The sequence below is a fragment of the Harmonia axyridis genome, chromosome 6 (genome assembly GCF_914767665.1).
Source record: "Harmonia axyridis chromosome 6, icHarAxyr1.1, whole genome shotgun sequence".
NCBI lineage: Eukaryota > Metazoa > Arthropoda > Insecta > Coleoptera > Coccinellidae > Harmonia > Harmonia axyridis.
Window position 1 is genome coordinate 23,541,662 of NC_059506.1, and position 72,089 is coordinate 23,613,750.

Here is a 72,089-nt window from a genome sequence, read left to right on the forward strand (position 1 = left end):
ACCGTTCACGTTTCAACTTGAATTCAAATTTCACAAGAAAGTCTGAAAAACTTACTAGCCTTCACTCCTAATTTGCACATCTCAGGTCACGCAACTTTGAATTCAAGAAAGTAATCATTTCCTTCATAATTCAAATCACTTGAGCTCAAGAAATAATCGTAAGTTTCTGGTTTCAAACGAATCTTCATCTTCTATATAAAAGGTAGAATGATTACCATAATGAGATGAAAAAATATGAACAAAGTTCTTGTTCTTGACAAGGAATAGATGGCTTTGAATCATCAAAGTGGATACTTACGCTACAGGAACATATTTGATATGCAGCAGTGTATTCAGTCAGTATTGATTTATGGGGATTCAAAAGATGTAAGCAAGTGCCTTCAGGCTCTTCCTCGATATAAGGGTAGTTTGTCAGTCAATTTTTATGAAAAAGAAAGTAGTAAAAGTAAAAGATCAGATTTCAATTCATATCATTCTGTATTTCGAATATTTGCAGAGAAGTCCACAAGCTATCAGAGTCCATGAGAATATTATTTAAATATGAACTTGATAATGCTCTATTTTGTTATATGTAGATAAATAAAGGTGGTAGACAGGGTAAGTTCTAATTTTTTTTCATTTTTCCAAAACTAAGATTTTGAAAAAGTGATTTACGGTTCTGTCCATCTCAAATCTGGAAAGGTGCCTCCTCAATCATCATAAATTTTGAAGCCTATCCTGTGAATGCTTAAAGAATTCTTTTGTGGTTATATAGGGTTTTATAATAGGAATGATACAACTTGAAATGGTTTAAATGTCAACTCTGTGTACCTTGGTATTATTTTTTGACATCTCAGACCAGACATGTTCGATGCAATTCATGTCTGGAGAGCGAGCTGGCCAGTCCATCCTATCAATAGCATGAGTTTCTAGCGCTTCATTAACCAGACGACTACAGTGTGGACGGGCATATTCGTCAATTAAAATGAAATTCTCGCCCACGGCAGCCGCAAACGGAACAATTATGGGTTCAATAATCATATCGTGATATCTCTGGCTGGTCATGGTGGTGTTCTGCAGAACAACCAACTCTGTGCGTTGGTTCAAACAAATGCCTCCCTATACACATATAGAACCTCCGCCAAGAGCTGTTGTGGGTACCATAAACTGTTCTGCATACCTTCGACCTCTTTCCCTCCAAGCAAGAATACGGAGTTGAGCAAACGAAATCTAGACTCATCCGTAAATAAACATCGGCTCCTATCTTCAAGTGTCCAATTGCGGTGCTCCTCAGCCCATTGCCGTCGATGAACCCGGTGTTCCCTATTCAAACGGGGATGTTGTACCATCCTACGTGCTCTCAAACCACGAATATGTAGTCGTCGTCTTACAGTCTGGTTCGAAATTAGAACTCCTGTTGCAACTCTCAGTGATCTATTGAGCCGCGACGCCGCGGCTATAAGCTACTGAGTCGTTTTGGATGAACCTATTCCAAGCCCGACTCACGACACTTTGCGAAACATTCAACCGCCGGGACACTTCTCGCTGGGACAAACCTTCCTGTATCCACCGTATGATTTGGTCCAGTTGCACAGGAGCCAAACGTCTTCTCGGCATGACTGATAAGCTGATATTATTCTCATTTCTTCAATTATTGTCACCTTATGTGTTTGAACGAGAGAAAAAAACAGATTTAATAACAAATACCACATTGCTTTTCACTCCACCTGTAACAGCCTACAGATACTAAATCGATTTTGTGAACAAGAGCCGATGAAGTGAGGAAGACTTTGATATAATCAACTCAAAACATCTTACTTTTTCCTTAGAGAACATATAATGTACAGATATTCACGAGATAACTTGAAAAAAATACAAATGAAGAGAAGTTCATAAGTGATCCCTAGCAATTGTTGATCAGTGTATATCAAAGTCACTTGAACTAGTCTATAAAAACGCTTGGCCAGAGATTATTGCAAAACAGTCATAAACCATAGACGCACACTTTTCAAACCCTTGAGTTGAAATAGTTATTTATGTATCAAGGGAGTTATGAGGGTTTTAACCACAGAGGGCAACAGATTTCAATCCCGAGGGACGTAAGTCCCGAGGGATTGTTGCGTTGCCCGAGGTGGTTAAAATCCAATAACTCACAAGATAGATAATTAATTTTATTTCATACTGCATGAAATATAAAAACCAAATTGTTTTGGTTTTCAGAACAAAACGAATTATCTTTATTAAGAATTAAGTAGGCATGGTTGCCATGGAAATGTCACTGACAACATTGTAGATATTTGTCATATCATGTTTCTCATCATATTCAAATTTGTGAAAATGAATGCAAACTCAGAGAGAATTGAGATTTCAAGAGATTTGTTGGAAAAGGCTGAAAAAGCTCGTTCCGTACTACTACCGATAAAGTCGGAACTTAAGTACAAAAAGGAATATGAAAAATTTCTGCAGTGGATGGAAGTTAACCATATGGATAGTAAAAACACGAGTGAAACTGTAATGTTGCTCAGTTCAACCGGTTGGAAAAAATACATTCGGGAAAATTCCAAGCAAAATTGCTAGTTTTTTGGAATTGCCGAATCCAGAAACATTCACAGGACATTGTCTGCGAAGGACTTCTGCGACTGCCTGGGTCAATGCAGGAGCAAATATGACAACATTGAAGAGACATGGTGGATGGCGAAGTTCAACGGTGACAGAAGGGTATTTGGCCGACAGCATGGAATTGAAAAACAAAACTGCAAGAATGTTAGCTGGCATGTCAGATGAAAGAAGGGAAACAACTTCATGTTTGAATACAGCCATTAACAGTGACAACCGTTTAATAGAAAATCCTTGCAATTCGGGTAACAACTTTAGTGGTAAATTCGACAACTGTCGGTTTGTTTTTGTGAACACTTTAGAGGGAGTTAAAGATCTATAACTGCCCTGTTTAACTCCCAAGGGAGTTATGACAATGTTTATAGTTACGGTAACTAAGCATTTATTCCTTTGTAATGTATCAGTATGAAATAAATAATATTTTTGCGTATGTTTGGGACTCATATGTCGATTCTTTCAGAAAATTTACGACGTGAATAGCTTTCATATCAAAAATGATACAATGTCATTCTACGGTGTTATAATTTGATTATTCTTCATTCTCGACCTGTAATATACTATCAAGGAGCATTATCAACGTTGATGAACTGATCATTGCATAAAATTATAATATTAGAGCACGAATTTTGAAATGTTCTATATTCTGTCTGAAGATAAGACGAACTAGGGTAGAATAGGTGCATGACCTTGAGATCCTTGAATTTTCTACACCAAATTAGCAGCTACGTTGCCGAATTTAATTTTATTTCTTCGTTATTGTGAGGCAAAGTTTATGTCCCGCAGTGGAAGCAGAAGGCTGAATGATAATGATATACAGGCACAGGGTGATTCACCGCGATGTCTTATTAGAGGTTTTTCGATCTAGCTACGTAGCTGCTATTTCGACGAACAAAATTAGAGAGCCTGAAGGTCATATGCCTATTCTTCATGATTACACGAACTAGTAATAACATTGATAAAATCAGAAAATGTATTGAAAAATTTGTTGGTTAATTTCACCTAGTCCTTTTCGTATTTCACCCAAAATGTTTTCTTCAGTGGTATGAAGATTTTAGGAAGCGAAATCATTTTCTTCAGAACTCGTCATATCAATTCTGACTTTGAAAGTAAATGAAGGAATAGATTTGATTGAGAAATATTCATCTTTTTTCACATAAGCCAAAGAATTCCGCCAAACATCATTGAAAACATCAAACAACGAACTACGTAGAAATGCATTTCAATCATACCCCTATGGACCACACTGGTCTATGCGAATTATTAGAAAGTAATTAAGAAGTGATAGATGCAACCAATGAGTGTAACGAAAAACGCCCCCTAAGTGGAACGGGGAATATTCAGCCAATAAGATCAATCAAATCGGGACATTCTTGTTTCCAAGACGATTTGCTACATACCGGGGTTTATTTGAGAGTATTGTTAGTATTGTTATTTTTATAAATTCCAAAGGAATTTCTGAAAACTTGGACAACCCTTGTATAATTGAAATATTCTGGCTTCTTCCAAGTGACTGTGGATATACTATACGAGTGGACAAGTTTGTTGTGGAACTGAATTTTCTCGATTATGGCTGAATAACCAACAGTTAGGTGAGATTATTTACCCATAATCCATAGGCCATAAGCACGAACATTCCAACCATAACGCTAAGTGGATTGACCTTTGAAATGTCGATTATACCACATTTTACATGCTAAAAAGATTGAAATATCAGTTTCTGCATGGCCAGAATAATATCAATCCATTAATTCATCTTGCAAAAATACAAAGCACTGGATACTCAATTTGTCAAGCTATATAAAATTATGAATTGTTACTACTTGGTAGTTAATCATGATTAAACCTAGTTTTAGATTACATTGCATATACAATAGAAATTATAAAAATGGTTTGAATTATTGGTGTATAGATGGCTGTAGCGGTAAGCGGTGGTCGAAATGCAAAGATCGTAGATCTTATACAATAAGCTTAGGTATTTGTAAACGCCATCGAAATATTAGTCGATTTGTGTCTACATCATAAAGTTATTCTCAATTAAACATGGCAACGTACCAGCCAAATGCCCGAAAGATGAAAGAAAATGGTGGCCAACGATGGACAATACTTTGAATCATAAATGTATAACCAGCTTTTACACTAAAGCCTCGAATTTCGGAAAAAAATGGTGGAATCAAAATTTAACGCCTATGTATATGAAGAAGCCTCAATATTGGCAAAACATAGAATCTCAATATTTTGCGATCTATATTTCTTCAATTTTACTGAAATTTGGTATGGATACTCAAATTGGCACATAAAAGGCTCCATAAGAGTTTAAACCTTTGAAAATCAGATGAGTGTTAAACATGCGGAAATCAGAGGAGATAATCCAAACAGTGGAGTGCTGACTTTTTAGTTGAGAAGAACGCGAAAGCATTATACCAAACTCACTGGAAGAGTTTATTATTCTTATCTAATATCTCGCATATGTAACACAGCTTTCAACTTAAAACATAATTTGATTATTTCGTTGAGGAAATTATCACTTCACTATCAATAGCGATAATATTAAGAGTGATAAATACATACTTTTGTAAAATAACATGTGGAAGTTTTCATTCCAATGCACACGACAAAACTTTGAATCACTGGAAGCTAAGAATTCGATATTTGCAGTTTATTTTTCAACCATTATATTGAAATTAATAAATCCAACTTTTGAATGAATTTCAAATAATCTACTCCAAAATTGTTCATTGAGCTTCATGGTGGAAGACATAAAAAATATCTCAAAAGGGAAAAAAGGTTCATTCTCCTTTGAATATTGGAATTTTCATAAAAATCAATACGTGCGTTCAGCGCTTACACAAGTTGATAATGATAATTGCATAAAACATCTTTCATAAACGAATAGACTTAGGACTCACTTCAATACCCTTTCAGATCAAAATTGAACTGCAAAATTGCTGCTAGAATGCATTTCAAGATAGATCACATTACCCTGGAAATTTAAGTTGGATGCACATTCATTTCACATTGTGATAAAAAAAACAAAAAATTCTGATTACCAGATTTCTTTTATTGTGTAGGTTCCGGGAGTGTGACATTTATGTATGTATGTTCATTTAAGTTTCAATTTGCATAACCGAAAATCTATTAGGTACAGACAAAAAAAGTATATTCCTTTCATAATCTATCACCTAGCGAAAATAATTTGACTTATGTAACATAACAACTCTGCTGTTGGAATATATAAGAGAACGAAAACCTCAACATATTTATTCCGTGAATTTCCACTTGAAAAACAGTCATCGGTTTCATTCTTGTGAAAATCCCTACGGTTAAACAAGAGAAATTTTATCTCTGGATTTGTTTGAGCTTCCTGGGATTCGTTATGAACCCCAGAGCGAAAAATCAGCAATTTAAATTACACGCTCAAAATTCTGCTTCCGTTTTTCTGTCAGGTATTATATTTATCTTGCTCTCACCGAATTTTTCTACAGTAAAACTTTTTGTATGAATTGAAAAGGTGAAATTACCTACTTGAGTTCAGTTGAATTTTTTTCTCATCCATGTCTGAAAGTTATAGGAAAATCATATATTCGAGTATAGGTTTCCCAAAGATAGTTACGACCTTTTACAGCTTTGCTGTTTCAATAAGTGTATTGAAGCTCTATCATAAAACTATCCGAAAACAATTAGTCCGCCCAGACCCTCATTCAGAAATTTTTACATAGGCTGAAAATTCCGATTATTATTTATTTGTGAATTCTGTTCTGTTTTTACGTTTCCACCGCGTACAAGTTCATCAATAGATATAGATTATCAAAACAACAAAACCGATTTCAAATAATTATTTAAGCAAGCACTGGCAAATGTATCCGTTGTTTGAACCATCTTCTTCCGGGTTGTTGGCAGTTTCAACACGATCATCATCTATTACAATTTCCACATCTTCATTGCTATCAATATTTTCGCCGCAGTCCAAGGTCTCCACATTGTCATTGTCGAAAGAGCCTAAAAAAATAACAGAAACGACTATTCAGTAAAAAATATGTTGTGAAAAACATCTTCAGACAAAATTACACATACACTCCAAGAACTTCGAAACAACACTGCAACGCTCAAAAAAAATGCATTAACGAATTCAGGTTTCTTTATTTCTTCCTTAGAGATGTGCTCCTTGAAAATTTGTAATAATAATGATAATAATAACTGTACTTTATTGCATATGCAATCGACCATCGACCAAGGGTCCTTCAGCCTGTAATTTAACAATCTTTGGTACATTTTCAATTTGTTTAAGGTAAAAGGTTATTAAGTTACATATTTTATTTTTTTTATATCGAACTTCTGTTTTTGCTAATAGTGGGAGTTCTGGATGTTTTCTCTGTGATGTTTTCCTTCCGTCTTCCTGATATTGAGAAATCACTTCAACTAACTGAAGTAACCTATTATAGAATGACCTATTTAGCCTGTTCATTTTCATCTCAATAGGCTCTATTCTGGTATTAAGATGAAGTAGACTGTTTGGAGGATTGTGAAGTGGATTTCTAGGATGTGTCATTCGAGTTATAGTTCTCAATGCTATACAACACTCTTCGTACAGCAGCTTTGGCCTTGGTTTTTTCTGCTGCTGAATACTGTTGTTCTGTTTGGTTTAATAGTGCTCATGTTCATAAAATTGATGCACAGCTTAATGTTTCTATGAGAATTATTAGTGGGACTATTAGATCTACTCCTTTAGTTTGGTTACCGGTACTATCACATATAGTTCCACCTCATATTCGTAGACAGGTTGCAGTCAAGAAATCTTGGGATAAATTTCATTTCTATCCAAACTCATTTCCTATTTTATCCTATTTCCCAGATTCTAGAACTGCTAGATTGAAATCACGCAAACCTTTATGGACTAACACCTTCCTTGAATTCAATGAAAGCGACAAGGAAATTTGGCGTTCGGGATGGACTTCTTCTAACGTTTTCAACAAAAGTCTTATTGTTGATCCCTCAGAGAAAGTTCTAGGTTTCAATCTTCCTAGGAAAATTTGGTGTATTTTGAATAGACTTAGAACTGGTCATGGTCGTTGTAATAGTACCCTCTTCAAATGGTGTTCTATTGATAGCCCACTATGTGAGTGTGGTGTAGAAGAGACCATTGACCACTTGGTGAATGATTGTCCGATTTATAAATTTCATGATGGTTTCCAAGCTATCCATTCAGTTTCAGATTCTTTTTTAGAATGGGTAGTTAACTTCAAATCGATATAATGAAAACTAATATTTAGTACTCCTTTCTGCTTCTTTTCTTTTTGTTTTAGGATCCAATTGGAAATTATAGAGTCGTCAACCGAAAAGAGAGGATAAAGGAAATTTTGTTTTGGTTGAAGAGGAAGTCCTTCAATATAAATTATGTCAGCTTATTCTGTAAACGTTTACACAAACCAGTCACTACACCGATACGGGGAGACAGAGTTTTTGCTGAGGTTTTTATCTGTTCTCTTGTATCATACGTTGAAATGTATGATGCCCCGTTACATTTCCTCTGCTAATACTGAGATTCATCGACACATATGCTTGATTGTTTGAAATTAATATTTTGTATTTGCTCTTTCTCAAAAGAATATATAATATATATATGCTATACTTTCTGCTACTGTGAGATTTTTAATTGCTGAAGGCTTGCAGTTGCCAAACACTGGGTGTGCGTATTCTAATAAAGGTGTACAGATTGTTTTATATATTATTGATGCACTTTTGATGTTATTGCTTGCTTTCTGTAAGAAAAATATTGTATTTAATTGAATTCTTCCTTATTCCTTAAATGGTTAAAGTTTAAGTTCACTAACCTCTTTGACAGGTAACTTCTATGAACAAGAGCATTTATATATAATAATTGTTATTTGAATGTTCTGAAAAAAAATATCAAAAATACGATCAGCTGGCTCGTATATGGAGCAAGTGTCAGATTTTTCTGTTTTTCATTGTTTCACAGACGCGATTGTCAATTTTTTTATTTAAATTGCCATATTGGTTCTCCTTATGAGGTGATGAAAAAAAAATCACGAATTCAAAAATTAATCACTCTCTACAAAAATATCGAGTCTAGCTACGCAAACTCGATCTTTTTATTTGTTTGTTTAAGTAGTAGGCTGGTGCCAGAATTGTCAAATACTTCATAACTTCGTTCAGTTGTTATGTGGGACCATCACTTAGTTTTAATAAAAACCTGAATCCTGTTTGATAAGTAACGTCCTATTAATTACATAATCATGCTGATACCAACGCTTTACATAGCGTACAACTGGCAATATCTGCTAGCTTAGCGTTGTTGAGCTAGGGCCATCATTTTAGGTTACCAAATTTCTGAAGTTTTCACAAAAAAACGTAAATTCAGAATTTTGGTAATGGGTTCAAACGTAAGCATAAAAAGAGCCTAAAATTATGGTGCACGAAATTTCAATTGGTCGGCATTCACCGTTCAGAAGTTATGCGGAGAAATTGTTCAAATTTTATCTTCTTTAGAAGGGTATATCTCCTTTAATATGCATTTCCGGCCATACGTTCGTTCATCAAACTATATTTTTCAATGTATTATAGCCCCTAGAAAGCTGGGTACACATTTTTGACTCACCCTGTAGATAGATATAGATTGATTTTCCAATTACCAAATTTTTGAATTTACGGTTTTTTGGAAAGACATAAATTCAGAAATTTGGTAATGGGTTCAAACGTGAGCCTAAAAAAAAGCCCCTAGAAAGCTCGGTACACATTTTTGACTCACCCTGTAGATAGATAGATTTTCCAATTATTGATTTTACCAATTGAATCTCGATAATGCTATTTTGATTTGTTTTGACAAGCCTATTTGGCAGTTCACTTGATTGATAATTCTGAAAAGATTGCAAATCAAGTACAATTTTCTTCTGAAATTAAGCCGCAGATGGTGAATCAAAATTTATACTAAACAATTTCAAAAAGCCAGATTAAAGAGAATATGAAATGCATATCGATAACAAATGAACTCCTAATGTTATTTTTCAATTTTATTAATTTGAGAAGGATATATCTCCCTTAATATGCATTTTGGGCCATATGTTTATTCATTAAACTATACTTATTTTTCAATGTACCATCACCTCCAAAAAGCTCGGTACACATTTTTAACTCAACCTGTGTATTTAAACTTTAAACATCTCGGAGATAACAATATTTGTATGATCATATTTTGGAAGTCTTAAATCTACAATAGAGAGATGGACATTCTCAGTTAATCATCCTGTAGAGGCAAGTGAAAAACAATCATAGATTATTCTCGATATTCTTATGATATAACAACTCATTTTTTGTTTTGAGGTGTTATTACACTTCTATTCACACAGTATATTAGTGCCATTTACCAATTATTTCCAAATCAACAATAATACAAGTGCCAATTACTTCTAATGTGCACTGAGAGTTTATATCATGAGTATTAGCCTGATTTGTCGAAAATTAAAAATGAATTAAATCATTAATAGAATTTATTGACTCAACTTTTGAACCTGACTATCACAATTATAACATAATTACAGTAGATGAATAAATAATTTATGCATTGTGATTCCCACGAGGCTTTTTTTTTGAGGTACGTCAAATAAGATAATAATCTTTTTTTTTGTTTCACTTCCGTCCAAACTTAAAACTAACATTATACAATTATCAACGACTATACCTACCAAATTACATATAATACAAGCAACAATACCTTGAAGTGAAATTAATATCATTGAAAGGGACACCACCACGTGGTTGCAAAGTTCAAAATGAAATTAGAGATATTTCTTCTTACAAATCAACAATTTTACGGGGTTTCACATAATTTCCTTGAACAATATTCTACATGGAAAAAAAAAAATATTTTTAATTTTCAAATGAAAAGAAAAATATTTTTTTGGTAACTTTTCGTTTTTCGCAAAAAAATTGATAATATTTATATATATACTTTGTACAAATCACTTATATATTTTTGAAATATTCTTAAAAAAAACCTACCAATATCATTACAAAATAGGTCAATTTATTATTTCGTGAAAGTCGTCGTACAGAGCTGCCCTCTATTTATTAGCTTCGAAAAAGAAAGAAGATGAAGTGAATATACAACTTCGAACACTAAATAAAGTTTGGTCATCGCAGGAGCGCCAGAAGGAAAATGAATGGGTACCAAAGTTTGACTGATTCGCGAGAAACCACGTAGAGGTACTCCCTCTCAACAACTTAATTCGAACTTCATTTGAATGGTGAGCTTATCGCAGTCTTAATATTTTCTCCATATTCTAAAAAAATATAACAAATCAAGAAACCGACTACAACTAACAAGATGTATAAAAGGAATTGTGCGCTGATAAATGTACGCCTCTTTTTCATAAGTACCTTCACCAATTTCATTTTTCCTTCTGTTATGGGCGCATAACGCATAGTCAGCACCGTTTCACATAGACTATTTATTGGTTGCTTGAGTATTGGCTTTGAATGAGAGAAAGTACTGAAGGTCAAATCGCCATGGTAGGCTCCTAAACCGCTATGGCCCACTCCACCAAAGGGTAAGGTATCACAACTGAAATGCATCATGGTATCGTTCACACAAACCCCTCCACTCGAAGTTCTTTCAATGAAGAGATCAACTATTTTCTTCTTATTGGAAAACACATAAAGAGCTAGAGGTTTTTCTTTCGAATTAATCAAATTTAAGGCATCCTGGGCATCTTTTACTCTCACGATTGGCAAAATGGGTCCAAAAATCTCATCTTTCATCAGATCACTGTTTCGATCCACATTTGAGCAAATTGTTATGTCCATGTAGAGCTCCTTGATATCGTGATTACCACCATGAACAATTTCCTGACCTTCCAGAAGACCCAAAAGCCTGTTGAAGTGATTAAGATTTATGATTCTGCAATAATCTTGAGATTGTCTCATATCTAAACCGTATCTCTCTTTTTGAACTTTTTTGAAGGCTTCTATGAATTTTTTCTCGATTTCCTCAGTACATACGACGTAATCAGGGGCTATACAAGCCTGTCCAGCGTTTACTGCTTTGCCCCAAAGTATCCTTGCAGCAACTATTTCAATGTCAACTGAAGAATCTATGTAGCAAGGGCTTTTACCACCCATTTCTAAGGTTACTGGGGTGAAGTGTTTGGCTGCCATTTGCATCACTATAGACCCTATTCTGTTTGAACCAGTATAGAAGATGTAGTCGAACCTATTCTCTAGCAGTTGCTGAGATTCAGTGGGTCCACCAATAAAAACCTTATAACAGTCCTTATCTAGATATTGAGGTACTAATTTAGCAATCAGTTGAGCTGTAACAGGAGCCATTTCTGATGGTTTCACCAGTACACAATTCCCAGCTGCTAAAGCTCCAATAAGGGGTGTAAAGGCTAAGACAAGTGGGTAGTTCCAAGCCCCGATGACAAGTACTACCCCATAAGGTTCCGGTAAAATTTCTATTTGAGAAATAATTGTTACCAAATTTTTCTCGGCGCTTTTGGGTTTGGTTAAACGATCTAAATTGTGGAGCATATGTAAAATATCATTTTTTAAAACTTGAATTTCACATATTATTTCAGAAAGTACTTTTCGTTCCGATAGCATGGCTTGTATGAATTCGGTTTCGTTTTCTTCCAACAAATTCCATACATTTTTCAGTTGCTTCCTGCGAAATTCCAAGCTTCTCGTTTTGCCATTATTAAACGAATTTCTGAGCACATCGAGGATTTCAGATTGTGACTCCATTATCTGGAAAGAGAGTGTATTGTTTCAATAAGAAAATACTGATATTCTACAATATAGTGTCTCTATTTCAGCATCGTAATGAGTTCATTACAGTACTTTAAACAGGGCTGTAATGAACTCATTACAGCATTGTTTTCAGTTATATTTTTCGTTTTGTGGTTCTGCACTGACTTCCTGTTTCGATCCTATCAAATTTCAACACACTTCAATTGCCAATATAATATAATTTTTCTTGATTCTGGTGGTGTTAAATCGATTTCGTCAGAAATAATTCACGAATTTAATGCGCAATTATAAATTATTTCAAAATTCGAAACGTACGATTCAAATTCGAATTCCGCATTCTGTCAATTTTCGTAACAGTCACACCAACTGCCAAGATGCAATACAAATGTATAATCTGAATTTTGCATTGAATTTCTACAATATCCCATAAAACTTGACTGAAATAGAGTAAATGTCTTCTAATTCTCGTTGCAGAAGATAATTCCAACTCTAATGCGTTCGAAAACTCGAATTTCGCATTCGCGTTGGAATAGGAACCCATTCTGCAACTTGTTTTAGAATATATTATTATTATTTTCTCGTAAAATATCTCAAATCAAGTTGACCATGGAGTTGCATATCTTCAAAAGTTATATTCAAAACTGCGAACCTGTAAGTGCTAGGACTAGTAAAAATCTGATAAGGCAATAACTAGTGAGATTATTTCATTTAGATTTTTAAATAAAACGAGAATTCAGATAGTTTCGATAGGAGCTGAAAATAATTAATTTAGAACTCAAATTATATCTCATACTGAATGTCATTCACTATTCAATTTTTTTTTCGTATACAGAGAATTTACCATGTGAAGTTGAGCATGTTGATATACAGTGGACTCTCGTTAACTCGAAACACCACGGGACCAAGATTTTTCGTCGAGTTAGAGGTACCTAATGCGGAATAGAGATAAACCAAATTGAAATTCAAGTTTTAGATGGAAGAATATTGATATTTATTCCCTATAGTTGAAGTAGATCATATACATATTCAATGAATTTACTGAAAAATGAAATGTCTATAGATAATTTCATGATGAAATAGACCAACGACTGTCTGATCTGTTGACAAATGCCAATTGATGAATTTTGAATATTTTAATTAATCGGAAGTATTTTGCACCAAAAACAAATACATATTTCGCCATTCTTTACAAAAAATGTAAACAAACTGAAAACAAACACTTCATCTGGAAACGTAAATATCTCATGTGAATGATTAATTTTCAGAAGGGATAAGTAAACGTAAAATTCAAATTGCAGAGCTATCTACGACGAATCGTTATACATTGTACGTACAGGGTGTTTCGGATTCAGAATCGATTGAGCATTTATAGAATATTATGAAGTATATTTTGCAACGAGAAATTTTCTGTTTTTTAGAAAACCGGAAGCTCAAATGAAGAAATAATTGGTGATAAATTGTCTTTAGACCTTCTTATTTTGAAAATCAGTCAAATATATCAACAGAATTTTTTTTTTTAAAAAATGGTTTTTCCTCAATAACTTTCCATGCCTTGGTTTGATAGTTTTTCCGATAAAATATTTAGATAGCCCGCGAAGAATACTATCATTGTGATGGGCCACTTTTCAATATTGCTCAGTGACCCGCTTACGTGAAACACCCTGTACAAAACTGTTTAATTTTTTTTCGTAGAACTTGAAAAATCACCAGGAAGAATGAAAGTTTTAAGTGTGAGATATCTAGCAGATGTATTGGTGAAGATTCATTATAGTGAAATAATAAATGATAGTGAAAGTATAATATTAGGGTCCAAATGAAATTTTAAAAAAGCATAGTAGCCTAATCAAATCCACTCATTCAGTAATATATCGATAATTCTCATTGATTTACTGAAATCAAAAAATCATTTATATTATAAATTTCCCAAAAACGTGGTTTTAATCGATAATAGAATAATAAATATTGATTCAGTCGAGAGTTATCTGTAAATAACAACATGAAGTTTATGATAAATTAATTTCGAAAAGTTCGATAACCCATACATCATTCATGAAATACCTATCGCTAACGAAAAAAAAAGTTATTCGCAGAAAAAAATCTTTCATCGCATAGGTCCTTTTTCGTTATGTATTGAATCGATTGCACTAAATCAAAATTTTAAATTTCATCGAGCATAGATTTTTTATCTCAAAAGAATAACCCAATTAAAAATCTTGTGAAATGCAAATCATATAAAATTTCCGAAGAGAATTGAATCCTAAGTGGATAGTTTTCTATTCCTATTCGACATTTAGACTCTTCAAACTTACCCTTAAAGCCAACTATGAAGTTGACAAGTTGATTTCAAAATATTCCAAAGGTTTGTTATCACAATGAAGACAATTATTGAAAGGAAAAGGGATTCATAGAAAATGATCTTTCCTTGAAAATATTTTACTACCGATACGAACCATCGACGTTAACCCAAAATATCTGAACCATCACTGTCTAATATATATATGCTATGGAGACACATATGTTGAAGAAGCGATTGATGCTCTTACATCAGGATACTGTGATCAGAATTTTTAATGGGTGATGACCTTCAAATAGGTTGATATCAGTAATTGGCCATGGAAACAAAAAAAAGTGTTTCTAAATTGGTGCGGAAAATTTGAAGAAACAAAAATTGGGAAGGTATATCATTTGATTTTGTATTCTCAACTATTTTCTCCTTTCTTCTATCTTTTCAGGACAGGAATTCATTAGGAATGAAAAAAAATCAAGAAAAGCATCGACTTGATATCAATGTGGGTTCGTTCATTCATGCGCTTATTGGGGACCACATAACTATATGGTATCTATTTTATGAGATGTGATTGTTAGCAGTTATTTCATTTATATGAGGAGTTCTGATGAACGTTGAGTGGGCGTTTACTCATCCAGAATTTAACTGTCAGATTGTATTATGTAACTCGGGTCTGTCATGTTTTTTTTTGGCTTCTCTAGTTCCTAGAACTGCCAGAATTTCCGGAAAATGTTGTATCTCTTGTATAGTTTGATTATTTTTAGGTTTTATTTTTTTCGAGTATTTTTCGATGTTTTGATAAAATTTCTGTTATTTGGAATGCTATTCTTGATTTATAATTAATTTCAAAAACTTTATATCGCATCATTATACAGGGTGATTCACCGCGATGGCGTACTACACGTTTATGGATAACTAATCATAATCATAACTAATCATAATCATGAAAATTTGCTTGCTGGGGTCCAAGACTCCAAGACAATGATCTTTCTGCCTAAAATATATTCGCTTCTCTCCACCTTCCGGTTTTACCGGAAACAGACTACTACCTTCTTATTTCGAATGCCACACCCAGTTTATTATTGCAACATTACATACTTTCTTTGATAACAATTTCAGCAATGTGCCATAATTTCGATAAAAACTGAAGTGTTCAAGTGTTAATGAGATTCTCATGAAAAAATTATGACAACAAGGACACTAATTTTTTTTAAATAAATCTTCAGAAAAAGTTTTTTCGTGAGAACCTTTTTCATTTTCGATTCTGATAAAACGTAGTATTATAAGACTGTTTGCGGTTTGGACCAAAAATGTATATGGTTTTTATGAGAAGATCATGATCTTTGACAACTCAAATCCATCAGAGCATAGAATTTTCAAATTGCAACCTATATTTTTCATTCTTTCAGTCAATTCTATAAAAAGAGGGGGAGTTACTGAAACAAACCCTATACTCAAAACAAAAACTTTTAGAGTTATCAAGAGATAACTTGAAATGAGAAAAAATTGCAATTTCTGAATGGGTAAGTGTTAGTAGTCTGCGATTGCGTTTATATCGGGTGTCTCAAGTTATCGTATACAGGCAATATCTAGCTCATTTGACTAGGACAAGATAATAAAAAAACTAAAAAATTGTTTTGAATAAAATCAAAGTACCTCTCCAATAATGTATAAAAAAGGTTCTCATTTGATAGCCCTGTGGTAGCTAACCCTCACTTTTTATTTTCAAATGGCACCCCCTGTATATTGTCAGTGAAAATTGCGTGTCATTCTCTTTGGAATACAACGATAGCACATACATTTGGAAAAAATATTCAATGAATTTCTTGATTGAATATGGTCCAATATCTGCAATAAGTTTTGTGATTTCAATTTTAAATTTTTCTATATCAGATAAATCGGTTGAATACTTAGGTAGCATATTATACAATCTTATGCACATATTTTTTGCGTTTCGTTCAGAAAGTGCTTCGGAAAGTGGTACGGAACTCCACTGTTCATATTAGGGCTGGGACTTTTTCGCTTTTTTGTATTCGAATATTCATCCATAAATTTATTCGATTATTCGAATAATTCATTCAAACAAATATTTATGCTTGATTATTCATGAGTAGTCATGAATATTCAACTATTCGTTGATAATTCAGTGATTATTCAATGATTATTCAGTGATTATTCAATGATTATTCAATGATTATTCAGTGATTATTCAATGAATATTCAGTCAATATTCAGTGATTAAACTCATGTTTTAATGAACCAATAAAATCCGAGCGTTTTGATGAGTGAATATACCCTTTGCGACGTGGTATAATCGTTTTGGTGTTTTGCCTCTCGCCATATACGCTCTATTAGTGTGACGTCAAACACCTCCATTTTTGGTTCTCCTGTCAGTGTTCGGAATCCAAACAAATAAATTGTCATTCAAATTAGTACGGTCTCGTTGAAGGAATTGGCTTATTTTCATAAATGTCTAGAAATAGCACTGCATACGGAATAGGAAGGCAAGGTTACATTTTCGAATGTAGAATCTTATATTATTATTATTAAAACTCTTTATTGGTAAATTCATATGTTTGTATCTCATTTTTATATTTTTTCATTGATGAAATCCAAATTTTGTTAATTTTTCTTTGGCTGAATACCTTTTTCTACTACTATCAAATGAATAATTTTAATTCAATTGTATCCATCAATTTCAATATTATGTAATTTTCAGTAATTTTAATATTAATAAAACGATTTGTCCGTAGTGAATCACAAAACCTTGTGTTAATCATTCCTGAATAGTGAGTCAAGTGATCATTCAAACTTTCATTCGTTACTTCGTAAATATCCAACTACTCACTGAATAGAAAACTATTCACTAAATAATCAGTGAATACTCAACTATTCACTGATTATTCATGAATAGAAAAGTAGTCATTGATATTGATTATTCAACTATTCAGTGAATACTCGACTATTCACTGATTATTCATGAATAGAAAAGTAGTCAGTGAATATTCATGATTATTCGAATAATGCAAAATACAATTATTCGAATAATTATTCAATGATTATTCGAATATTCAAATCATTCATTCATGATTCTCAACCCTAGTTCATAGTCTTTAAAATATTGGGGATTTATTTTCGAAAATAGTAAACGTTCCAAAACGTATAGTCATGGAAGTGTGAGCATGAAATTATCTCTAAAATGAGTAAGTGTTGTATAGGAAACGAGAGTGATATATTTACGGTAATGTATTTATCGGAATTTCAAGATATTTCGTCCTTATTGATACGGTTGAATGTTTATTTTGTCGAGACTAAAACGAATATCTGGCTACTGAAGGATTGTAGTGGTCATGGAGATAAAATGAGGATTAATTGATGAAAAGATTATTTTCTCGTGAATAAACTAATAAAAAACCTCACGTTGATGTAATTAATTTTTCGAAACGATTCAAACAAGCAGGATACTCATGGTGCAATTCTTAAACAACATTTCCTTGAATTGAAATCTAATGAGAAATTCGATGAGGAATTTTACACTGACGCTTCCTAAGATAATCATGGAGTTGCATGCTCTATTATCAATAAATCCAATAACTCAATATCCTTCAAACTTCCACTTACTTGCAGCATTTATAAATAGTTCACCAGTATATATACTGGTGAACTATTCGCTATCTACAAGTCCCTTTTCAGCATCATGACGCCAGGCCAAGATATAGCAATTTTCACAGATTCACTATCATCCATTCAGTCGTTATTCAACTTCTACTCAAATAATCCACTAATACAAAAAATTCATGAACGATGTCATATCCTCAAAACCAACAAAGACATCTCTACGACAATAATTTGGATACCATCCCATGTAGGCATAGAAGAAAATGAAGCTGCAGACCAATGCGCGAAAATGGCACGATCCTCGGACCTTCCCATCACAAATTTTCAGTTACACTCAGACGTAAAGGCGATAATTAAGTTGAAATCTCTTCAAGACTGGCAAACTAAATGGAATAGCAGCAATAACAAGCTACATACAATTCAACCTGAAATTGATTCCCCGATAAAAATCATTCTCAATAGAAAAGACCAAATTGTTATGATGAGATTAAGAATATCACATACCAAGCTGACACACGGCTACTTGATGTCATCTAATGTACCTCCTATGTGCGATCACTGTTCTGACACCTTTTTAAGTGTAGAACACCTTCTATCTCGATGTCCACATTATGGTGAACTCCGTCGTCGAATAGGACTAAAAGATAATCTGAGAGAAAATCTCACCTAGAAAACTCAAATCGAAGCATCAATTCAATTTCTGAAAGATTGTCAACTGTATAATCAAATTTGATTGTTATCATTTTAGGTCAATGTTTCCTTTTTTTGTGAATTTTATGAATGTACTGTATTATTTGTTATACCTAGAGGATAAGTACATTGTACCTCGTGTCAATGGCCTAGCTGCTGAGACACGTTAATTTAAATTAAAAAAAAATTATTCGCGCTGTCAGCTCTCAAATACCATTAGATATACAGTGGTCTCTCGTTAACTCAAACCTCGTTAACTCTAAATCCTCGTTAACTTGAATTATTTTCAATCCCCTTGGAAAAACCTGTCTGAGCCGAAAAATATCCATGCATAACTGGAAATGATTTTAGGGATATATTTTACCATTTTTACCTCTATCTGGGAGTGTATAGATAATTGCGGTGGACAAACACATTTTTAACATATTTATTAAAAAAAAATTGTAAACCCTTCGTTTTTTCCCCAAATTTCAATCATTTACTCCTTGCTATAGTATCTATTTTACCAAAAAAAAATTTTAATTTAAACAGCTCCTTCTGGGTGTTGCAGTTTCTTTGTCAGTTAGTTTATGTACGATCACTCCTATACTATAAGGAAACAAATATCACTTATCTTCACCTCTAGAACTTGAATTTTCATTTGGTTCACTTTTATATCTCAAGATGAATTTAATCAAGAATGACCTGTATAACTCGAACTACGCATATGTCCAACTTATACGTAACTCGACGAAAAATCTTGGTCCCGCACTGAGAGAAATCCATATTTTTTTTATTAATAAAGCACTAATTTGGAGGTTATTTATTAATTATTATTAATAATTAATAGTTAAATTATGCATTTAAAAGAGTTCATTAATAGATAATAAAATATTTGTTTACAAGGTATTTGATAATATTTAATATATTTCGGTGATAAATAATTTATATGAACTTACGTTATCTCCAGAAATAACAAAAATTCAGTGTAAACAAATTTTCAACTGGTACCTAGTTAACGAACATTTGCTATTTATGAATAAACTCTTATAAGAATTCAATAATTTTTTCACTCAGAATATAGGATTTATTAAAAATTAACATACTAACATAATTCTAGCGATCCAATCTGTGAAAAAGTTTAAAGACACATCCCTCAAAGAGAAGCGCATCTCCTTGAAGGATATGTCCTTGAACTTTTCCTTTGATTTGAATTTCCTTTTTAAACATGAAATCTATGTTACTATGGCCTTATTGAACGCCGGTTAGCATATCTGTACTGAATTTTGGATTTAGATCGTTTGTACCTACTCAGTTATTAGTTGTGTTGGCAGAACAGTGGTAAGAGGGAACATATGCGATTAAGAAGACTAGTGTTCAAACTCGGATACCCTCAATATGAACTCTAAAAAATTACTTAGATTGACAAACGGTTCTTCTCAGACCCTAACAATCGGATAATAGAAACAACCAAAATAATTATCTGAGAAATACGTCAACTATTACTGAATTGAAAAATTTTTTTTTATTCAGCTTGGATACCTATTACATATAAATAAGGTTATTACTCAATGATATATTAACCTCAAATAGGTATATTTATTTGCTTCAAATGGATATTTCTTCAGCATTATTAATATAAGTTGTGCATAAATAAATGAAGTATAATAATAAATGATGATTATTGGTGGGATTTCAAATAAATTATTTATTTCCATGAAACTAATATTTTTTGGTCCATATATCCAATAAATGATTTATTAACTATAATGCATTTTCGATTATATCAAATAAACACTTCTCTCTGTGCGTGGTGTTTCGAGTCCACTTCATTGATTTTTTTGTTCACGCAAATGTATTCTCCGAATAACAATTATTACTCAGCATGAGGCATGAAGGAGTTGAAATACAAATTTCTCAATCGATTATCATTTAATGATGTGTGATATGAATACGTTTCAATCTTCCTCCTGTGGAATTTCTCAACGTGCACCAACAAAAATATGGTAGGTATAAATCACTGTCAATCGTTACAAAACAATTAACAAAGACTCATTGAGACATCCTTCGAAGTTTAATTTTTATGTTTCTGGAGTATCGACAACCACAAAGGTTCTTGAAATGAAAAATGGAAATCATTATTGCAAAAAGTAGATTTCACGTGAATGGGAGAGAAAACGTGACCAAAGCAGTAGGTACCGAAGGAGGACATTGGCAACGTGATTTGCAATCATAATATATTCATGTGGGTGATACCAAGAGAGATACATCGCATATTTCACACTACCTATCGTTCATTATTTCCTATTTCAAAGCAAAATACACTGCTCAACAATTGATAGGGATCACTTACTTGTTCTAAATTTATTTCTGAAATATTCGCTCCAAGATTATAAATTTAGTCAGATATCAGAGTATTTTCAGTTGATAATATGGTTCACTTGAGAAAAGAATGAAAAAATGGAAAGTTGGAGAGAAAAAAAGACTTTATTAGGAACACGCAAAATTCTGTGTTTGAATAACATAAAAATTTTATGATGAAACCACAAGAAGGCTGAAGTTTCGGTTAAGCTAGTACCTAGTTGGTCCCCCACGAGCTTGTCTCAAGCATTCTATCCTACGAGGCATACTTTCGATCAAACGATTTATAAAATTTTGGGGCAAATTCGTCCAAATATCCCGTAAAGCGTTAGAAAGGTCCTCCAGGTTATTGATTGGTTGTTCTAAGGTTGACAATTGTCTAGACATCTCAGACCAGACATGTTCGATGCAATTCATGTCTGGAGAGCGAGCTGGCCAGTCCATCCTATCAATAGCATGAGTTTCTAGCGCTTCATTAACCAGACGACTACGGTGTGGACGGGCATTATCGTCAATTAAAATGAAATTCTCGCCCACGGCAGCCGCAAACGGAACAATTATGGGTACAATAATCATATCTCTGGCTGGTCATGGTGGTGTTCTGCAGAACAACCAACTCTGTGCGTTGGTTCAAACAAATGCCTCCCCATACATATATAGAACCTCCGCCAAAAGCTGTTGTGGGTACCATAAACTGTTCTGCATACCTTCGACCTCTTTCCCTCCAAGCAAGAATACGTCCATCGGAGTTGACCAAACGAAATCTAGACTCATCCGTAAATAAACATCGGCTCCAATCTCCAAGTGTCCAATTGCGGTGCTCCTCAGCCCATTGCCGTCGATGAACCCGGTGTTCCCTATTCAAACGGGGATGTTGTACCCTCCTACGTGCTCTCAAACCACGAACATGTAGTCGTCGTCTTACAGTCTGGTTCGAAATTAGAACTCCTGTTGCAACTTTCAGTGATCTATTGAGCCGCGACGCCGGGTAAGTGGGATTTCTCCTAGCATTGAGGATCAAAAGACGATCTTGGGCAGCTGTTGTACTGCGCTGCCGACCTCCCCCATGAACATAAGCTACTGAGTCGTTTTGGATGAACCTATTCCAAGCCCGACTCACGACACTTTGCGAAACATTCAACCGCCGGGACACTTCTCGCTGTATCCACCGTATGATTTGGTCCAGTTGCACAGGAGCCAAACGTCTTCTCGGCATGACTGATAAGTTGATATTGTTCTCATTTCTTCAATTATTGTCACCTTATGTGTTTGAACGAGAGAAAAAAACAGATTTAATAACAAATACCACATTGCTTTCCACTCCACCTGTAATAGCCTACAGATAATAATCGATTTTGTGAACAAGAGCCGATGAAGTGAGGAAGACTTTGATATAATCATTTCAAAACATCTTACTTTTTCCTTAGAGAACATAAAATGTACAGATATTCACGAGATAACTTGAAAAAAATACAAATGAAGAGAAGTTCATAAGTGATCCCTAGCAATTGTTGATCAGTGTATTAGAATGAAAGCATCTCGAAAAAGATAAGACTTCTTCAAGAATCCCCAGGGCCGTCGCTAGCCAAACTGCCGCACTAGATAGAGGTCAATTTTGCCGCCCTAACAGTAGCTCACTCGGCAGAATGCTAAAAATTAATATTGTATAATCGGGGTTCTACAGCCCCGGCAAAAAAGTGCGAAAAACCCCACACTTTTTCATAAAAAGTTTTTTAGGAAGGAAAAAATGTATTTTAAGTGTAATTATTTTTTATGGATTCAAATTTTAATCCAATTTATAGATGATTTAGGATAACTGGAATGCAATAAACAATAAATGTTCTCAACTGAATTCTAATGAATGAATGATAAAATATATGAATTGATTTCTGGTCTCAGATCCTTTTACTGAGTTTTGACTTCATATAACGCTCGAACATTGCGTTTTTTTTTCTTTGATATGATTGAATTACCCGAATGAACGATTATTTTAAATTCGTATAAATGTTACAGTTCTTCACGATGCAAAGAAGTATAAGATTAGTAAATTTGATAAAAAAATCACTTGTGAAATTTGTTTAAATCAATAAAAAATATTTAATTCCTTCTTCCAGTAATCCAGATTTCCCAGAAAAAGTAGATAATGCCGCCCTACATTATTTGCCGCCCTTCTAGAGAGGGCCCTGCAGTTTCAGGCTCCTAGTTCAGTTTCGATTTCAGCAAAAGCTTGAAAATTTGTTTTTTTTTTGTTTTAGATTATCGAGTAAAACAATCGAAGGATACGGATGAACCATTATTTAATTCGAATGCGCCCACGCCCAACACTAGATAATTTGAAATAAAAAATGAAGAATATTTCAAAATAATGGAATGTGGTATGAAATAATAAAACTTCTTATATTTCTTGAGGAGGATCAGTTGGAAGTGATAAAATGGAATTGTTTTCCTATATTTTGCATTCCATTCTGGGGAATCAACATTCTTATTAGAGAATTGAAAAGAAAATAATCCAGAACCCCAAGTGGCAATAAAATTCGGCAACGTAAAGCGAAATCCGACAATCCTGCCGAGTGCATGTGTTTTTTTTAACGTCAATAACTCGTAAACAGCAGTATGAGGGGGTCACGCCACATCTGAATATTTATGAGTATAATATATAATAATTTATATAACTGAAACTGTGAAACTCATGAAGGGGTGGGAAAAAATGATTTAGATAAGTTAGTTTACATTTAGATTTCTCATATTTAAAAAAAATGGTAAAAAAATGAGAACTTTTGGAACAATCTCAAAATGTCTGAGCTTCCTTAATTTTTGTGGAGCAGTATATCTCGCTTCGTTCTCGAGTTACCGGACGTTTCTGATAACGTAAATGACCGTTTTAAATAATTAATATTAATTCAAATTAATTGGTTTCTGTGCGAGATATTTAAAAAAAAAAAAATTTTTTTTCGGAAACATTTATGATTTAATAAATATGAAAATATTGGGAATATTGGACACAATTTTATTCTATCGTTTAAATTGTAACAACGCCGACCTTTCGAAACAGTTCGTTTCTTTTTCAAGGCTAGTTACGACAAACAATATTGTACGTTTATTAAAATCATTAAGACAATCTTCACGGAATCGAAATTCTTTTACACCGCAGATAATCAACATCGACATCCATTAAGTTATTTTCAATATGTGTAATGGATGTTGATGTTGATTATCTGCGGTGTAAAAGAATTTCGATTCCTTGAAGATTGTCTTAATGATTTTAATAAACGTACAATATTGTTTGTCGTAACTAGCATTGAGAAAAAAACGAACTGTTTCGAAACATCGGCGTTGTTACAATTTAAACAATAGAATAAAATTGTGTCCAATATTCCCAATATTTTCTTATTTATTAAATAACAATGGATGATAACCAAGTAATCATTTATGATTTATATGATATTGATAAGAGATCATAGAAAATCATTTTAGAGATATGGGGGAAGGTTCGTATTTTTAACACACTTTTTCAACTGCAGATTTGTCGGAAAGCATACCGTTACCGGTTTTTCAAAAATGTCATCCGTTTCAAAAATTATTGAGTTTTTCGACTTCATCATTGTGGGACATCTTGAATAAGGGAGATGGATTGAGTGATACATTTGAAATGTCTAGGGGATATGGAAAACGTAATTTTGAGGAACCGTTTACGCCAAAACTCAATTTTTTTTAGCTCAAATGAACCAATCTTGAATATTTTGGTCATTTTACAATTTTCATTAACCCCTTTTTACAAACTTAAAATATCTCAGAAAATCACATTCTCAAGAAAATCAAATTGTTTTATCATGCTCACAATCAAAACATTTAAATCTTTGTTTATATATAAAATTTTTGAGAGAATTTTTCTTATTACTTGAGGAAAAATTGCAATTCAATTCTCTTAAGTTTGTAAAAAAGGCTCAATAAAATTGGGCATCTACATTGTAGAAATAACCCAAATATTCAAGGTGGCACATTTGAGCTGAAAAATTGATTTTTGGCGTAAACGGTTCATCAAAATTACGTTTTTGATACACCATTGTGAAGAAGCTTCCAAGACCTTTCAAATGAAGTGTCACTCAACCTCTCTCCCCTATTCAAGGGGGTTGAAGCGCCCCCGCTTAGGGAGGTTGCTCGTTTAAGACTCAACTATACGTCAAAAAATGTCCCCCATACAAAATCATTCGATGAGTTTCGGGAAATTGTTCCAATCATTATGGAATAAGAAATATACGGGGTGACACATCTGAAATGGAACACCCTATGTAAACCAAAACGTTACTGAAAGAAACATTTCAGAATTTTTCGAATATCTCGAACAGAAACCAAGATAAAGATAAATATTGGAAAGGTCATTTTTCAGAAACGTCCAGTAATTCGAGAACGAAGCGAGATATTTACGATCTGATTTCCCATATCTTATTATTACGAAAAAAAATCGGGATTCTTGATTTTCTCTTATCGAATTTAAGACACCTTGTTTATTTTCAATTTCAATAATTATGTGATTATAATTTTCTGAAAATTTTTTTTTTCAAATTCCATAATTAGTTAACAATTCATACATCTTGTTTCCGAGCTAGTAGGATCCGGTGAACAACCAATTTTTGTACCAACTTTTATGCCCATAGCTTTTATACTTTTTGAGAAAAGTTCTTGACTGTAAACGGACATTTTTTTTAATTTAAACAGTTTTTTAAGACGAAAGCTAACATATTATAAAAGGCTGATTTTAAGAGCAATTGATGTGCCACAATCATTGGCAAAAAAATTCTTTTTTCCAATTAATTTTTTCTCGAACGATTCCATAGGTTTGCTATTGGAAATGATTGACCAAAATCGAACAAAAAACTCGTCCGCCTTGCAAAGCTATTTGTCTCCAAGAGCTCTATGAGAATTATTCATATGAAATTTGGTACAAAAGTCACTTTTTATTTTAAAATCATTTGATTATCTAACTTTGATAAGGAATTCATTTGATAACATTCATCTCAATCATAGCTCTCAAAAAAATGATATACTTTTAGGTATGCAGCAATTCATAATAAAAAACAACATTTTGCCAACCAAAATATTATATGTATGGGAATATTTAAAATTCACATTTTTTTCTTTAGATGAGTAATAAATGAATTTAATATCAATGATAACCAAATGATTTCAGAATCATGAGAAATACTGTTCATTCAAAGAAATCAAAAAACAATTTGAAGACCATTTTGATTAATTTCTTCAATCTGTTCAGTCGATCATCTATGGCCATAAAACAATATGATTTTCTCTTGAGTTTGGTTTTGAGGTTAAACGAATGGTGCATTTGAAAAAAAGTGTTTCTTGAAGATAATTAATGAAAAATTCAAAAATTTTTTCAGAAGTGTGGTGTCTTTAGTCATCCATTCATTGCATCATAAGAAAATCTTGATCACCTACCTAGATGGAATCCTTCAATTCAGTTCACTTCTAGTCCATCTACTTAATTCACTTCAAACTGATTTGCCAATTTTTGGCGATTGCGGTTCCACAAAGATTGCGAACTGGTTTGGAGGTCACGCGTGCAAATTTTTAATCCTATCAGTATCAACTTTTGGAGAGTTTTGACATCACATTCGCAATAAAATGTTCATACGAAATCCTTGAAGAATCTTGTGACGTCACACACATATGGCCAAAAAAAAACTTCGGTTTGGAAGACCCATCTATTATGGATTCACTAGGTCTGATCAGTTCACACTTTAATGACGTACATCATACTCATCTCAGAATATTAATTTTTGTAGATATTGTCCAGTAGATATGTACAGGGTGGGCGAATAAGCGAGGTAAGCAGCTATATCTCAGGATCCACTCATCGTAGAGACTTGCGATAAAAATTTTTACCACTGTAGTGTACAAAAAAATTACAAATTAGTTTGAAGTTCACACCTCTACCGGTAGGGGGCGTAATAGCTGTCGTCGAGAAGAAAAATGAATTTCACTCGAAAATGTTCCATATCAAGTCGATGAAAAATATCATCACTGTTATCCTTGGAAAATTCTGTATCTTTTTGAATTGCCACTTTCGATTTTATGACATCAAATAAGGATAGGGAAAAGGAAGAAATTTGATTGATTGAATTGTCTGTAACTTCAGTTTGGCTTAACATTTTTGAGCAAATTAGATCTCGTTTGGGAGATCTCGTTTGGGAGACTACACTTTGTTGATTGAGGAAAAAAATATACTCATGATAAATTTGATTTTGCTGCTTTCTATAGAGGGTGCTAAGTCAGAAGTTGATTGTTTTGTTCATTTTTCTCCAAAATTTCGAATGTAATGATACAGTTTTATTAACACAAATAGAAATTCCATCAAATTTACATGAGAAAACCTGAAGTGTTCTGAAGTCATGGCCGAAAGAAAATATTCTTCATTGAAAAACCAAATTTTCCTTTGGCGTTCTATGGCAACGCATGTCAGTGTTTGAGAAAAAAAGTATAACCAAAACAATTTTCAATGGATCATATAAATGATCTGAGTAACAAAATTTACTATCTTAAGTATTCGAATTGTCTTCCATCTTGTAGCACACATTGTTCTAATATTTGTTTATGTTTGTTATCGTGGGATGTTATCACCTTACTGTAAATTCCTTTCAAGATTGAAATCAATAAAGAATAACCAGGAATTTATTCAAAAATATAATTGGAATCAGAATAAGTTGTACAGCATCAAATTCGCTACAATTTTGTATTTTTCTGATCTTTTTTCTGAATCAGGATGCAGCCGATCAAAAATAGAGAAATTTTCTCAAAATGACAAAAATTGCCAAAAAACGGAGTATCCTTGTATTCGCCAGTGAAGCAGGCCCCAAAAATGTGATTGATGGAGGATTTGACCTACATAGAGTGGTTTGGACGACGTCAAGTGTAACAACAAAGTAACATTCCAAGTTGTTTTCCAAAACTACGTGGACTACATCAGAATGCACTTTGAGAGCAATGTCATAATGTTTTTTATAGTTATCCTAGTGGGATCAACTACCAAAGCATCAAGGTAGTAGAACGTTATCGGCGTTCCTTGCTGAACTTCTCTACTAAGTTTGTGTTTTCCAAGACAACCTCAGTCAGCACCAACACACAGGCTAAATTTCGCTCCAACGACACAAACAAGATGAATTATATAAATATACTGAATGTTGAACTGGAAATCAAGGTGATCCAAATGAAGCGGGCAGTAGAAAACTTGATACTTTGAACTTACAGACTGCTGTATTACGCGAAAGAAACTGATTTTCTAGTGGTGCTCAATACTTTGGTGTCTTCTTCCAGAAAAGTGGAAGAGGCAACATAAAGGGATATACTTTTTCTGCAAGCTTTAAGAGGGTGCGATACCATCTCAGCATCTGTTGGTATTGGAAAGAAGATGGTGATATAGATGTGGATGATATGATATCTATGATGGTTCCCAACACCACAACAATGGATGCTACACCAGAACTGCTCCACATAGTAGCTGCATGGGCATCACCACTGGCTGCCACTGTAAAAAGGCTAGTCTGAGATGCTCCGTAGTAATCAAGTACTGCGTGAACACAGTATGCAAAAACAACCCTCAGTCTGACACCTAAGAAGTTGATACTAACGACGAGAGAGGAGAAAAACTCACCTTTACACCTCTCCTAGATAAGTCGATGGACCTTGAAAACATCGGCTATGACAATGTAGAGGATACACAAGCGCAACAAATTGTTGGTGGCTCCAACAAGTTTTTCTTTAAAAATTGTATACCTATGCTTGTATCACTTATATACCAACATTATTCTTATTCCAATCATTATTTTTCATTAATTCTTGGTTATTATTTGTTGATTCTACCTAGTTGATCTGATTATTGAGGTTCAAAATGAGTAGGGGTTGATATGAATTTACAGTAAAGTGATAACATGCCACGATAACATTGAAATAATTACACTTCACAAAAACAGGTACTTAGTCAGAGCAACATTCCCCTCCCTATGATACAGTATGTCGATATTTATGAGACGATTGCTATTATTACCATAGAACCAATGATAATTGATAATTAGAGGATCAAAACCTTAGTTTTTTGCAATTTTTGACATTTTTAAAAAATCCCTCTGATTTTGATTAATTTTGATCGGCTGTATATCGGTTCCTATTAGGTTTAGAAAAAAGTTTTTGAACAGAAAATAAAAGGCAATGTAATACTCTGCAACTTTGAAAATGAACATTTCGGTCGAAAACTAATTGAGTTAGAAGTTATAGGCAAAAAACCGAAAAAAGTCCGAAAATGTTGAGGTTCTTCGGCCCTCCTCAAGTTAGCACAGGGTTCTCATGTTGGATAACTCGACAGAGTCATACCACAGCACCCCCGAACAACCTCTAGAAATTTCAATATGTTCGGAATTTTTTCCAGCAGACCACACTTTTTTTGCTTCCTCTGCTGAATTAATAAGTGAAGAAAATGTAGAACACCGTTGCAAAAAAAATGCAAGAGATGTATTTTATGAAATGGAAAATAATTTTTGATTCATTTAAAGATATTCTCCTCGAGTCTAGTAGAGCTGCTCCTAATGCGAAACGAAGGAATTTGCAGATGTGCGCCAATAAAAGGAAATCGAGTTCTGCTTCGTTAAAATTGGAAGGTTTCTTTATGGAACGAAGATAGTCCGGCGGGACTCCAGCGAAAATTTTACCATATCGCTTCAGTAGAAATTGTCTGGAAAGGTGGAGAAGCAGTTAATTGCAAAGTTCATTATTTTAAAGGGAATGGATAATTCTTGAATTAAAACAGGTAGAAAACATAATTACATATTTTTTGAAATAACTGATTTTCAAAAATCCTACTGTATAGGAGGAGTAGAATATAATCCTCCCTTCCCAGGGTGGAGAAAAAAAATGGCCGAAGTAAATGGCTGGTCCCCAACACGAAGAACCCTACCTTTTGTCTTTTACAATTTTGATGGTTAAATGTTCATCTAAAATAAGAACTGATAGATTATTCTTAACAGTAAACCCATCAAGGAATAACGATCAATCAAGTGGATGGTACAAAAAACACTCTTGTGGGAAAAAACGAACTTTCGAATTGGATTAAAAAATGAGCAAGAAAGGCAGGATCAAATACAAAGGAAATAAAAATAATAAACCACTCTATGCGGTCGACATCAGTCAGTAACTTGCCTAAAGCAGGGATGAGTGAACAACAGTTAATTAAAATTACAGTTCAGCCAACTCAATTGAGCCTTATCTGCAAATGGATAATGAGCATTATTCCAAGATCATAAAAACCCTTGGAAGTGACGACTTAGAACCTCCAGCTCACAAACAGAAAACAGAAGATCCTGCAGCCATTCCTCATGCTTCTCAGTTGACAGCTGAACCCATCAACAACATCAATGATTTACTTACACTCAACGTTATCAACGAGTCAACAAAGATTTCAACCAATACTCCTACTGTATATACAAAATTGTAATTTATATTTTAAGTGTAGATAAATAATTAGGTTTGTAGTATTTTGTGATTCAATGAATTACCTGTTTTCCAGTCAGCTGAGTGGACTGCACAAGATGAACCGAATCCAAAGCGAGTATTCATCAGTATTCTGGGATCCGCAAGATATAATATTCATTGATTACCTCCAAAAGGGCCAGACCATCGACAGTGCTAATTATATAGCGTTATTGGATCGTTAAAAGGATGAAATTGTTAAAAAACGGCCCCATTTGAAGAAAAAAAGGTGCTGTTTCATCAAGACAATGCGCCGTGTCACAGATCAATGAAAACAATGGCAAAATTGCATGAATTGGGCTTCGAATTGCTTCTGCATCCACCGTATTTGCCAGATCTGGCCCCCAGCGACTTTTTCCTGTTCTCAGACCTCAAAAGAATGCTCGCCTAAACTGAGGCCTATTTTGAAGCGAAAGACAAAAATGGTATCGAAAAGTTGGAAGATCGCTATAATCGTTGTATCGTCCTCGAAGGCAACTATGTTGAATAATAAAATCGAATTTTGCCAAAAAAATATGTTTTACTATAGTGGACCGGGGACTTTTCAATTGGTCTGATAATGGGTAGAATGTTTTGTGAGCTAGGTGATGGAGAATAATTTGTCACCCATGAAATAGTCTTGTCGAATACCATTCGGTTTTCTAATTTTTCCTGTGGAAAAAAATGAAAAGCCCTTATGACAAAACTTACGAATATCTGTCAGAAATTAACACTTGCCTCATAATTTAATGAAACATTTCTCAAGCCCGAAACCTAAGCCTGAGGGCGGTCACCAAGGCATTACAAAGGCTGGTATCCTAGGGATAATACTACCGATAATTATATGATTTTAATACTAGATTGACTCACCTCATCAAGTTATATATGAAACATTCCCTCGTTCATATACATAAAAATTTAAAACCATTTCTTCGATCTTCTACAAGTTACCTTATTAGTGTTGGGGAATCGCCAAGTATATTTCTTCTTTGCGTCTACTTTCTGGCCCATAATTTCTTTGCATTCTTTCTCCCTTTTTTTTTGAATATTTTCAGCAGTAGCTTAGTGTCAACCATTTTGTATTGTGATAATAGTACTACTATCAATTATCTAGCACGAACTGATAGTGCAATAGTGCTGGCAAGACAATCCATAATAAACAGTGCAGTTAGTAAACACAGTGGCTTAAGGCCCACCCCATTCGCCATTTATAAGTAAAATTTGAATGGGAATACATGAGATTTGAATGAAAATCGTAATTAAAAGGCTATAACAATTGAATATAGTGATCAACAATTGCTAGGGATCACTTATGAACATCTCTTCATTTGTATTTTTTTCAAGTTATCTCGTGAATATCTGTACATTATATGTTCTCTAAGGAAAAAATAAGATGTTTTGAGTTGATTATATCAAAGTCTTCCTCACTTCATCGGCTCTTGTTCACAAAATCGATTATTATCTGTAGGCTGTTACAGGTGGAGTGAAAAGCAATGTGGTAGTTGTTATTAAATCTGTTTTTTCTCTCGTTCAAACACATAAAGTGACAATAATTGAAGAAATGAGAACAATATCAGCTTATCAGTCATGCCGAGAAGACGTTTGGCTCCTGTGCAACTGGACCAAATCATACGGTGGATACAGGAAGGTTTGTCCCAGCGAGAAGTGTCCCGGCGGTTGAATGTTTCGCAAAGTGTCGTGAGTCGGGCTTGGAATAGGTTCATCCAAAACGACTCAGTAGTTTATGTTCATGGGGGAGGTAGGCAGCGCAGTACAACAGCTGCCCAAGATCGTCTTTTGATCCTCAATGCTAGGAGAAATCCCACTTACCCGGCGTCGCGGCTCAATAGATCACTGAGAGTTGCAACAGGAGTTCTAATTTCGAACCAGACTGTAAGACGACGACTACATGTTCGTGGTTTGAGAGCACGTAGGAGGGTACAACATCCCCGTTTGAATAGGGAACACCGGGTTCATCGACGGCAATGGGCTGAGGAGCACCGCAATTGGACACTTGAAGATTGGAGCCGATGTTTATTTACGGATGAGTCTAGATTTCGTTTGGTCAACTCCGATGAACGTATTCTTGCTTGGAGGGAAAGAGGTCGAAGGTATGCAGAACAGTTTATGGTACCCACGACAGCTTTTGGCGGAGGTTCTATATGTGTATGGGGAGGCATTTGTTTGAATCAACGCACAGAGTTGGTTGTTCTGCAGAACACCACCATGACCAGCCAGAGATATCACGATATGATTATTGAACCCATAATTGTTCCGTTTGCGGCTGCCGTGGGCGAGAATTTCATTTTAATTGACGATAATGCCCGTCCATACCGTAGTCGTCTGGTTAATGAAGCGCTAGAAACTCATGCTATTGATAGGATGGACTGGCCAGCTCGCTCTCCAGACATGAATTGCATCGAAAATGTCTGGTCTGAGATGTCTAGACAATTGTCAGCCTATGAACAACAGATCAATAACCTGGAGGACCTTTCTAACGCTTTACGGGATATTTGGACGAATTTTCCCCAAAATTTTATAAATCGTTTGATCGAAAGTATGCCTCGTAGGGTAGAATGCTTGAGACGAGCTCGTGGGGGACCAACTAGGTACTAGCTTAACCGAAACTTCAGCCTTCTTGTGGTTTCATCATGAAATTTTTATGTTATTCAAACACAGAATTTTGAGTGTTCCTAATAAAGTCTTTTTTTCTCCCCAACTTTCCATTTTTTCATTCTTTTCTCAAGTGAACCATATTATCAACTGAAAATACCCTGATATCTGACTAAATTTATAATCTTGGAGCGAATATTTCAGAAATAAATTAAGAACAAGTAAGTGATCCCTATCAATTGTTGAGCAGTGTAGATGATTTTTTCCTAATACTCTCATACTTACTGGCCAATCGTTTCAAGGACGTAATAGAAATTTTAGATCATAAATTTCATTACCTACTATTATTGTAATGTACCTATTGGAGTGTTATAATGAAAAAACTCTTTTGAATTTCCCAAGTTAATTTACTCATGTTAAAATCATAAAAATTGTAATAAAAAATAAATTCAAGGTTTCTCATATTCACAGCTGAATAAAAATTTTACTCAAAATTAAAATTGCTGTTATTTGTAAGGGGGTCCCGTTTCCTCAATATTCTTCTGGGGATATTGTCATATCCGGGTGTTGTGTTTTTCCGTGATATAGGGCTTTGTAATATTCTTCTTCCATGATTGGTTCCATATTTGTTTCTGCCTGTAATTGTGAAAAGCTGAACTGATACCAGTGTTCTATCTTATTATAGTGTTCATTGTCTAATGTGTTGGTAGTTTTCCTCTAAATTTCTTGATATTGTCTTGCGAATGCATTAGTGATCTCTTCATCATTTATTAGTGTTTTTTCATTGACCTGTATTGGATCTGTGAGATGATGTGTTGTGTATTTGGATAATTTTTAAATTGTCGTCTAGTATGTTGGTCCCTTCTGATCCTTCATTTCTAGTAAGAACCATTTGTAGTCGTTTATTGAAACATTCGATGGAATTATCATAATACCGAGCATAATACGCCCAGAGTCTTTCAAACTCTGCTGCGAGATCCTTAGTCGTCGATATCCGATGAACGAGAATCCTTCAATGTGAAATCGTTGCGATTTTATTACAGCATCCGATGAACGCTTACTCCTGATGTTGACAATTTTTTCGACTGTTGTTAACTAGGATACTATACTAATAAGTAATGTAAATCAAAAGCTGGCTGATCTTATGATGTGGGAAATAAATAACAACTGTAGTTAGTTACACCTAATGACAACTATACAGCGAAATAAAAGTATCCTCAACAATCAGTGGGCAACCTTGACTGTGACCGTTCATCAACAATTCGTTTGATCAAGTAAACTTTCACAATAGTACTATCGCGAGAGTTTTTTTATCGTGAAAATGTGCCTTAAGCTAGCGTTAGACTCATAGAAAATTGAAACAGAATTTCGCAAAAAATTGAGGAAAGTACTGGCGAATTTTCTATGGCTTGAAATTATCATTTTTATCCGAATGCATCTCAATCAAATTTGTAGTTTTGAAATGAACAAAAAACTTTCTGTCTTTATTACAAATTACAAATGAGAGTTCAATGAAGTCATTTACTTTTTGAATAGGAATTTGATGACTGACAATCAACGTTAGCTTTTTCTTTAAATTGAAATATCAGAAGTGCCACATTTTTACAAATGGATTTTCTAAATTTGCATAAATATCCGGGGTGTCCTATCCGAAAACAAATATTCTCTTAGCAATATCTGATGAAAATCAGTCTGCGGGAAATTTAATTGAAATCGTCGTATATCACGTGAAAAGTTGATTCAAGAATATTCTCACAAAATGAGAAATTTCCGAGAGAAAAAGTAACGGCAATATTTCTGAAATGTACATACATATTCGAGAAACCTTGAAAATATGTAACGATGATAGATTTCGACATGAGTTTTTCACAAGTGAATTTCTCATGGAAATTGGCCGAACAAAAAAATGTGTACAATTTGCATGTGTACAAAAGTCTGCAATTTGGTCCACCTGTACAATGTAACTAGATTAAGAAACTACCAATGAACTTAAAACTTCCAAGGTGAGTTTGTTTGGGATGCAAATCTTTTGCAGTTGGCTGATGGCAAAATCCAGCAAACGATTTTTTTATAAAAACTTACGTCATTGAAAAGATAAACCAAACATCAAGACCGCTTCAAACAAATAAATGGAGAAGTTTGGTTCTCACTTCGCAACTAACATGAAATTTCGCACAAACCTTAAGATCACTAATCTTTATATAGGATTTTCCCATAGGAGGTTTTATTTTGATATTGAAAAAAAAACGAGTATATTGTTAGAGAAATCAATGGGTGTTTTTCATTGTAAAGAGGAAGGTATGCCATTAACGATGGGAATATCAACCAAATAGCCGCCACGGCTACGTTGCTGTACCATATCCTTTTCATGATATTTTCCAATTAGCACATTTCCGGCTGTATAAATTCAAGGAATCCTGCATAATCATAGACTCTAACTTTTAAGTAGCCCCAAAGAAAACAGTCTAAAGATTTTAAATCTCAAGATCTACAAGAATCTTTTCTTGTAAAATTGCGATTGTTTCGTTGCTTGCATGGCAAAATGGTTAAAATAAACGTTGTGCACATCGATATCTTCCAATGCAAGCCATAAAAATTCTTAATGATAGTCCAATTCCCAAGATCAACGAGGAATCAACAGCAATATTCAAAGTTGTTCTTGAGGTACGCACACAATTCAGATTTTTCACATCACCAACTTTTTTTTTTATATATTCAACTATGTAGTGGCAAAGAGGACAGGGTAAATAAAAATCCTTAATGAGATGCCGACGTTTCGACCTTTATTTCTGGTCTTTTTCAAGGCTGGAAACAGAACGACATTGAAAATATGGGGCGTAACATAGTGCCATAATATAAATATATATATATATATATATATAAATAAAATAATATAAATATATATATATAAAAAAATGTTATGTTCTGGTTCCCACGAAAGGAGATATCCTGTAATGTTCAGAGAACATCGTGAGAACCAAGGGAAAGAAGGTAGGAATTGATGCAATGAGGTAGGAATTGAGGCAATGTGTTCCAGAGCCTTGCTGTTCGTTGGACGAACGAGTCTTTGAAAAGAGATGTTTTGCAGGTCTCCAACGCGACCACAAAGGGGTGTGAAGACTGAACTTGACGGGTCAACTTCGAAGAGACTGCCAAAGAAGGAACGATTGTTAATATTTCAGAAGAACACCGCCTATGAAAATATCCTTAAAATAGAGACAGATCGCTAACTTTTCCACGGTGTTCCAAAGTGGTGAGCGAGTTTGTAAGCGAGACATCACCGACGAGACGAATTGCCCTTTTTTGGACAGAATCCAGCAGTTTCAGAATATGCTTAGGTGCCGCACTCCAAACATGGGAACAGTATTCCAGGACAGGTCGGATCTGTGCCTTATAAATCATAAGTAGCTGACTGGAAGTGAAATAGCTCCTAGCACGAAACAGAAAACTAAGTTTTTGGGATGCATTTTTGGCAATTGATCTCACGTGATCTTCCCAAGATAAGAAAGGTTATTGCTGAGAGTAATACCAAGCATCGAGATGGATGACTTCAAAGGTATAGTTACTCCTGACAAGCTCATGTTGGGCATACTGGGATCTGCCTTTCTAGAGAAAAGACATGCGTGTGTTTTGTCTGCATTGAAATCCTTCAAGTTATTGGATCCCCATTCAAGAATCAATGCCAAGTCCATATTTATGTTATTAACATTTCTTCCTCGTCCGTTACTGATTTGGCGGGCTGGTATAGTAGCCTTGGAAAAGAAGGCGGTATAGAGGGTACTATCATCCGCACAACTGTGTACTGAACATGAAGTTGCTCCCAACAGATCATTGTTGTGAAGTAGAAATAGTGTTGGTGCTAGAATTGATCCCTGCGGAACACCAGCATTTATGATTAGAGAGTCAGATGAAACTCCATCGACAACTACATGAAGAGATCTGCCTGAGAGAAAACTAGCTAGCAGAGAACAAAGCTGAGTAGGCAAGCCATAAGATGGAAGTTTGGCCAACATATCAAATGATAGCTGCCCAAATAGGGGGCAATTCAAAATGAAAACAAAAATTGGAAAACCCTTATTACTTACAATAAATTTTAACGCAGTGATATGTGTTGTGACTACAATATTGATTTTTCCTTTTCTCGATATTCCGCTAGAATTTTCTATGGTTTGGATCTAGATGAAATTTCCCACCGAATTAAACAATATACGTTTATATACGCCAAATCTCGAACTGATCGTAACTATAATCACAGTGATATTGGGTATTCATTTTCCAGTATTCTTTTTCAGTTTTCTATGAATGATGTGATAAGATTGAAATTTAAATCTTAATAATTTCATATCTACACCCGAAATCTCAACTCTATTCATTATATGTCCATGGAAATATTCGTTAGTTTTTTCGAAATTCTCCTTGAATTTTTTATGGTTCTCCTATTCCAACACGTGGTTTTTCACGTAGTAGTCAAACTTTGGAACCCATTCATTTCCCCTCTGGCGCTCCTGCGATGACCAAACTTTGTACGGTATACGAAGTTGTAGATTCATTTCATCGTCTTTTTTTCGAAGCAAATAATAAGAGGCCATTAGAAGTTTAGTAGTTGAATTTAAATATCACGGTTGAACACGTCCAACAGAAATTCTTCCTAAAGCCGACGAAGTTGCCAACGAATGCTGAGATTGCTCGGTCATAAAAAATACGCAATAATGCTACTCGAAGTGGTAATTAGAGATTATGTGCAATTAATATATTACATAATAGAAAATGACCTCAAAAAATGTTTCGAAGAATTCTTATTTTGTCTTTGAGCATATTTTTTTTCTGCTTTTTATTTTTGTTTCACTCATGAATAATTTCATATTAGTACCTAAATAAATATCATATATGTACTAAACTTTCACTGTGTTTCAAAGAATATTTTCACTCCTTATATTCATTCACGACTTTTACGATACCTCACTCCTGAATAAATCAAATCTATCGAACTCTGTTAGAATGTTAGATTTGACAACTTTGAGTGATACCGCATATTGCAGCTGAATTTATGTACTTCTTGAGAATATAAATAATGATTTCAAATACCAAGAGATATTTTTAAACTGAACACTTCAAATGAGAAATAATGAGCCCGATCCTGGAATATTTGAATAATATCTCTCTGACTTGACCTCAAGGTGGGTCAATAACATCACAAGTTTCAATGAATTCCGCCGTTGAGTTTGGTTCTGATGATAGTTTATTTATTTACATGAATATGCAAAACCACCTTGTAGCTTTCTGAGACAGAAATTAAATTTTTGCAGTCAATCCGACTCACCTTGACCTTCTCTAGTAATAGTATGTAGGTACAGTTTCTCCCAGGACATCCTGTATAACCTATAATATTTACTTCGAACTTCTGCAACACCCAGAAGGAGCTGTTTAGCTCAGCTAGGTCGAATTATTGGTCTACGGATTGTCATTTCGAGAAATCGCTTACCGTACGAACAAAAATCCAACTACTGTTACAAGATGTTATCATTATCATGATAATGCTCAAAATCGGAGAAGAGTAGGCTCCGGACGTCGAAGGGGCACAAATGAAGTTCAAGATCGACGTCTTATACCTTATAGCCATTAGATACCGATTTGCCACAACTCGATCTTTACCTGATGAGTGGTTAGGAGAACAAGGCCATCGTAACTGTCTGAACGGTTTATCGCCATATATCTTTTAGACTGCAGCATTATCGACGCCATTTTGTGTTACCTCTGACGGTTGAGCATCGCCGGCAACGATTACAGATTGGAATGTGGAATGGCATCAGGTCGTCTTATCTGATAAATCTCGATTCTCCTTGGGTGCACATGATGGCCGAAGAAGGGTTAGACGACGTCGAGGAGAAAATTGTGAGCTTCATATGCACCGGACATCAGGCGTTATGGTATGAGATGCAATTGCACATTGCGAGTTAGTCACCTTTAATCTTTGTTCCAGGTAAAATAACAGCGCTGCGTTACCTTCAAGAAATAGTGGAGCCATATGTTCTCCCCGAGGTTCTCCCTTACCTTAACCGACTCGAAAATCCAACATTTCAACAAGATAAAGCCCACGTCATATTGCCAGAGTTAGTTTAAACTTTTTCGAAGCGACTCATGTGAATCTTTTGCCATAGCCGCCCAGATCCCCCGATCTTTCGCACATAGAGCTTGTTTGGGACATCATGCTCATACTCATACTCATACTCGTTTATTTCCCTCAAAACTTTACAGGGTAGGTCAATAAAATAAAAGACAAAGTATACCTACAGATGTCCTGAACATTAGTACACACGTTAATAACATTTAAACACATACAGGGTGGCCATTTGAAAACGAAACAGACGAGATTACAGACGAAATAAAGTTTTTCGATAGAAATGCTCGGACAGGTCGATTTCTGTTTCGAGGGGGACAACTTAAGATGTAGGTTACGGACGCATAGCGCTTCAACCCTTGCTGCTACAACCCCCACCCCCAATTTTTGAATAGGGAAGATGGGGTGAGTGATACCTCAATTTAAAGGTATTTTTATACTGATTTCAGCACAGTAATTGTTTTTTCATTTTATGCATTAGTTCTCGAAATATTCATGCGTTAGTTAGTTAGGAAGGAAGCCACAGTCATGGTTGTTTTGAAGCTCAAAATATCGATTTTTCACAAAACACTACAAGTGCCATGAAAACACCACTTCATTTTCAAATACTTAGTTAAAAATATTTCGAGAACTAATGCATAAAATGAAAAAACAATTACTGTGCTAAAATCAGTATAAAAATACCTTTCAAATGAGGTATCACTCACCCCATCTTCCCTATTCAAAATTTGGGGGTGAGGGTTGTAGTAGCAAGGGTTGAAGCGCTATGCGTCCGTAACCTACATCTTAAGTTGTCCCCCTCGAAACAGAAATCGACCTGTCCGAGCATTTCTATCGAAAAACTTTATTTCGTCTGTAATCTCGTCTGTTTCGTTTTCAAATGGCCACCCTGTATATCATAAATATATAATACATATACAAAATTGACTCGTGAATATAATGACTAGAATTGATGGTTCAAGAATTCTTCTATGGAATAGAAGACATTTTCAATAAGTAAGTTTTTCACAAGCCTCTTAAAGGTCGCTCCACGAAGTGATGTCATGTGATCGGGAAGTTTTTTGTACATCTTAACACCATTGAAGATGTACGTATTTTGTGTTCTATTAATGCGGTGGCTGGGAATCACAATTTTGTTTCTGGATCGCGTAAGGTGGTCATGTACATTTGAGTGTTTCGGGAGTTTTTTTCCATGAACGTAGAGGAGACACTCAAGCATGTAGCAGCATGGGGCGGTAAGTACTTTGTATTTTTTGAACAGCGATCTGCAACTTGTCATTTGATTAACTCCAGCTATCAACCTTATCGCTTTCTTCTGTTTCAGAAAGACCCTGAGTGCATCCGACGACGCACCCCACAGGATGATACCATAGGTCATTCGTCCATGGAACTGAGAGTGATAGGTGAGGAGTGCTTCGTTTTCTGTGAGCATATTTTTTATTTGTCTTATGGCAAATAATGGTGTGGAAAGCCTTTTACACAATTCAGTCACATGATCAGTCCAAGTCAAATTTCCACTGATGCATATCCCGAGCAAAGAAATGGGTAGAAGGCTTGGAAATTTACCCCAGGCCCCACGGACTTTGGCGACTCTGAGACATGAAGTACTGGTAACTTGGGATAGTATCCCTCAAGAAGAAATAGACCATCTTATTGCATCAATGCCGAGACGTGTTGGGGAGTGTATAGATAATAGCGGTGGACAAACACATTATTAACAAATTTATTAAAAAAAAATTGTAAACCCTTCGTTTTTTTCTCTCGTTCGATGTTCAGCCCCACCAATTCAAAATCCTAGTACAAGCATTTTGACGAAACAATGAAGAGATTAGTTCGGGGAATGAACGCTCCAAGAAAAAATCCGCATGCATTCGAAGGGCGATATAAGAATGTAATAATTCTTCTAGAAGCATACTAAAAATGTATTTGATAGATTTATAAAATTGAAAAATACAAAAATACTTATATGATTTGAAAAAACCAATTCACACAGATGTTCTGACGGTTGTAGCTGGCGTTTGGGAATCATCGCCATCCAAATCCAACTTGTTCATCTCACGGATCCGTTCCTGTATCTGCAAATCGATGATCTCCTTATATTTTTTGTCTTGTCCCAGTTGAGCCATTTCCGCTATCCAATCTTCTCGATCCCTGATTTCTTGCACCACTGAAAAATGGCCAGGTTTCAATAGATTTTTCTCAATATAACTTTAGTTTATAATGCGATTTATTTGAATTTCATTGAAATTTTAAAAGATATTTTAGTGGAATATTTGATTCGATTCCAGGGACCGTCAGAATTCATGAGAAGTTTACACTAGTCAAGACAGTTTCGAAACAATGTTTCTCTATTTCAGTATAGTTATGAGTACTAAAAACAGTGCTGTAATGAACTCATTACAGCATTGTTTATAGTTATATTTTTCGTTTTTTGGTTGTCTACATTGACTTCCGAACCTATCAAATTTCAACAATTTGGATATAGAGAAATGAGTTGCTACATTATTCACAAGTTCTTTAAATTTTGGTGGTGTTAAATCGATTTCGGACATAATTCATGAATTGAATGCGTAATGATAAATTATTTCAACATTCGAAACGTATGATTCAAATTCACATCACAATCACTCCAACTGCCAAGATACAAAACAAATGTCACTAGGATATATAATCTGAATTTTTCATTGAATTTCGAGAAAACTGGACTGAAAGAGTGAAAATATCAACTAATTCACTGAAATAGAGAAAATATCACCTATAATAGGTACTCGTTGCAGAAGGCAATTCCGACGCTCATGCGTTTTAAAACTCGCTTCTTTGTTGCTCGATTTCGAATTCCACATTCGTGTTGAAACAGGAGCCCATTCTGCAACTTTTTAGAATAGGTATACTATTAGTCTATGGTTGGTGGCCTTGATTGAGAATCTACAGGGTGATTCGACCGATTCTACTTCAACTATTAACTTTGCTATGGCTCATTCAAGTTTGATGAAAATTGCAGTGTGCCACAATATGAATGAGTAAATTCAATAACTTTAATACTTTTTCAAAATACAGAGTTATTATTGTGATAAGTTTAAATTAATTATGCTGGTTGAAAAACACCGTGTATATAGCGTTTTCAGATTTTATCATAATGAGTTATTATTCAGGTGTTTTCAATTTTTTTTGCATACCTTCGGTTTTCTGAGAAAATATTTTCAACAAAGAACAATATCGAAATTTTGCTCATAACAGTGAGAATATTCTGACATTGGTATTAAAATTTTTTTTAAGTGTATTCCATCATGCCGAAATTATTTACTGATGCTGAATACATATGATTTTTATCAGAAGATCGATTGGAAATTTAATAAAGTGAGAGCAAAGATGCATTTAAAAAAATGGAATCATTCAAAAAATCAAAGTGAATTTTCTGTTGATCCTTAGTTTGGCCATGCATGTTTTGTATTCAGCAGTTATCTGTCTTCATTTTTGTTGTTTTATTTGTGTTCAAGTCTATAAGAAGTTATTTTCTGAATTGAATGATTTTATTCAGAATATGTGAAATAACATATACCTAAATTTTCATCTGAAAAAACTATTTTGAAACTTCTCACTACTTTGGAGCGAAATTTACATATTGTACTTCTTCGAAACAAAATTCTCAATTAACAACACCTTGGTAATGACTAATTATAATAGTTTCGGAAACGCATTGTACAAAGTGTCCCATGTTCTATGCTCATTGAATGAATTGAGGGAGAATTGAGTACTTAAAGAGAAAATCTTCGAGGACCCCTGAACTTCTTTTTCGAAGTAATAAGATTTCAAGAGCAGATCTTAGATATCTTTATTCGTTGTCGAGTTCAGAGTGTTTTTTAAAAATTACTGTTTCAGAAATTTCACTATATTTCGGTTTCTGTTCGAGATATTAACAAAATTCTAAGAGGTTTTTTTCAGTAATTTTCATAACAGATCATAGAAATCAATTACCATTTCAGAGATATAAAGGAGAGTTCGTATTTCTTAAATGGAAAAATTTCATCAAAATTGAATGAGCCTTAGCAAAGTTATTAATTGAAGTATAATCGGACACTCTGTATTGTCACAATTGAAGCCTCCAGCCATAAACTAACCATTGTTTTGAAGCTGTCTGGGCTAGTGTAAACTTCTCCTAAACTCTGACGGTCTCCTTCAAAACCACCCTGTATACATGATTTCCAAAATTTGGAGTCAATACCAACATATTCTCCGATCAGAAATATTGAGGTGTTAAACATTTTTTTTTTTCGAAAATGTTTCTCAACGGAGCTACAGCCGTCACAGGTGGAATCATGTGCAACATTGTAAAAGCCCAATGGTTCATACTGAAGAAACATGCTCTTCTGTTTTTTCGATTGCATGCACCGTTTTCGAGAAGAACGAATTTTAAAACTTCTTATTATAGATATGTTGCCTCAAAATCGGAAAATTTTGACGTAATTAGGAAATACATAGCACATTGTGTATTTAGTGGTTTTTACAATGCTAAAAGCTTTCACGGAAGGACAGAATTGGGAATTTTTTTTTTTTAATTATGTAGAACAATCCTACCGTGCAAGCCTTCAGCACTATATCATTGGATAATCATTACTTATTTCGGTTTAATTGACACTTATCTTCCGAAAATAGTTGAAATGGACAGTAATGATTATAATCGGATATACGGGACACCACCAGAGTTGATAAATACTGCTGAAAATATAATCTTCAATCTGTTGTCGAATAAATGCAAAGTAATATATGATTACGCTCGAAAACGTTTCATGGGTTATTTTCAAGAAAAAAACGACCTCGCAATCTAAAATTTGATGATTGCTAACTTCTCCCATTTGTCTACGAGTTGAAAGCATCTACAGTATGGTCAAAATACACCGTGCTGAAAGCCAATATTATAAATATAAACCAAAAAATACAAACATTTGATGTGATGAACAAATCAAGGCATTAACTGCGCAAACACTCGATCACATATGTATACTTAACGAATGAGGTACATTTAATAGAATTTTTAAATTACCTAGTTATTCACCTCAATATATTTTGAGTTGATATGAAACGTTGATTCACAATGGGACATAAGAAGTGCGTTCTTTGTGAAAAAACTCGCGTATTGTGTGAAATATCGTATCACTGAAACGTTTTCATTTCCGAGCGCTTCATGTCAAATTTGATAGTTCATGTTGGGGACAAAATTTGCTTACTGACCTGACAATGACATGCTCCCTCCATATATATTTATTACTGAGTTCTAGGGATAATCAAACATACTTGGTGAAAGCTTTCCATTGAACGTCATCGTTCTGTATTTCCTCACATAATTCATTTTCTACACACCATTTTTATAGTATATTGAGATGATCAGGTGAACTTCCTATTTTTCTAAATATTCTCAAATCATCGTCAAAAAGTAATATGTAAGTAACGTTATCTAAAATTCCATTCATGGAAAGTGCAAATAACCTTGAACTAGAATTATTTTAACCCTTCATATCCAACGCATTGATCCTTAGAGTTGGAATTAGAAAGAATTCCAAGAGAGATAAGAACACTAGATAAACCATATCTAAGCATTCCAATTAGTCCGGGAGCCAGTAACAGATATACATGGCCAAGTTCCTCTCCAACGGTAATTAGTAGAATGCATCAGATAATAGTGATGAAAAGCCTCGTGAACGTCAGCTACGACTCGACTGGGGGGGAGAGCGGCGACAGCCCCCCAAACACGAAGAAAAAAAAATACATTCAGTCATTTCCTCCGAACTGAAAATTTGTCAAATTGTAGCTAATCCAATATCAAGACGAAAAAATACAATCAGCTGGCTATAGCATAGTGTATTATACGTCAGCTGGTGCCTCAAACATAAAAAAAAATATATTTTCAATGATTTCCTCTCAAACAAAAATTCACCGGATGATAGCTTATATGCAACTATAGATAAATATATATGTCAGCTGGCTGTATCTTGGTGGAAAAATCGTCAGCTGATACTTTGAAAGTTATTACGTAGAAGTTAAGCGGATGCATCTATTGCCCATTTGAATGCATCAGCTGACCAGGTTTCCCTCGACTTACTGATAGCTGATTTTTTTTATTTATCACAGCAGTATATTAACAATCATCTGAAAACTTTTCATGAGGGAGGAAATAACGTATCTTCAATTATTCTCATTATTTCTAAAAATCGAAGCATCACACGCCTGTCTTACATAGAAAATATTAAGGTATGCTTGGTGGGGATAGGTTGTATGCGTGATAGGGGTACTACGGCCATATTCAAGAAGCATTGTTATGGTAACCGATATATTTATTTAATCAGAACACTCATATTGTAGTGTAATGCCGAATAATTAAAGATACGTCATTTCCTCCCACATGAAAATATTTCAGCTGATTGTTAATATACTGCTGTGATAAATAAAAAAATCAGATAGCAGTAAGTCGAGGGAAACCTGGTTCAAAGTATCAGCTGACGGTTTTTTCACCAAGATACAGCCAGCTGACATATATATTTATCCATAGTTGCATACAGGGTGGCCACTTTTTCAATGGGATTGTATTGGTAACTTTTAAACCATAAGAGTTAGAAGGTCGGTCAAATGGAGAAAAAGTTGTATTCATAGAAGCATTGTCGAGCAGTTCAAACAAATCGAGATTATCAGGGCCGGTTATTGAGATATCATAAGAAAAGTAAATTCTGTCATTTTGATTTTTCTTTTTTTCCCACTTTATTTCAAATATTATCAAAAAATGTTTCAGGAATTTTTTATTCGACAGTAAATTGTTCTCAATTTGACGTAATCAGATTTCGTATCTTACGTTTCGTGCTCTCTGGGCCACCCTCAACCTCATTTTTTTCAATACGGCCCTGTATATTTTATGACACTTTTCGAAATAACTTTTAACGCTGAATTCAACGATATATCATACAAAGTCATTCAAAGTGGATTTTCAGGTGATTTTGACCCTTATCCAATTTTCTTTGGGTCGGATCTGTAGTGAATGCAATTTATCAAAAACTGCTGTTAATAAAATAGTCAAAAGACGCGAATACAATGATTTTAAATTTGAATACCAAGCCTTGCAAAACTTACATCGTAATGATATCAAAATCAAATAAAGTTCGATTCTGTAATTTGTTTCAATGGAACAAATGACAAATCCAACAATAGTGATTTCTCGCGAGAAGAGAATGTATTGGAAGGTATTTAAGACGACGAAATAAGCAAATGTATAAGAAATATGAGTTCCAAAACCGTTAAGTGCATTTTACAAAATGGTGGACATTTCGAACACTTACTTCATTCATTTTCATTTACTTTCGAATAATCATTCGATTTTTCTTTCATTAAATGATAATTCGTTTAATTATTATGAATTGAAATATGTAAAGAATTATTACTTGTTTCTTGATTTGATTCTGATATGTTCCATTCAGTTCAAGATGAGTAAGTTGATTTTCTCATCGAAATGTTGTTAATTAAACTAAAGGTAGCCTAATGTAATACAGGTCCGACCCAAAGAAATTTGGATAAGGGTCAAAATCACCTGAAAATCAACTTTGAATGACATGGTATGATATATCGTGGAATTCCACGTTAAAAGTTATTTCGAAAAGTGTCATAAAATATACGGGTCCGTATTGAAAAAAATGAGGTTGAAGGTGGCCCAGAGAGCACGAAACGTTGGATACGAAATCTGATTATGTCAAATTGAGAACAATTGACTGTCGAATAAAAAATTCCTGTAAAATTTTTTGATAATATTTGAAATAAAGTGGGAAAAAAATAAAAATCAAAATGACAGAATTTACTTTTCTTATAATATCTCGATAACCGGCCCTGATAATCTCGATTTGTTTGAACTGCTTGATAATGCTTCCATGCATGCAACTTTTTCTCCATTTGACCGACCTTCTAACTCTTATGGTTCAAAAGTTACCAATACAATCCCATTGAAAAAGTGGCCACCCTGTATAAGCAATCATCCGGTAAATTTTTGTTTGAGAGGAAATCATTGAAAATATAATTTTTTTTTCATGTTTGGGACGACACCAGCTGACGTATAATAGACTATGCTATAGCCAGCTTATTGTATTTTTCCGTATAAATATTTGGTAAGCTAAAATTTGACAAATTTTCAGTTGGGAGAAAATGACTGAATGTATTTTTTTTTCTTCGTGTTTGGGGGGCTGCCGCCGCTCTCCCCCCCAATCGAGTCGTAGCTGACGCTCACGAGGCTTTTTATTACTATTGTCTGATGCATCTCACCAAGTATCTCTCGAGAAGAAATAATCAACCAAATTTGCACCTGGCTCCCGGACTAAATATTTCGTGATCTACTGCAAGTTCGATGTACGATTAAATTTGGTAGGTATGTTTGGATTGTATTGTAAGCAATTCCACTAGCCGAATCATGCTCAAAATATTTCGATAGCTTAATCAATAAAATTCATAAGTATTGAGTTGCAGAGTATAAAGTAAATGGTTTTGTTCTACTTACTCGTCAAAACGAGGCATGAAAAACTGTACGGTACCTACAAGTAATGCACATTAGAAAAAAAAAACTTACATTGGTCGAATCTATTCAATGGTCTGAACTTCTCTGGCTTCTTCGCAGGTTTTTTAACGACAGGCTTTGGTGGTCCCTCCTTGCCGTATGTCATAGAATCCTGCAATCTCTTCTTCTCGGCTTCTCTGTTCACTATCGGTTTTGGTACGAAAGGTTCCCTCTGTAACACTCCTGATTGCACTATGCTATCATAACTCCTTCTTTTTGATGAACCTGGTCGGATGACAACTTTCGGGAATCTCTTCTTCGTCTTTCTTCTTGGAGTCGGGGTGGATTCGTAGTCTCTCAAGTTGTATTCGCTTTTCTTTCTTTGGGCGATCGCCATTTTGCTCTCGTCCGTTAGAACTAAAAGAAGATGAAAATAAGTGTATAGTCATTCGGGGCATCTGTGCGCACTTTGGCCTTTCGAGTCGCATTACTTTTGGAATACTAAAGTAAGATCAATCAAAATGAGTTTATCTTATAGAGCATTTACAGGTCTATAAATGGAGAAATATAATCGGGTAAATACAAAGTTTTTACTTTCGCAACAAACGATAAAACAGAAAAACTCGAGTTGCGTTTACTTGCCCCGTATTGCGGGTAACTGTGCGCACCCATACGGGGTAAGTAAGCGCATGTGGTGTAAGTACGGACGTATTCCTAAATGAAACACACAAACAATACAAATGAAAGTATTATTATTATTATATTTTGAATATATACATATTATATTTTTAAATTAGAAGATATAGGACTCGCATCACGTCTTTTTCTCTTTCTCAGTCAAATAAGCTCTTCAGCTCTAGCTATTTGTTGATCTGTCACTGGTACTCGTTCGGGATTTTTCCTTATATTTGTGCGCGGCATGATTATTTTGTAGAATAAAGAATGATGTACAAAAAAAGGTGAAATGAAAGATCACTGGGGCACGTGTACGATGCGCACATCTTAACCTCAAAATTATTTCACAAATAATCACCTGCGCTCAGTTACCCCGAATGACTCTGAATCATGATATTTATTTGTAATTTCACTGATTCAAAGTCCGGAGTTTTTTTAGGGTTGTTTCTTTCATGCCCCAATTGCACCTTTGGAGACCTCATATATAAAATTATTTGGTCTACAAGGTTAGATACAATTGGCGAATGCACGAATGAGCGCAAAAAAGCTCCTGACTTCAAGTCAATGTTTTCCGAATATATTGAGTATTTTTTCGATATTCTTCTCAAATTTTCTTTGATTCTGGTTGAGATATCAAAACTTAATGTTGCACAGAGCTCTAATTGGTTATTCTTGAGGTTTTGGGCTTGGAGAATTATTCAAATTTTGACGGAATTGACAGTATACAGCGCATAAGCTTAAAATATTTCTGTCTCCACAAGCTGGTCCTTAAGTGGTGTAACACGATTCTACCCCGTTTTTATGAGAATGCCCATGAGAATCTGATTTCGAAATACCCCACTTGTGGTTCCTTTCAATTCAGGCTACTTTTTTCAATAAAATTAAATGGATGATATTATCCATTGAATTTGTTTTCAAAATAGTTGTACGATCTTTTGAAAAGGAGATTATACTCAACTTTACCTTATAATGAATTCTTCTGAAGATTTCGAAATGACTGCTTATTTTCGGCGAAAAAAGTCTCATCAATATTTATCTGATCTTTATATGATTTGCTCAGATGTCTGCAAACTTTTTTCAAATTGAACTTCACCTCATTTCAATTATATTGAAATTCTTAAAGAAGTTTGGAGACTTCTGAGCAAATCATATGAGCAGTAGATATTGATGCGACTTTTTGAGTTAAAAATATGTGCCTAATCATTTCGAAGTCCTTAAGAGAATACAGACTTTCTCGAGCCAAATTTCGTAGGTGCGTTGGTAGGTCTATATAGTGTTTTAAGTGTTTCTTCTTTCAAAATGAATGTTTACAAATATTTCAATGATTTCTTTGATTTGGCTTATTTTCAATTGATATTATTAGTAGTTTCTGAGTAGTGTTAAATTAGATTGGCGTACCCAAAGAGGGGGGATAAGGGGGGCTTCAGAAAGGCATTGAAATCGTTGGAATTCACTACGAATACGAAAATTTTGCAAAACCAAAAGCAAAGCATTTTTTGGTCGTGGTTAAGCACCTTCTTGACCGGCAGTAGTGGTACTGTTTGAAAAATTTGAGCTGTTGGGACAACTTATTGATGTGAAGAATCTAAACGATGTGCATCGCTCAAGAACATTTGAAAATATTGCTGTTTTTTGTCGATCCCTCGTAGATCTTGGGAATTAAACTATGATTTTTATGGCCTGAATAGGAAGAAATTGATGTGGACTTAAAAATAGAATTCTTGAAGTTATAGAAGACATACACCCGCAAATATGTGAATTGGTCATGGAAAATCTCATGGAAAGAATATGGTGCTGCAACCATGGCCGTAGTGGCCATTTGGCTTAGGTCGTTTTCCACCGTTGATGTTGATGGCCGTCCTTCCTCTTTACAATCCATTGATTTTACTTAAAATATGCCTACTAGTTTTTTTTTTTTCAATGTCGAAAAGAAACCTCTTGTTAGAAAACCTTTTAATATTCCATCACTTAATCACAATGCAATCTCTTTCAGCTGTGAATAAATCAACACCCTCTCAAATACAAGAAAAAAATATATAGGTTGTCAAATTAATCATGCATTGATCAAGCGCGGTCCTAGGGGGGTCAAGGGGGTCATGACCCCTCCAAATGGATTCATCTTACACTTAATATATGTTTCAAGCAGACAATGTACGAAATGGTCCCATCAAAAACTTGAAGCCCACTATCCCCCCCCCCCCCCCCAAATTTAAGGCTTGGACTTTCCTTGGCATTGATTGAAAGTTCCAATTTTGAATTCGATCATGTTATACTATCTGAAGAAACATTTCACTATCAACCTAAACCGGGCCTAGATCAAAATGAGGAATAAATCAAATGGGGAATAAAATGAACTGCATGTTAGCATTTCCGGTCATGAAAAACTTACTTACTTTTCAAATAGTTTTTTGTTTCTGGATTAAACCGCACTCTGTGTGGATGTAACATACCCCCTCTAGGTACATTTTTACTCGGCCACTCCATTTTCCTGGTAATATATGTTTAATTTTACTAAACCAATTTCATCCGAACTTATTGACAAATTATTTGACAAATGTGCGGTATAAGTGATATGTCAGAGAATAAGTTTCCAAGTTACTATGGTTTTCATAATAGTTTTATTGATTGAGTTCAGGTATCTCCCTACTAAGATGCATAGAATACCTGGTGTGTTTACTGATTCGATTTTGTTTCAGACTTTTTGGGAGACCCACCTGTTGCTTTGGTGTGCTGCTTCACCAGAGTTCTGTAAGGGGGCGCTCTTCGAAAATTTTCGAATTTCCGCTATCTGCCAGGTGCCGTTTAAAAACGAAATACTGATTTTACACACTGCAAACATTCACAATAAATTACAATTCAGTTCATATCGAATTTCTAATCAAATGAATGGAATATAATGACAGACCATAGAATATAAAATATTATTGTTCTATACTCAAAGTTCACGACAAGAGCGTAGAAATAGGGGGATACTTGGGGTAATTACACGGTGTTCCTAAATTGGAGATACAAATGAAAATGACAGATTTCCGGATCATTTTAAGAAAAAAAGTCCTATAATATGAGTCCCCAAACGTTTTGTTTTGAGATATATGTGTTAAAGTTTGAGTTTTCTTCTTGTATAACTTTCCCTTCACAAGATATTTAATTTGAATTGGCCATAGATATTCCAGTTTGAAGTTTTCACCATGTGATATGCTAATTTTGAATGCAAATCTACAGGGTGATGCCTGCTTCCTTCCTCCAAAACTATATTTTGGTGAATGGCTGTTAGTTTAGAAAAATGTAGAAAAAAACTCTGGTCCAGTACTACACTTTTTGGTTTGTTATAGTTTTGTCATATCTGCTATCGATTTCTAGAAAAAATCTAGTAATCCTCAAGAAAATCTAAATTATTATAAAGATCCAGCTAGTAAGCTCTAATGAATGTATTAATTATAAGTTTTGGTATTTATTTACCCCATCTGTAGCGAATATTAATAAAAATTTTATAAACTGTACGACATACTAGAAACAACCTGTATATTGAAAGCAAAGCGTTTGTGGGCTCGTATTCATAAAACTTTTTTTTCTCAAAATTATCCAAGTAATTTCTCATATTCCTTCGTAACTCTAACTTGAGAACACCCAGTATAAGGTAAGAACAACCGAATCAGTAACAAAATAAATTATTTCGAGTAATTTGGTTCAAACTTCATTATCAAACTTCTTTTTCTAACATTACAGATATGAATAAACGTTGCGTCAAAAATTTTTTTTTCGATTATCCCTCCCCAAGAAAAAAAAGATCTACGCCCTTGGTTCACAAGAGTCGAGAATTGAGAGAAATGTCAAATGTAAACGATGTATGCGCCATCTGAAACAGACCGCTATCCCTCAAAATCAAGTAGGTATAAATCTGAAAAATCTTCCGTTTTGTCTGAAAGTTTTACAGGTATAAGTAGACACACCAGGTATTCTATGCATCTTACTCCCTACCTACATGTTTTTTATGACATGAATTCATAGAATATTATAAATAAGTAATCAAAATATTGACTTGAACATAACTTAATAACCTATTATCTGCATTATATCATAAATTCCATGAAGCTCTAGATTTCATGTTATACAACACCAAAGTGAAGAATAAAAAAAATGAAAAATCCATTGTTTTAATTTTCTGCCGATCATAACAAAAACTTTCACAGTAGTTTGAAATATTTTGAATTAATAATAAATCTTGAGAACGAATTTCGCGCTAACCAAATGCTCGATCTGTTCCAAACTTGCGCAGAAGCTTCTGCAACTCGTATTGATCAAACTTTCAGAGGTATTCACGCTCATATCAATTCAGCTCGCAAAACGAACCTCTGATAGACAAAAACACAAGAATGTAGACGAAGTTCCGTTCATTATTTAGTGTTTTCAAAGTTAAAGCATTATGATGTCTTCCTTAAAGTATGGAACACAAAGCCTGAGCCAGAAGAATTCATCCAGAATCTGCATAACACTCAGACAATGGTCCATTCTGTTTACTATTTTGACGTTTGTGAGTTGAGAGTTTTGAAGGCAATACAATAATGTTGTGGTTTGGTTTCTATTGATTTCATTCCAGATAATAGCTGCTATTGTCACTACTTGTGCAACTTTGGGATACTCTCATGCTGGAGAAACTTTGGATATATTGAAAAGTGATATTCATATCGAGCAGGAAAAACATGAAGAATATGGTCTTAAACATGCCAGCAATAATGAGCAGCTTTTGATCAAATCAAAACATTCTGTTATAAGTGAGTATTCTTCCAGAATTAGTCTTACCCATAAAAAATTAACATTTCGGAAATGACCGTTTTGTTATTGTTAACCCAAGAGTGGAATTGTCGAAAGTTTGCTCTGAATAGTCTACCAATTGAGTGTCATTGCTGAAATATTCTTAACTAATGAAATATGGGAACATCCTCTTTATTTTCACTAGTCGGATACTTCAAATGAAAATTTGTCCTGCGAGTGAAAATGAGAAATAATTAAAAAGGAAAAATAACGTGTAAATTGCAACAATCACACAAATCGCAACCAGACCCAGTCCAAAAATTCAGCTGCCAGTAAAAAATATCGATCATTAAATATGATCGATTCACCGACTAGATGTGATTTGTGCGGCGGGGTTTCGAAATAACTATATTTTTTGCACTCTGGCATTGTCTTACTATTCCCTAAAAAAATGTTATTGGATTTTCAGGATTGGTCACCATTGGGATCAAATTATTAAATGAAATCTATCGATCTCAACAAGCTTCCAAGATTCAAAATTCAATATCCAAGATCTATTTCGATCAAAATTCTTACCTATATTTCCTATTTTTCAATGATGGACTCAATATTTCTTACGAGACTTTACCTATCAAACAAATGTTGAAGGTCACCTACATTTTACGCCGTTATTCCTAAAATAATACTGAATTTCGGTCTATTTCTTATACTCAATGGATTTACCTGGAAATTTTTGTGATTGATAACTTTTTTTCAATTCTAACAAGCAATGTTGATAGAATGAATAGATATCACATGAAGTTGGCTTTCTGAATTAAAGTAATATTAGCATATATGTAGTTTTAAATTTTTGCGGGGATTTCTAATAGTGAATGTTTTTAGATAATTTTCAGTAGCGGCACTAAACCAATCAATACAAAATCACATTAAAATATTCGAATGTTGCAGCTTTTGCTCTCACTGATTTTTTCTTCAAAATTACATCAGTCGCTATTTCTTCTTCAATTAACAGAATTGATGGTCTCTGTTAGCTTATCGAGCTCCTCATGTAGGTCTAAATCAGTTTTGAATTTGACGAAAATTCTCTAAGCTGTATCTACACTGAATGAAACTAATGTCTATACAAGGTCATTCAAAATTAAGTATCAAGTCAGGAGCGAGCGTATTTTTCAGGTCAAAATAATACTTTTTTTTGATAAACATGTCAAAACTCTCCGTTACTGAACTACAGAGCGTTAAAATTTCAAGATTTTTTTAGTTTTTTTCTCATATCTCTTTCAATTCTTGAGATATTAGGATTAAATTCAAAATACAGATTCGTTAGATTTCTCATTTTAGTTGATGTTCAAGGAAGCTTGTAAATTAGATAACAAATCAAATATGTTCTGTTTTTTGCTTTCATTGTGATAATAGATTCCTATCTCTACTCAGTTAGAAATTTTAATTAAATGTAGCGAATTACAAAAAAGAGTTCCTCTTCTCTAGATAACGATAGCAAATTCGTAAAAATTACATGAGACAATAAAATGTATGAACAAAATATAGAATTCACTTCATATGTTAGAATTCACCAGGGGCGTACTACAAGAAAGTTTATGAGGCGAAAAAGGGCTTGACCCGTGAAAAAATATCTGGCTGTAGCTTGATACAATCACTCGGCATAGGAGATGATGTAAGCCCTAAATGTAACCTATATTTCAAATTTGGTCTTAATATCTCAAAAACTGAGAGAGCTATGAAGGAAGATTTCATCTTCAACGCTCTGTATAGTTTCGTAACGAATCTTTAGCGGACGCATGTATCATTTTCAAAGATGTACTAGTTAAGTTAATTTAAAAACTGGAATTTATTACAATGCTGATACTATTTTTTTTAAGGAAACGATATCAAATAAATTGATATCACAAATGAAAACAAATCGTTCATAAGGCAGGAGAGAATTAATTTTCTCAACAAAGTAGAAACAGAGAAGAGAAACTGACTAAATTTCATGAATGACTGCGTAAGGAACTGATCAGTTCCTTATCAAACCGAAATCAGCTGTCATTCCTGAAATTTGGGAGGAACGAGAATTGTGATAAGTACCTAAACTTAATTAATAATAACATAGTTGAACATATTTCAGCAAAAAAACATATTCTATGGATTCTGATGTATTCCGGCTGGATTCTCCTTGTGACATCAGCCATTCTTATCTATTGCACAATCACTAAGTCGCCAGTACTTGTGCTCCCTTGTCTTCTTTTGAGCGCGTTTATTTACGGGGCCATATTTGTGGGCGAGATGGTTTACTACTCCGACTATATTAAATTCATCGACAAGAAATATGTGGGTGAGTATCGTAATTGCCTTTTTTTTGATGATTTAGGTTCGGAATGTAACGAAGAAAGAAAAAGCTTGGGGATCACTTTCGTGATGAAAACGATTCTGTACAACTTTTAATTCGTGTCTCACTGTCGTTCTGTGTGTCTGCAAATAACAGGCCAATTGAAAATTCCCCGGTCTACCATAGTAAAACACATTTTTTTGGCAAAATTCGATTTTATTATTCAACATATATAGCCTATAGAGGGCTATCTAGCGATTATAGCGATCTTTCAACTTTTCGATACCATTTTGTAGTAAGGTTTGTCTGTCGCTTCTTCATTGGTGCTAAATTTCTTTCCAGCGAGCATTCTTTTGAGGTTTGAGAACAGAAAAAACTAGCTGGGGGCCAGATCTGGCGAATACGGTGGATGCAGAAGCAATTCTGCCATTGTTATCATTGATTTGTGACAGGTCGCATTGTCTCTATGAAACAGCACCTTTTTTCTTCAAATGGGGCCATTTTTCAACGATTTCATCCCTTAAACGATCCAATAACGCTATATAATAATCGCTGTTGATGATCTGGCCTTTTTCGAGGTAATCAATGAATATTATACCTCGCGTATCCCAGAAAACTGATGCCATAACCTTGCCAGCTGACTGTTGTGTTTTTCCTCGCTTTGGATTCGGTTCATCGGCTTGTGCAGTCCACTCAGCTGACTGTCGATTGGACTCCGGAGTGAAATGATGGAGCCATGTTTCATCCATTGTCACATACCGACGCAAAAATTCAAGTTTATTGCCCCGAAACAGCTTCAAACACTGATCAGATTCATAAATACGTTGTTACTTTTGATCGATTGTGAGCTCGCACGGCACCCATTTTGCACACAGCTTTCTCATGTACAAATATTCGTGAATGATATGATGTACGCGTTCAGATGATATCTTCATAATGTCTGCTATCTCGATCAACTTCACCTTACGGTCATTCAAAATTATTATGTGAACTTTTTTGATTTTTGAGTCGGTGACTGCCTCTTTTGGGCGTCCACTACGTTCGCCGTCTTCGGTGCTCATTTCACCACGTTTAAACTTAGCATACCAATCAATGATGGTTAATTTTCCTGATGCAGACCCCGGAAACTCTTCATCATGCCAAAATTTTGCTTTAACTGTATTTTTTCCCTTCAAACAGCAATATTTTATCAGCACACGAAATTTTTTTCCATCTTTTTTAAAATAACAAAAGTAGCTGCACTCACAACACAATATCTCACAAACTAATGATCGGACTGCTGTCAAATTTTGATACGTATCGTTTGAAGGTTGGTACTGATTAAAATTCATATGGATTTAATACTATAACATCGCCATCTGTGTATCAGACCGGGGACTTTTCAGTTAGCCTAATAATTGTAACAGCTTCAACTTCTTCAATTCTTATACGATTTTGATGGAATTTTGTGTGGTTATCCTATCTGTACTGTGAATGTTCCCATTCGATTGAATTGTCAAAAAATTTTCAGGTCTTCTTCAAATTTAAGGATCACTCTAAGAGCCCGTTGAGCCCGTTCACATGACGAGCGGTCTACGCGAGGTTTGAAACCGCGCGTTTACAAGTACATGAATTTTCTTCGAAGCGTACACATGACTCCGCGCGTTTTTATGGACCGCGCGTAGAGCGCTGTTCTAGAGCTTGCCCGTAGTAACCGCGCGTTGGCTCGCGGTGATCATAGGTTTCTAATGTAACCGTTCAGATGACCGCGCTTGCACGAGCTGATAGATGCCAGAGACGTATTTACGTATTTTCCTTCGATCCGTTCGGTCAGAAATATTTCAAAATGGAACCGGACGCTCCTAAATTATTCATAGATGAAATTGAGAATTTTCCTGTAATATGCGACATGACAAGTAGTGTATATTCAGATAAAAACTCAAGGAGACAGGCTTGGGAAGAACTCGTCATCATATCCTGTGAAGGAGATGCTAATGAAGAAAAAAAATTTATTATGTGACCACATAAAAATGATAATAGCTCTTCATTTAGAAATCATGAGATACACGTAGAACAAATACAAATGAAGAGAAATAGTATCAAAATAACATTCACCTACCACTTAACAGCAGAAATCTACTATACTAAGTATATGGTTCTAATTATAATTATTCAACAATAAATTGAATATTATATTCTTAAATGGTTTATAATTATTTATTTCTTTGATTTCATTAGGCAGTCTATTGAAAAACTTTAAACCACTGTATTCTAGCTGCTGTTTGTGTTGAATTTAATTTACTTTTTTTTTTTCCTGTCGAGCCACGTGTCCTGCCCACTGCCACTTCAATTCTGCAACACGCGCTATAATATCTACGACTCTAGTTCTTTGTCGGATTTCTTCATTCCATTTTCTGTCTTTAAGACAGACATTGAGCATAGTTCTTTCCATCGCTCTCTGCATCACCCTCAGCTGGTTTGCGCCGTTTGCGGTCTTCTTAGTTATTGCCATAGTTTCCAGGCCATATGTCGCTACCGGTAATATGCAGGCATCGAAAACTTTCCTTTTAAGGTTTATTGGGATGTCGTTATTCCTGAATATATATTTCATCTTTCCAAAAGCCATCCAAGTTAGCCTGATTCTTCTTTTTATCTCTGCTGTTTGATTTTCTGCGCCGATTCTTATTGAGTGTCTTAAATATATATATTCTTCTACATTTTCAAGTTGTGTGCCGTCAATGTTTATGTGTTCTGTGGTGTTGTTGATAAGTTTGGTCTTCGAAACATTAATTTTCAAACCGACTTTTTTCAGAGCATCAATAAGTTGTTTTAACATCTCGCTCAATTCCTGCATGTGGCTACTTATTAGGACGATGTCATCGGCAAAACAAAGATGATTTAAGTAAGATCAGTTTTAATTGATGAATAATAGAAACTATTCGATTTATAATTACCTATCAAAACTTAAAAACGTTTAATTCTCACCTGAATCTGATACTGAATCCAGATTCAAACCAAAATGTAGAATTCAAACTGAATACGGGCCGTTACGGCAACGCGCGTTCACCGCTTGGCAACCGCGTTCCATGTGAACGGTATCCAATTATCCACCGCTCATTCAAACGCGCTTAGACCGCTTGTCATGTGAACGTGCTCTAACGCTGTGTCCTACGTGGGCGAATTATTGCGAGCGATGAGAGCGACGCGACCAAACGCGATTTATCAAACCTTGGAATAGTATAATAGCGCTGTCCTACGTGCAGTCGTATCGGTCGTAAAACTGTTTCAGGCGAATTTCGCGCTCTGTCGGCGATCAAATTATTTGATATTTCCAAGCGGAATTCGCGCGAACTTCAGTAGTTCTTGTTGATGCAGGCACGTTTACTTCGACCGCTCTACAATGAATGATTTAAACGAAGTTTCAATACTGGCTGAATGAATGAATATTTTTTATACAGAGTGCACAATTTCCGTGTTCCAATTGGACGACTCTGATGGAGAACTGAAACCTGTTGAAATATTATAGTTGAGATGTTAGATCCAGGTAATTTTTTTGCATTATTCTTGAAGGTGTACAGTAAGTGATTGACGATTTTATAGAGGGTGTATTGTTTTTGGGTGGCAATTCGACGTTTATGCAAAAATGTAACCTATTGAAACATCGGATTATCACATTTTCACATATGAATAATTTACGTTTTCTTGACCACCTCATTATAACTGTTTCTCTACAAGCGTATGACAACGGACTGATCTTCCGCAATGCACAATCCCCAACCATATTTATGTCGCGTCGTGTCGCGTTTGTAGATTTCAACGTAGGACAAAAAAAGTCGCTCTGCTCACATCGCTCGCTTAGTACATAAAATTGGCGTCGCTCGCGTCGTAACATTAGTCGCTCACGTAGGACATAGGGTAAAGGTGGGCCGAAGGCCACTACTCTTTTTGAAAGAATGACCTTTTAAATAGTCAATATGTATGACAGCCTTAGTAAGTAGTCTTCTATCTTTGTCCAGACATGTTGAGCCTAAAATGAATAATTTTCAAAATTCTTCATATTTCATGTTTTCTGAGGGAGCGGGTAGTAAACCTTCCACGCATACAGTTTCAAAGGGATAAGGTCACTTAACTCTGTTTAATACCTACTATTGATATCAATTAAGGATGAGACAAATCGAAGAAATCATCAAAATATTTGGACACATCCATATTGACATAATAAAATGGAGACCGCATAAAAACCAGAAACATATTCTCAAATGTCTTAAGGAGTTCGAAATGACTGCATATTTTCAGCTGAAAAAGTCTCATCAATATTTTTCGCTCATATTAGGCCAATTGAAAAGTGCCCGGTCTGATCTTGATACCTCCAAAAGGGCCAGACCATCAAGAGCGATTATTATATAGCGTTATTGGATCGTTTAAAGGATGTAATCGTTAAAAAAAGACCCCATTTGAAGAAAAAAGTGCTGTTTCATCAAGACAATGCGCCGTGTCACAATTCGCTGAAAACAATGGCAAAATTGCATGAATTGGGCTTCGAATTGCTTCTGCATTCACCGTATTCGCCAGATCTGGCCCCCAGCGACTTTTTCCTGTTCTCAGACCTCAAAAGAATGTTCGCTGGAAAGAAATTAAGCGCCAATGAAGAAGTTATCGCCGAAACTGAGGCTTATTTTGTAGCAAAAGACAAATTGTACTACAAAAATAGTATCGAAAAGTTGGAAGATCGCTATAATCGCTGTATCGCCCTCAAGGCAACTACACTGATCAATAATTGCTAGGGATCACTTATGAACTTCTCTTCATTTGTATTTTTTTCAAGTTATCTCGTGAATATCTGTACATTATATGTTCTCTAAGGAAAAAGCAAGATGTTTTGAGTTGATTATATCAAAGTCTTCCTCACTTTATCGGCTCTTGTTCACAAAATCGATTTTTATCTGTAGGCTGTTACAGGTGGAGTGAAAAGCAATGTGGTATTTGTTATTAAATCTGTTTTTTTTCTGACAATAATTGAAGAAATGAGAACAATATCAGCTTATCAGTCATGCCGAGAAGGCGTTTGGCTCCTGTGCAACTGGACCAAATCATACGGTGGATACAGGAAGGTTTGTCCCAGCGAGAAGTGTCCCGGCGGTTGAATGTTTCGCAAAGTGTCGTGAGTCGGGCTTGGAATAGGTTCATCCAAAACGACTCAGTAGCTTATGTTCATGGGGGAGGTCGGCAGCGCAGTACAACAGCTGCCCAAGATCGTCTTTTGATCCTCAATGCTAGGAGAAATCCCACTTACCCGGCGTCGCGGCTCAATAGATCAATGAGAGTTGCAACAGGAGTTCTAATTTCGAACCAGACTGTAAGACGACGACTACATATTCGTGGTTTGAGAGCACGTAGGAGGGTACAACATCCCCGTTTGAATAGGGAACACCGGATTCATCGACGGCAATGGGCTGAGGAGCACCGCAATTGGACACTTGAAGATTGGAGCCGATGTTTATTTACGGATGAGTCTAGATTTCGTTTCTCAACTCCAATGAACGTATTCTTGCTTGGAGGGAAAGAGGTCGAAGGTATGCAGAACAGTTTATGGTACCCACAACAGCTTTTGGCGGAGGTTCTATATGTGTAAGGGGAGGCATTTGTTTGAACCAACGCACAGAGTTGGTTGTTCTACAGAACACCACCATGACCAGCCAGAGATATCACGATATGATTATTGAACCCATAATTGTTCCGTTTGCGGCTGCCGTGGGCGAGAATTTCATTTTAATTGACGATAATGCCCGTCCACACCGTAGTCGTCTGGTTAATGAAGCGCTAGAAACTCATGCTATTGATAGGATGGACTGGCCAGCTCGCTCTCCAGACATGAATTGCATCGAACATGTCTGGTCTGAGATGTCTAGACAATTGTCAACCTTAGAATAACCGATCGATAACCTGGAGGACCATTCTAACGCTTTACGGGATATTCGGACGAATTTGCCCCAAAATTTTATAAATCGTTTGATCGAAAGTATGCCTCGTAGGGTAGAATGCTTGAGACGAGTTCGTGGGGGCCAACTAGGTACTAGCTTAACCGAAACTTCAGCCTTCTTGTGGTTTCATCATAAAGTTTTTATGTTATTCAAACACAGAATTGTGAGTGTTCCTAATAAAGTCTCTTTTTCTCTCCAACTTTCCATTTTTTCATTCTTTTCTCAAGTGAACCATATTATCAACTGAAAATACTCTGATATCTGACTAAATTTATAATCTTGGAGCGAATATTTCAGAAATAAATTTAGAACAAGTAAGTGATCCCTATGAATTGTTGAGCAGTGTATGTTGAATGATAAAATCAAATTTTCCCAAAAAATGTGTTTAACTATGGTAGACCGGGGACTTTTAAATTGGCCTGTTATTATCTGCCAGATATTTGCAAATTTTTCTCATATCGAACTGCACTTCATTGCAATATATTAAAATCATTCAAAAAAATTGCAAACATCTGAGGAAATGAGTATGATATACAAATTTGACATTCTCATTAAAAAAAACAGAGTGGTATCGTGTTTCGCCATTTTCGGACGAGCCTGTAGAGCCAAAAATAATTTTACCCTTATGCGCTGAATTCCAGCCCAAAATTTCCAAGAGTTATCGACCGATCGAGCACCCTTGGCTCACCTTGTATTAGTTACTTACTTCTAATTCTTCAAAACCTCGATATTATATTGTCTGCAAAAATTAATTATTTCTTTATATTTTCAGTGGCTGCCTTTATCGTGTCCGCCATTACCATGGGTATGTGGTATGTGATTTGCAATTACCACATAATCATCAATTCCAGGATACACTCAGTTCCCAAGTCGAAGACAGTCTACACCCAAGAGGGTTTCATTCATACAGTAAATCCCCCAAAGATTCCAGAACACAAGAAGTGCTTGGTGTGAAAAATTGAGACTCGTTTATTGCCTCTTCGACTGGAAACTATGAGAACAGCAGCACAATCATGAAATTTAGTCCGGTCAATTTAGACATTCGAAGTTACATAAAGCCCCAACAAGCTGAATTTCTGTGAAGTTGTTCAAAACATAATTATAAACAATGTCTAGAAGTTCCCCATCATTCCCCTGTAAGGAAAAAATTTAATTCAAGGTCAAAGGTCAAAAAAATCAGTTTTTCACGATTTTCAGCAAAACGGTAAGTTTTATCATAAAAGTACCTCAGACAAAAATTGTAGATCATAATATTATCTATAAAAAATGTATCAATACTTGTTTTCTAACGAGCCACCGTTTCTGAGATATAACGATTCAAAAAATTATAAAAGTTGTTGTCATAATATGCACACGTTTCCACGCCACCTATAAGGTAGTGTACTTAGCGCGTTTTTTTTTAACGTGGTTTCCCCAGTAGGCCTACTCCACGGGTCAGTTGTGATCCTGTTTAATGTAAAACTATTGCAAAATAACGGAAATTTTCAAAGATTGGGAAAGATAAAAGCGATATATTTCTTGCTCAACACGTATATCAATTGTATTTTTGTTTGTTTTTCTCTAATTGATGTAAGTTTAGTTGGAAATAAAGACAATATACATACATACATACATACATATAAATGAAAAAAAAGTGTTGAAGTTTATTCGTCTTATTCGTAAGTTTCAAATTCTTGTTCTTCTCCTCCTGCTTCTTCTTCATCTTCATTTTGGATGCAAGTAAATTGCGTCAATAGCGATGTATCGCATGATACTTCGTCGGAGTCAAACGAATCCTCCATTGTTTGTGATTCAATATTAGAGCACGACCGGCCTTAACAATTTGTGCATGCCAAAGAACAAGACTTTTTTGCAACCACATTTAGCACTGCATCCCTTTTTGCAGTTGCAAAAAATAGTGTTCAGCAGTTTTTCCGGCGCAGGTGGAAGTAAAGTTCGAACTGGCTCTAATATATTGTTGACCAACTTCCAACCCCAGCCTGTAGGGTCTAGCTGATAACCAAGCCACACTTGAACTTGGTAATATACTCGAAAAAGATGTTGCTGAGCAGCAACTGAGGTTGGAGGAAGACAAGCTAATTGAACTTGTTTTTTATTTTTAGTATTTTTAACGAAACTTGCATATCGATGCTTATCTAAACAGGTAGTTTTTTTAGGAGCTCTGTACATAGAAAGAAGAAAGCGGATGCCGTTGGTAATAACTTCTTGTTGAGTTGAATTACTCTTTTTAAAAACTTCAGCACATTGAATTAAATCTTGTTTTTCAAACATTTTGAAAACTGCTGTTTTACCCCTCCTGTAAAATGCAGATGTCGTATCACAGCCAGTTATTGCGTGTAAAAATAGTACATGATCTTTAGGTACACTTTACTAAAGTAAATAAACTTTTTGATGAATATATATCTGATTGATGCTGAGCTTTTCCTGGTTTTAAGAAAAAAATTGTTTTTTCAGTTGGCGTATATACAGATGTAGGTATATACGTGGCGTACTCATGCATATTATGACGATAACAACTTTTATAACTTTTTGAATCGTTATATCTCAGAAACGGTGGCTCGTAAGAAAAAAAGTATTGATACATTTTTTATAGATAATTTTATGATTTACAATTTTTGTCTGAGGTACTTTTATGATTAAACTTACCGTTTTGCTGAAAATCGTGAAAAACTGATTTTTTTGACCTTTGACCTTGAATTAAATTTTTTCCTTACAGGGGAATGATGGGGAACTTCTAGACATTGTTTATAATTATGTTTTGAACAACTTCACAGAAATTCAGCTTGTTGGGACTTTATGTAACTTCACTCTCATTTTTTGGTCTAAATTGACCGGACTAATTGTTGAAATCATGAATAGGTAATTTTAAAACAAACGAATCGCTTCGAAGACATTGCTTATTTTTAGCAGCTTGAATCTTCACAATGATAAAAATATGTACATTTCAAACTTCGATTCGAGTCAAAGAATTTCAAGTTAAGAGAGAATAAGGAATAACCCCACCACGTGAAATTCCCAGAGGCGGAGGGCCAAGAAAAAGGTGCGGTGTTGACAGAATGATTGAATGATGAGTAAAGTTAGGAATATTACAATAATTCTAATTATCGTCGAGAGAAATTACCTTCTTTAAAAGCCTTTTCATAAATTTTCACAAAATTAGAGTTGCTTTTGCGAAAAACGAAAAATTAACAACATCCAATTTTTTCTGTCATCCGCAAATTAAAAATATTTAAATACTATAATGAAGATTATTTTCCGAAGAAGTTATGTGAAAACCCCATAAAAATCGGTAATTCGTAAAAATAAATAATAATAATATATTTTTAATTTCATTTTGAACTGAGCAGTCACGTGGTGGGGTTCCCTCTCAATGGTGATAGATTTTCGCACAGAACATTCTGATTACACATCACGATATCGTATATTCAACATAATTAAAGGGGTTTTGGAAATAGGTAGAGGTACTCTTATAACCAAAATCCTGACGATTCTGAACAAGTACCTAGAAATGTTATAAACTTCGACAAGTTAGAGCAAAACTTGACGCTCTATATCAATTTTCATAATTTCTATAGATTACTTTATAGAATTTATATTTAAAAATTCCAATTAATAATAGTTCCAAGGATTGGGAGCATTTTTATAATAAATCTCTTTGATGAACTAAGATTTGAGGTGAAATCCTTTCAGTGTATTCATTCAAATAAACTTATTATTATTACCTCATTGTTAACAAATACAACGATTCAAATCAAAAGGCCAAACTGCAGAGATTATGGACATCTTTCGATTAATTGATAGGATGGACAAAATTTGATTGATTTGAAAAGAAAGATGTAGGTACCTATGGTGTATTAAATACAACAGTACAAAATATTCATTACTGTACTGATAAAGAAATGTTACATACGCAACAGAAATATCGATCCTATACCAATATTTCATCAATATTGTATATTATATAAAATATGTATCTTGAAACGCATAATTTTAACGAATAAAGTTTTATTGCTTTCACTGTATTTTGAATTCAATAATTTTTTTACCTCTTCATTAGTAAAGTATATTATATCTTTTCGCCCTATTTCCCGACTTATTTATATAGACTCTAATTTATATTTTATTTATAGCAATTCCAATGAATAATTCTTATTATCATACAGGGTGTCTCATTTAAAAGTGTCCACCCTCAATAGCTCAACAACGAATTTCGAATTTGTGAAAACACAACAGACGTGTAAATTTTGATGACAGGGGGACATGATATGGGATACAAAGCTTGTTTCTACTAGCAACCCCCTGGAGAGGGTTACAATCCCATAAGAAATTTGAATAGGGAATGTGGGTAGTTTTGTAGCACAAATGTATGCATGGATTCAAATTATTTGTATGAAACTTCAGTTTGTGTTCTATAAAGTGAATATTCACAAAGTTACAGGGTGTTTTTATGGAATTATGGAACCGATAAAACTAAAAACTAAAACTAATTGAACGTATAATTTCTATTGAAAGAAAAATTTACCACATATTCTCAAATTTCTCACCATCAGATTGCATGCAGCGATAAAACCGTGATCATCTTTTGTTCGAAGACAAAGCAAAAATAAACAACAATTAAGGTGATTAAAAAGTGTTAAATGTCTTTTTTTCTCTTCATTCAGGCAATTCGCAAAGAGATAATTGCTTTCAGATGATATAATTTTAGTATTCTGTATTGCAGAATTATTAGGGGTGCGTTTTTAATAAAAAATACAAAATGGCTTACACGTTGGAGGAGAGAAAGGAAAATTTATTTCCAGAACAATGACTGTGGAAGGGTGGATACTTTTAAATGAGACACCCTGTATAATCTACTTAATTCATTTTAAAATCATAATAATTATTCAATTACATGATCTTAGTAAAGGCCTTTTGGCACAGCTGTAATATGTAGTAGGTAATCACTTCAAAACAGAGGACAGAGGACTATTATGTCAATCCCTATAGAACCAAAGTTCTACAATTACAATACAATATCATACAATTATGATATTGAGAACATGTGTTACTACAATAATAATGAATACTATACAGCAAATTCCTACCCTTTATACATCCGGAGTTATGAATTTTTGACCATGTTATTCGAGTTTCGAAGCCCTGATTCGAATCTCTCCGTTAGATGTTAATCATAATTTTTTTATATTGTTAATTATTTTGTATATGTTTTTTTTTCATATGTGCTTGTATGTTCGATGATAAAAGGTAATATAATACCCCCGCGTATAAAATTCGCAGTACTCTTTTACACCTCCAGAGTAAAGGAAGATGTATATACCTACATAGGTACTTTTGGAACGTTAGGCTGAAATGTCCTCCTCTGATAGGAGAAGTATAGCACTTTCATCCTAAATCACACTCACTATTTTCTCAGTCTATTTTTGAAAAATATTTAGGTTATTTTTTCCAAAGACAACACATACAAAAATTTTAAAAATTTCATAAGTGTTTTTTATTGAGTTTTTTTATTGATCACAAATTTTGAACTCCCCAAAGTTCAGTTATACTTGTAGCTACTTTATATCGAATATAAATTTAATTATCTATAATATCATTCATATACAGAACTTTCTGAAAACTCTGGACTGGAATAGAAATTGAAAAATATTTTCCTTTTTCGCCTTTTTCTGAAAAAAAATGTTGGATATCATGAAAATATGTCCAATACAGTTCCTAAATGTGATTCAATCAACTATTTCAATAGTATTCTCATCTAAATAACTCAATATTTCTCGAAAAAAAAAATTTAAAACGCTCATCTAAATAACTCAATATTTCTCTCAAAAAAAATTAAAAACACGTTATTCCCATAGCTAATTCGCATGTTTTGCTATTAATTATTCCATGCTTCACAATATCTTTCTCTCTTTGAAAGTCCGCAAAGCGTTGCTACTAGAAGCCACGTTAGGGCCGGCCAATCCCATAGAGTAAGTATATACATTATACATACTTGTTCTATGGCCAGTCCATGATATTATGTCTATGATGATTCCCTGCCCACCTCCTAGCAACGGCCCTGAATACAATGACTATCTTTCCACGGACGTCATCTATTTGTATCTTACTGCACTAATCTTCCCCGCCCTGAAAAATAAATAAAACACCACATTTTGTATGTCCTACCATCTGTGAACAGTATACTGAACTGACGTTTGTGAGTTCAGTTTCTTTGTCCAGGAATCTAGCGCTTAGAGACATTATCTCTAAATTTTTGAATACTACAAAAATGCTTTTTTGATATCGTTGATTTCGAATTTGGTAACGATTTTAAGCAGAACAACAATTTCAATATAATTAAAATGGACAATTATTCCAAATCCATCAAATCTAAGATCTTCTTCTTCTTCCTCTTTCTATAGGACTGTGTCCTGTTTCTTTCTGCCTTCTTCCTGTTATTGTTGCGTCTCTTGAGATATCGAGCTCCAGCTTTCTCTCCATCTCTTTGGGGGGGTCCCAATGGTCGACGTGTGTTTGGTTTCTGTGTTTCCGCCCATTTCGCTAGTCTTTCTGCTGGCATTCTCTCTACATGGTCTCTCCAGAACCTCCTGCGTGCTCTGATCCATCGGACCACATCCTGCACCTCTAGTTCCTCCCTAATGTCTGCACTCCTAACACGATCTCTGAGTGTTACCCCTTTGATGCATCTTAAAATTCTCATTTCTGTTGTTCTTGCCATTCTCTTGGTTGTAGATGTTTCTGACCTCGTTTCGGCAGCGTATGTGAGCACTGGTCTCACACACGCTTTATATATACGAGTTTTTGATTTTTGGCTCATAGTTTTGTTGGTCCAGATTACATCTCTACATCTACAAATCTAAGATCTTGATAGTCAGATAATTTTTTTTAACACCTTATATATTTATCTGTAAAACTGAAAATATCAAATTCCAGATCGTACAGCTATAAAATTGATTTCTTCTTGTTTTAGAGATCCATAAAAAGTAAATTTGATATATTATAATATATGCCATCAGTCTCTAAGATATGGCAAATATTTCTTAGATAGAAGTGTAACTCCATCTCTAATATAGGTTTAGTTATAATATATATATAATTGTAAAATTTTATTAGATTGGTAGAAAAAACAAAGTCCATAATAAAAATATATTTAAATATTGTTGATTCAGATAAATGGAAATATACAGTTTCAGAAATTTCAACTGAAATACTGAATGTAACTTATCTCTCTTGGACCACCATAAAATATTCTAAAATAATCACAATTTAATAGCTCTTAACATCTAATACAATTGAATTTAAAACCAATCTTTTCAGTTTTCTCTATATACTGATGAGCACTACAGTCTCAATCTCCCAAATTAAACTAAATAATATTAAATATGTCTCTGTTTTTCAGTTCAAATAAATATGTTCTCTTGCAGTATCATTGGGTTTAATTTTTTGAAGACTTAACATATAATATTGATAATACAAGTACAATCACAATTCTTTTCAATTCAACAAAATTATTTCAATTTGGCCAATATAATTCTACGCCAAATTATTGTCATTATTTTCGCTAAGAGTTAAAAAGGAGGCACTAAATTCTCTTGTATAACCACCATTTAGATCATATGAGAACTTGTAGAAGTAGCCATCAGCACAAACAGCTGGAAAAAAGCTAGTTAGTAACTACAAGTACTACAACTGAAAAATCTATAAATTTGATATTCAATCTACACTCTCTTTATGTAGCAAAATTTGCAAGGAATCTTTCATAATTGAAAATTATGTCAATCCATATAAAAGAAAATGATTTTACTGAATAAATTACAATATGGCTGTTCAAAATTTCCAGAAAAGAAAAATAGTAGTATTTGTTGGAAAATACTTAATGTTCTACCAAATTTTCAGTAATTAAAGTCTCTGAATGAAATTATATAGGAAAGTTATTATTAGAAATACTCATAGATATCAGCAAGTCTTTAACCAATAGAAAAATAATTCATTATTATTTTTGATGTTTACATCAAAAATATCTGTTTATATATGGTGAATGAGACAAAAACATCAGTTAATAGTCCCATGATTCAAATCTTATTGAACTTTGATTAATCTTGTTAATATGTTAACTTACCATGAATATACTCATCATTTGAACTAAAAGCACAAATACATGCTTGGTAATCAGGAACTGAGAATCTGCAGAAAGACCAGCTGGATGAAAAATATGATGTCAGAATACTAGACATAGCCAACTGCGAACGCTGATTTAAAGAAGGATCATCCAAAGCAAAAATATGGATTGTACCTCGATCTGATGACACACACATTTTTGTTGATTGGTGGTTAAAATTTATAGAGTGTATAAGTGCCTAGAAAAATATTTTATCAGAATACTGAACCTATCGAAAAATTTTAATCAGTCCTTCAAAAGATAATTATCCATCATTCATTTTCTGAAGAGTCTCGAAAGAAAAACATAAGAAAATCTTACATAATTACTTCCTCTCCTAACTTCAATGTTTAATGTCCCTGTTGAAGTATTAAAAACTCTAATCAATGTCCCCTTTACACTAGCAGTAGCCAAAAGTGTTCCTTGGTTATTTAAAGTCATACAAGCTATTTCTGAAGAATGAGCATCTATGTTAATAAAATCTTTTTCAGCATTGCCGAGGTCCATCAATTGCACACTTCCTGCTTTATTCCATGGGAAAGCCAGTAAGGCATTATCACTATTAGGACATAAGGCACACAAACCTCTTGGATTAGTGTGGGTTTCAAAAATGTGGAGCTGAGTTGGATTTTGAGTGAATGTATATACTTTGATCATTTTTTCCATAATAACAACAATCCGGTCTCTCCTGAGTCTCACACCTAGTACAGGGTAATTGAATTCTAAATTTAGTGTTACATTTTTAGTTACGTCTTCCCATATCTGAACTCTATTTAAGGGATAAAGAGGTCTTTCGCCTCCTCCTACTATTGCCAAGTAATTAGAATTAAAAAGCATTTCAATGAAACCAAGACCACCATTCGTGAATTCATGTCTCACACGTTCCTTTAATGGTTCACAATTAAAAATTCTGAATCCATTAGTCGTAGCGCATGCAAAGCAAGCTGTAAGGATAATAACAGATTATTTCATGGATAGCAACCTCTTTATATTAATTACATTGATCCTGATTGAATGCCACATACTGCAAATCATTATTTGGCCCGGTTCCTGATCCAATATTCATTATGCTCAGTTATGATTAAACTTAACTTTTTGAAACCTGAAAAACTGATGGAATAAACATATTATCATGTAAAAAAATTTGCTATCAAAACATAACCATGAGAATTTAAACGACAAACTAAGAAACGTCTAACGTCACTTTATAAAAAAACTTAAGCGACCTCTGGAGTCGTTATCACGAATCTACTAAACAAGTATAATATTCAGCTATCAGTCTAATATTTTTTTGATTTAATGCATTTGTTTCAGTGTGTACGGTTCGCCGCACGTATCGGGTATCTGATCTGATAATCCTTCGAATGTAATGCGCTCGAGTCTTGAAATTTATGGTACTCTAAATAATTCGTTATGTTCCTAAGATAGTTCCAGAGTTATACCCGCATAAAATTCTGTTCTCCCAATAATTCATAATTACTCATTCGATTGAATTTACATTTAGAAAACAGTTGCAAAATAATGAAACGAATTTTGATTTCAAATTCCTTGAGAATCACATGATTGGGAAATTGGAAAGAAAATGTTTGTAGAATTTTAATATCGCAGAATCTATCCTTCAGGTTTCACTGAAATTTTGTGTGATGTTCATCGATGAGTTATCGAAATATTCAACTATGGGTATAAGTTCTTCTGATCTGAAAAATTATGAACCATACAATGTCTTTCCAGAAACAGACTGATTCGTTTCAAAATTTTGTCGACTTGAGGTTGGGGATTCCCAGTAGTTCTCTTTTTTCTGGAAATAGTCATATTCCCACAGAAAGAACAGCGGAAATTATGTAAGCGGCATAGGAAACGATGCGAAAATCAAATAAATTACTGGCAAGCTCTTTAAAATTCAAGAAAATCCTCAAAAGTCGTCATTTTCATCTTAACTTTTTCAAGAGTGACTGAGCAAACCAGTAGTTATCTCAAATGGTGGCTGACTACATATTATAAAAACGATGTGATTATAATATTCCTTAGAAATGAAGAAAATTGTGGGTTTCGGCCTATCGGGCACTAGGGACAGGTCTTCTTGTATTTTATTTTTCTTTAAGAATGAGATTTTAGTGACTCTGTCTGCTCGCAGAAGGCGTTATGGGTTTCGCGCTACACATAC

At 34.4% G+C, this 72,089-nt stretch overlaps 4 protein-coding genes across 7 annotated transcripts; 1 reads left to right on the plus strand and 3 right to left on the minus strand.

The window, feature by feature from the left end:
- Positions 1 to 10,733: 10,733 nt before the first annotated feature.
- LOC123682499 (aldehyde dehydrogenase family 3 member A2-like) lies at positions 10,734 to 31,836 on the minus strand. Of its 4 annotated transcripts, none has more exons than XM_045621144.1 (2): positions 31,676 to 31,836; positions 10,734 to 12,354 (listed from the first exon to the last, which is right to left on the minus strand). In XM_045621144.1, the coding sequence occupies exon 2, from the start codon at positions 12,349 to 12,351 to the stop codon at positions 10,843 to 10,845; it is 1,509 nt and encodes a 502-aa protein (XP_045477100.1). In that variant the 5' UTR covers positions 12,352 to 12,354; positions 31,676 to 31,836; the 3' UTR covers positions 10,734 to 10,842. The 4 variants fall into 4 exon arrangements, with proteins under 4 accessions (XP_045477100.1, XP_045477097.1, XP_045477099.1 ...); XM_045621141.1 differs by lacking the exon at positions 31,676 to 31,836 and adding an exon at positions 26,747 to 27,052; XM_045621143.1 differs by lacking the exon at positions 31,676 to 31,836 and adding an exon at positions 18,767 to 18,959.
- A 9,601-nt stretch (positions 31,837 to 41,437) lies between these two features.
- Positions 41,438 to 51,311, minus strand: LOC123682077 (UPF0193 protein EVG1 homolog). The gene is made up of 3 exons (XM_045620472.1): positions 51,126 to 51,311; positions 48,130 to 48,474; positions 41,438 to 41,703 (listed from the first exon to the last, which is right to left on the minus strand). The coding sequence occupies exons 1-3, from the start codon at positions 51,214 to 51,216 to the stop codon at positions 41,522 to 41,524; spliced, it is 618 nt and encodes a 205-aa protein (XP_045476428.1). The 5' UTR covers positions 51,217 to 51,311; the 3' UTR covers positions 41,438 to 41,521.
- Positions 51,312 to 52,924: 1,613 nt separating this feature from the next.
- On the plus strand, positions 52,925 to 63,284 carry LOC123681655. The gene is made up of 4 exons (XM_045619885.1): positions 52,925 to 53,263; positions 53,330 to 53,504; positions 55,610 to 55,816; positions 62,543 to 63,284. Exons 1-4 carry the CDS (start codon positions 53,156 to 53,158, stop codon positions 62,722 to 62,724), a joined length of 672 nt encoding a protein of 223 aa, XP_045475841.1. The 5' UTR covers positions 52,925 to 53,155; the 3' UTR covers positions 62,725 to 63,284.
- A 5,615-nt stretch (positions 63,285 to 68,899) lies between these two features.
- LOC123681656 (WD repeat domain phosphoinositide-interacting protein 3-like) lies at positions 68,900 to 71,103 on the minus strand. Its single transcript, XM_045619886.1, has 4 exons — positions 70,925 to 71,103; positions 70,247 to 70,869; positions 69,887 to 70,124; positions 68,900 to 69,419 (listed from the first exon to the last, which is right to left on the minus strand). Exons 1-4 carry the CDS (start codon positions 70,989 to 70,991, stop codon positions 69,301 to 69,303), a joined length of 1,047 nt encoding a protein of 348 aa, XP_045475842.1. The 5' UTR covers positions 70,992 to 71,103; the 3' UTR covers positions 68,900 to 69,300.
- Between the last annotated feature and the right edge of the window lie 986 nt (positions 71,104 to 72,089).

Excerpts from the sequence above, each read along its gene's own strand:
- LOC123681656 (XM_045619886.1), bottom strand. The coding sequence starts at position 70,991 with ATGAATATTGGATCAGGAACCGGGCCAAATAATGATTTGCAGTATGTG. Across the intron at positions 70,125-70,246 it reads TTAGGAGAGGAAGTAATTAT|GCACTTATACACTCTATAAA; the intron begins GTAAGATTTTCT and ends ATATTTTTCTAG. Across the intron at positions 69,420-69,886 it reads AAATGATGAGTATATTCATG|CTGTTTGTGCTGATGGCTAC; the intron begins GTAAGTTAACAT and ends GCTTTTTTCCAG.
- LOC123682499 (XM_045621144.1), bottom strand. The coding sequence starts at position 12,351 with ATGGAGTCACAATCTGAAATCCTCGATGTGCTCAGAAATTCGTTTAAT.
- LOC123682077 (XM_045620472.1), bottom strand. The coding sequence starts at position 51,216 with ATGGAGTGGCCGAGTAAAAATGTACCTAGAGGGGGTATGTTACATCCA. Across the intron at positions 48,475-51,125 it reads AACAAAAAACTATTTGAAAA|TTCTAACGGACGAGAGCAAA; the intron begins GTAAGTAAGTTT and ends ATCTTCTTTTAG. Across the intron at positions 41,704-48,129 it reads ATTGAATAGATTCGACCAAT|TGGTGCAAGAAATCAGGGAT; the intron begins GTAAGTTTTTTT and ends GCCATTTTTCAG.
- LOC123681655 (XM_045619885.1), top strand. The coding sequence starts at position 53,156 with ATGATGTCTTCCTTAAAGTATGGAACACAAAGCCTGAGCCAGAAGAAT. Across the intron at positions 53,264-53,329 it reads TGTTTACTATTTTGACGTTT|ATAATAGCTGCTATTGTCAC; the intron begins GTGAGTTGAGAG and ends ATTTCATTCCAG. Across the intron at positions 55,817-62,542 it reads CATCGACAAGAAATATGTGG|TGGCTGCCTTTATCGTGTCC; the intron begins GTGAGTATCGTA and ends TTATATTTTCAG.